Source organism: Salvia splendens, chromosome 4 (assembly GCF_004379255.2).
Source record: "Salvia splendens isolate huo1 chromosome 4, SspV2, whole genome shotgun sequence".
Taxonomy (NCBI): domain Eukaryota; kingdom Viridiplantae; phylum Streptophyta; class Magnoliopsida; order Lamiales; family Lamiaceae; genus Salvia; species Salvia splendens.
This window is the reverse complement of record NC_056035.1, coordinates 32,432,128-32,504,216: the sequence shown is the minus strand read 5'-3', so window position 1 is coordinate 32,504,216 and position 72,089 is coordinate 32,432,128. Positions and strand designations below refer to the sequence as shown.

At 36.8% G+C, this 72,089-nt stretch overlaps 5 protein-coding genes and 1 pseudogene across 8 annotated transcripts; 4 read left to right on the top strand and 2 right to left on the bottom strand.

Moving 5' to 3' along the window:
- Positions 1 to 1,170: 1,170 nt before the first annotated feature.
- Positions 1,171 to 2,127, top strand: LOC121800983. Its single transcript, XM_042200465.1, has 3 exons — positions 1,171 to 1,275; positions 1,361 to 1,625; positions 1,694 to 2,127. The coding sequence occupies exons 1-3, from the start codon at positions 1,171 to 1,173 to the stop codon at positions 2,125 to 2,127; spliced, it is 804 nt and encodes a 267-aa protein (XP_042056399.1).
- A 941-nt stretch (positions 2,128 to 3,068) lies between these two features.
- On the bottom strand, positions 3,069 to 5,752 carry LOC121800982. Its single transcript, XM_042200464.1, has 6 exons — positions 5,699 to 5,752; positions 5,212 to 5,285; positions 4,903 to 5,036; positions 3,947 to 4,071; positions 3,614 to 3,839; positions 3,069 to 3,520 (listed from the first exon to the last, which is right to left on the bottom strand). Exons 1-6 carry the CDS (start codon positions 5,750 to 5,752, stop codon positions 3,069 to 3,071), a joined length of 1,065 nt encoding a protein of 354 aa, XP_042056398.1.
- Positions 5,753 to 9,010: 3,258 nt separating this feature from the next.
- LOC121799144 (protein GAST1-like) lies at positions 9,011 to 9,961 on the top strand. The gene is made up of 4 exons (XM_042198486.1): positions 9,011 to 9,239; positions 9,342 to 9,398; positions 9,514 to 9,547; positions 9,675 to 9,961. The coding sequence occupies exons 1-4, from the start codon at positions 9,165 to 9,167 to the stop codon at positions 9,854 to 9,856; spliced, it is 348 nt and encodes a 115-aa protein (XP_042054420.1). The 5' UTR covers positions 9,011 to 9,164; the 3' UTR covers positions 9,857 to 9,961.
- A 27,982-nt stretch (positions 9,962 to 37,943) lies between these two features.
- Positions 37,944 to 40,792, top strand: LOC121799492 (probable U3 small nucleolar RNA-associated protein 11). 3 transcript variants are annotated; one of them, XM_042198882.1, is made up of 10 exons: positions 37,944 to 38,175; positions 38,563 to 38,681; positions 38,788 to 38,877; positions 38,966 to 39,056; positions 39,135 to 39,226; positions 39,305 to 39,398; positions 39,478 to 39,557; positions 40,084 to 40,167; positions 40,317 to 40,416; positions 40,490 to 40,792. In XM_042198882.1, the coding sequence occupies exons 3-10, from the start codon at positions 38,822 to 38,824 to the stop codon at positions 40,580 to 40,582; spliced, it is 690 nt and encodes a 229-aa protein (XP_042054816.1). In that variant the 5' UTR covers positions 37,944 to 38,175; positions 38,563 to 38,681; positions 38,788 to 38,821; the 3' UTR covers positions 40,583 to 40,792. The 3 variants fall into 3 exon arrangements, with proteins under 3 accessions (XP_042054816.1, XP_042054817.1, XP_042054815.1); XM_042198883.1 differs by having other exon boundaries at positions 38,563 to 38,686; XM_042198881.1 differs by lacking the exon at positions 38,563 to 38,681 and having other exon boundaries at positions 37,945 to 38,175.
- LOC121799491 lies at positions 40,580 to 42,496 on the bottom strand (annotated as a pseudogene).
- A 17,481-nt stretch (positions 42,497 to 59,977) lies between these two features.
- Positions 59,978 to 62,478, top strand: LOC121799490 (regulatory protein NPR5-like). Of its 2 annotated transcripts, XM_042198879.1 has the most exons (3): positions 59,978 to 60,653; positions 61,176 to 62,122; positions 62,294 to 62,478. In XM_042198879.1, the coding sequence occupies exons 1-2, from the start codon at positions 60,198 to 60,200 to the stop codon at positions 62,094 to 62,096; spliced, it is 1,377 nt and encodes a 458-aa protein (XP_042054813.1). In that variant the 5' UTR covers positions 59,978 to 60,197; the 3' UTR covers positions 62,097 to 62,122; positions 62,294 to 62,478. The 2 variants fall into 2 exon arrangements, with proteins under 2 accessions (XP_042054813.1, XP_042054812.1); XM_042198878.1 differs by having other exon boundaries at positions 61,176 to 62,478.
- Positions 62,479 to 72,089: the final 9,611 nt, after the last annotated feature.

Sequence of the window (72,089 nt, the reverse complement as noted above, 5' to 3'; positions counted from 1 at the left end):
TGCATGTTATCACAAAAGTTAAAGTTTATGGGATGAAAGTATCATGTTAGAGCAATTACCACAACAGAACCGGTGGCCAACCTTAAGCATGTTATCCCATGAGTCTTGGGGTGCTACGACCGCTTTCATTTGGGGGTTCCAGTACGCACCTCGGAGACGGAGGACTGCTTTGAATGTGTAGTACCGCTTCCGCAACATGTCTATCCGATCCTTAAGCTCAAACTCGGAGAACACAACACTTACTTTGTTCTTGATCCAATCCGACGCCGTAAGCAGGAACCAGACAGGGTATACGGTAGTGGACACACCACGTTCTTCTTTCAGCATGATGAGGCAATCCACCAACGCATCGTCGCACGCCGGAGACCATTTCCCCTTATAGAAGAACTCCGCTTGTTGAGGTATAACCATAGTTGCTTACGATGTGTATGTGGCTCAGCAATGAGATATGTTTATAAGTAGGAGTGGATTGATTGAATTTGATTGACACTTATCTACCACTTCTATAAATGCAACCCATCACATAAAATGCCTCTGATCTCTCGAGCCACACAAAGCGGGACGAAAATTACCAATATACAATGCATATGTGGTTGGTAGGCTCAAATCAGATATCTAATTTTGGGCTGGTGCATATGAATTTAGGAGAGCAATTTATGGAACATTACTTTCCACAATAACGTATCTGTACTCACCAATTTAAATGGTACGTGCACATTCTCAACTGTTCTTATCGGTAGGCCGACATAATACGTCGGTTCTACTTTCAATGAATACCAATGCGAGCTTACCTCTTCCAAAAATATTCTTAAACCAAGAATCAATCTGCAATAATTTGATTAACATACTTAGCAATATTATATACGCATATGGCTTGAATATGCAAACAATACACCATTTATTTAATACTCCCCATTCTACGTAATAGTTGCATAAAATATTATATACGCAGTAGTTGCATACACCATTGAACATTGTCACCTGAAATGGTGTTATTTAATGCAAATGAATAGCACAATTCTTCGGTTATAGTGCTCAACCATATTCAGAAACCATAAATTTTCACAACCTACCATCCACCCACTCTTTATTGCATTTTGTTTTCTTCCCCATTTGAACAAACACACTCAACACCCTAGCAACTTCAATGGAAAAATCGCAACAGCTCAAATGGCAGCTGCAGGGGCTTCGATGAACCCGAACTTCATCCCGGAATACCAACACCTCCCCGCGTTTATGAAAGTGTTCCACCGGGTGCGATGCAAGGATGACATGGTAAGTTGCTTTCTAATATATTTTTTTAAGCACATGTTGATGCAAATCGAAATTGGCTAATTCAACGTAATTATCTTAAACGCAGAGACTTCCCGACGAGTTCGTCGGGAATCACGGTCATGAACTACCGTTCGACTGCAGGCTCGTTTGGCCGAATGGAGTACGACATATGGTACGAATTCTAAAGCTTGAGCACGGATGGTTCTTCTCGACTGGATGGAGAGAGTTTGTTCGTGCTACCGGTGTCGAACATGGCGATCATCTTACCTTCACGTTGGTGGATGTGGGAATGTTCAACGTGAAGCGGTTTAACAGAGAGACACATTTCCCCCCACCGGGGGACGTCGACGGTAAGCCTACCTGAAATCAGCTCGTTTCAACATTCAGGACTACTACACATATCATTTTTGTTTTGTAGTTGTAGTAGACGACGATATGGAAGGTAGCTACACCCTGGCAATCGATACGTCCGACGATTACGTGCCATCCGATAACGAATCTGAAACAACGATGGATGAGGAATACGTGGATGATAGTGGGGCACTCAACATCGACGGCTTGCCAACATTCGTGCTTACGCTCACCCCGGCTAACATCCATCGCACCCTCGAGTTTCCATATGGCTTTTGGCAACGCCATATTCCAATGGGCGCAATACAAGCGGGAGTGTATCTTGTGACTGAAAGGGGAACGTGGATTTGCACACTGAAACACAACTTGAGGAGCATAAGGATTCGGCGTGGGTGGAATCGATTTAAGCATGACAACAACCTGACTGAAGGTGTGCGCTGTCATTTCACACTTGTTGATGCGTTTGCTGTCCACTTTCAAGTGCGGTTTGACAGGGCTTAAACAACTCGGAAGTACTTAAGTTAGCTATATGCAGTAGTAGTAATACTCTTTATCTTTTGTAACTTAATAGGAAGCAAACTGTGTTGTATAAGCACAACTGATCATGGCAAATTTTCATCTATCACTATGTATTATGCTTGATCAATAGCATTAATGTCTCCTATTACAGTAGTTTCTTAGTTATGTGACTTCTCAATTGCATCCACGGCTATGTTACAAGTCATGGGACAGCATCAACAACATACTATAGTAACAAAAACATATACATTTGTCATTTAATAACATCAAAATCATACTGCTTCCAAGTCAGACAAAAGCTTCAATATCATAACAGCCCGTACTATATAATGCGGTCAACATTTCTTATGCTAGACAGCCTTCCCAATAAAAAACCCAACCATTACCAACAACAATCCGGTGCACAGAATCAGGACATTGCTCTTCCACTCCAACATGCGAAGGGTGTTGTAGTAAGGAGCACCTATAACGGAGGGGGACGTTGCGGCGGATATATTGTCTGTTCCACGTACATAGCGGGTGCGTTTACCTAATTCAGCCTGGGTATTGCAGATCCGAGAAGTATTTTCACCCCACACATCGTCGTACCACTGGAAGGACCCAGCATGCTTCCCTTCGACTGGACACTTTAGGTAATAGCGACCTGCATTTGTGGCTGATAGCCCGGCGCGCTTAAGTGTCATGTACCCACCTCCGCACACGCATTCTGGAGTTTCTTCTTTACGCATAGCGCTGAAATCAAAACAAAAGAAAACATATATCCACTTTATCAATACCGATTACTGAAGCATGCATATTAGACAAACCAATATATCATCATAACAATAGCAAATTTAGACTCAATCTGATTACAACAAGTCCAACATAAAACAAGCCAAGTTTAACTGAATTCCAACACAGTTCCTTCCATCAACATGGATAATTCATCTGTTATTCCACATATTGACAGCTAGGCTATCTCTGAAATGCGTCCAATCGGAGGACGGCTCAACACAGTCAACATAATCCCCACTAACGCCGTCGTCCTCGGCGTTCTCTACATTCATATTCGTGTCTAGCTCAAGTTCCACCGGATCAACTTCCATTTCGCGGCGAATAAAATTATGGAGTAGAAAGCACGCCATGATTAGACGGATTTGCGTTCTTATAGGGTAATATGAAGCGCTCCTTAGAATACCCCACCGCATTTTCAAAACTCCAAAAGCGCGTTCAATCACATTTCTCGCTTTGGTATGCCGCATATTGAATAATTCCTTCGGGTTTTGGGGAGCTTCTGTGCCGGGACCAAACTTCTTGAGATGATAGCGTACTGCCTTGAAGGGTGTTAGGAACCCATTACAATTTGCATAAGCATTATCACACAGGTAATAGCAACCTGAGAGCACATAAGGTGGAACGCGATGTTATTCCACATATGTGAAGATCAATTACATAATATATAACAAACATGGTGTAACGAATAAGCAACCTTGTGGTACTTTTAGACCATCAGCATGTGAAACTGCATCCTTGAGGACGCGGGAGTCTCCTGCCGACCCTTCCCAGCCAGGGAGTAGATACACAAACTGCATTTGACGATCACACACACCGAGAACATTAGTTGATATCTGCCCTTTCCTCGATCTATACCGTGGTTTGTCATCGGTCGGCACTAATACACTAATATGGGTGCCGTCCAGCGCGCCGAGACAACCCTTGAGAACAACAAAGCATAGGTTACAATAACATAGGATAAAAGTTTAAAACATATGTCGACAGCTGAAAGCATACAAAAACGCTTATGGGCTGTGATTAATATTACCTTAAACCACATCCAACGATGGTCGATGCAATCATCCGGAACGGGTGAAGGCTTCGTAAGGAGAACATTATGAAGACTAAGTACAGCAGCAAGAACCTTATTTACATAATACGATACAGTCCCACCTGAACGCCAAAAAGTAGTCCCAACAACTCGATTCTTCTGATGGTGTGCCAATACAGATACAAAAATGGCCACTTGCTCTTCAACACCAAGGCATTTACCAACTGTCAACCCCCCCTCTCAGAAAGCAACCGACACAACCTACCAAACGTGTTACGGTCCATACGCAAATTGGAAACACACGCAGCACTTGTGACGTCCAATAACCGGTCTAAGTATTTCAACTACGCCGGTATCTTATTGAGCACGCTGTGTCGCCGCGCGTGCTCAACAATCTGACGCCTCTCACGTCGACAGCGGGCACGGATGTAGCGACGTAACAATATTGTGGTTTCTTCACGATAAATGAGCATAATGTCCTCGATCAACAAACATAAATGCGCTGATTTGGTGGCATAAAGACTCATTTGACAAATCCGAATTTTTGCCTTAACTAAATAACAACACACGAGCAAATAGTCGGCTAATCAACACAGATACAAATTTTATTGACACGCAAAATAACATAAGCGGCGCACGTTTATGTTATTTGACATTTACCAAATGAAATTTGAGAACTAAACAAGCTGGGCGACGGTATTAGCCCAAACGACATCAGCAAGCCAACCAATATCGGCATTTCACAGTTAAAATTGCGCTATATCTACCACAACAAATTTATATGTTGATTAACTGCCTCTTACCTGGGGTTACGGGTGACAAGATGAGGAGCACGATGACGAACTCTAGCCTTCACTTTCTTAAGCTTTCCTGATGCTTCACCATGCGCCCAGAAATAAACCAATGTCCGATCAGAATTGGGGGAATAGATAGGAAAACCAAGCTGGGAATACCTGGGGTTCTTGGGGAATTGTCGGAGCTGGAAAAATTCACCACGCTAACAAGAGCACCGACGATTACTGCGACAGAAACGTGGTGTGAAGAGCTAGGGTTGCTGCGGAAGAAATTGGGGGGGGAGGGGTAGACGCTAGATGATTATTTCAAACATTTCAGGGGCATATTAGTCTATTTACACTCATAACCTGGTCCGAAAATCGAGTCCGGAAATGAATTAGCATCTCCTTCATATGAATTCATTTCAGAAAATAACAGCCTGGAACAGTGCCGGCCCGTTAAATAGCACCGGGCCTTAGCACCTTTACCCAAGCATCTTGAACACACCACAACTCCATGATTTAGGCCTATATATGGGCATTCCAGGGTGCTTGAACAGGCCCTAAAAGTAACCAAAATCGTAAAGAGAAAGCAACCCACAAAGTGAAACCGGCGGAGGACGAAACTATTACATAAATTCGTGCGATCAAATCAAAGACATAGTACACACTCCCACCATCTACTTTTACAATCACTCCCCCGCATTGGATGGCAGACGCAGAAATAAATAACGATAAGGGTTGTGATTTCTAAATTTTATTTTAAAGTATATTTTTAGATGTTTTAGATTAGTTATAAGGGCTTTTACATAATAATTTGCCTTAAATTTGAATAAATTTTAAAAATTTATAAAAGAAAAATAGTTAAAATATAATTTTAGTAAGGGCTTTAGCCCCACCCTAGTTATACATAGATCCGCCCCTTTGGAGTCCACAGATGCCGTTTCCGTACTGAAAAGCCCTATCTCTTTTCTACCCGCTGGTCGGAGGCAAGGGTGGAGCTCCACTGCAACGGCGCCGGCATCCCCATCTTCGAGGCCGACACCAACTCAAGCCGTCCAGCCCCTAATCCCCTCCTTCGACTACACCTACACCACCCCACTCCATCACACCCACGCACTTCCGCTGCGGCGGCTTGGGCATCGGCATCTCTGGACAATAAGGGCCGGCCCAAGGTGGATTCGTACGACTATGGGAATCCGAATCTGGTGATTATAGTTGGGCCGGGTTGCCTCTCTACGGGGCGGATTTCGGGTGGGGTCCATGTAGGACCTGGGCCCAAGGGATTTGATAGAAAATCCTATATTGTTTTGTAGGTTTGTTAGCCCATAAAAACACTTTGTTCAACCCCATTATATTGTATTCGGTGGACCTGATATTGAAATGACTTTATTTAATCATTGTCGCCATTAAACATTAAATTAAAAATAAATTAATATTTTTTAAATAATACTATATATACATATTAATTTCTTGATTGTAATGCAATAATGTAAATAATTTATTTTTATATAATACTACAAAGATTTAAATAATTTATTTTGAGATAATATACAAAGATTTAATAATACTATAAATATTTTTGTTATTAAAAAATCACAACAGAAGTACATAAACAATAAAAATCACAAGTTTAGTGCTCTAACTCACTCCTCAAATCAAGTTTAATGTACAAATACACCCTTCAAGGGCTGAATGGTAGAATAGTAAAAATCAGTATTGAATTTAGGATTTATGGAACTTTTTTACTGAAAATGTGATTTTGTAAACATAGAGTACTAAAAAGATGCAAACCTCATTTTCTGGATACTAGTTTTAACTCATGAATTAAAAAGATTAGAAATTGGAACTAAAGTTATATGCATTATGGAGATTCTAGGTAAATGACGACGGGCGTTAATTGGGAGTATCGGAGTAGGAAACGGGGCAGGGGTATGGACGCTGTGGGGTCGGAGGCAGAGGTTGATGGAGGGTATTTTACGGTGGGTCGGCCGACCCCACCTACTTTCCACTATGGCTTTCAAAATATACCGAAATATTGAAATATCTCACTTACCGTACCGAAAAATACCGAATTTTTGGTATGCCGCACTTTTCGGTACGGTATGATACCTTACCGACAGATTTAGGTACGACAAATGTATGAATTTTGTATATACCGCGGTATACCGCAATTACGGTATATACCGCAAAATTAATGGTATATACCATAATTTTGCGGTATATACTGTTAATAATTATATATATTTAACATATTTATTATTTATAATATTTTATATTTTCAAATGTTATTTTCAATATTTTATATTTTTATATATCAAATAGGTATGATTTGCAGTATACCGCAGCACGGTACGGTATACCGAAATGTCGGTACGGTAACGGTTTTCATATTTTCATATACCGAATTTTCAGTATACCGAAATGCGGTATACTGAAAAAATCGGCACGGTACGGTATCGTGTTTTCTCATACCGTACTTTTCGGTACGGTATGCGGTATGCCCATTTCGGTGCTGTATACCGTACCGATCCAATTTCGGTATACTGAAAAAATCGGCACGGTACGGTATCGTGTTTTCTCATACCGTACTTTTCAGTACGGTATGCGGTATGCCCATTTTGGTTGGCAGGAAAGTAAAGTTGACAAGGAAAATGATTCCTGGGAAAATGAATCTCGGGAATATGATTCCTAATAACTTTACTTTCCCGTGTTTGGAAAATATCAAGATTTTAAAGTTAATATTTGATTTAAACACTAAACTAAAAATATACTTATCATTTTTATTTATAAAAAATAATAATACATATTATTTAATAAATTATTAATTACAAATGATAATAATTATAATATTATATTTATTATTATGATGGATAGTTTAAATATGGATTATACATCATAATATATAATAATAATATAATAAATAAGATTATTATTATTATATTTACTAAAGTTTTAATTGAATAAATTTTTTAATTTAAAATTTTACTACAATTTTATTGTTAATTACTAATTTATAAAGTAATAATTATTATATAATTATAATTATTTTTAATTATTTAATAAATTATTATTATTATGATAATAAAAATTAAATATAAATATTAATAATATAGTTATAATTATGATAATTTGAATTATAGTTATTTATTATCCTGAAATTAGGCATGGTTTATACTTTTAAATTATTTTTAAAACATTGTAATAATAATAATAATAATAATAATAATAATAAAACTATACTATATTGCATTAAATATGTAAGAATCCTAAAACTGGGAACAAGAATACCTAAGAAAAGTTAGGATTCAGAATCCTGGAAAGTTGTACTAACTTTCCTTGTTTCAGGATTTTGATTACTTCCTCAGTTTAATTAAAAACCGAAACAAACACAGGAATTTAAAATTTAAGGAATCAAAATACTTTCCCAGACAGAATCCTGGCAACCAAACATGGCCTTAATTTATTCTCCCATCACCTAATTCACTAGATATTTATTCTATAGCTCTCATGTTAAACAAAAACGACTATAATGGAAAAAAGTGAAAACTTACTAACTTTCTTAAAACGCTACAGATGAGAAAAATCAATTAATCAATTAATTATTCAGATTGTATCAGCGTCTCTGCCATGAGAAAATAAACAGGTCACGAGACAATTATCGGAACTCACAGAACCTCAGCCATGCAAATTGGACTTCAAAATTTTTATCCAAACCGTGTCCGCTAAAAAGAGAAGGAACCCAATTATATATCATAAAATCACCAAAATTTTTTTTAAAAATATACTTACTAATAATACTGATTATACTCCCATGCTTCAACCATATAACTATGTCGTTTCAACTAAAATGGAGATACATCGTATTATTTTGTACCAAAAAATATGTGTACAATAATTGATAGACAATTTATCGAAAGTAAAATGGAGTCCACACATGGGTTCACGAGAATTGCAAAAGTACATGGGACTTCAAATCGATAAACACTTTCTCATCATAATGAAATAAAGACAAAGACAATTGAAATATATGGATACAAACGGATGTTATTCTTAGCATTTGGAACACTTTTTTGTGGTAGAGTCTGTTTTTCACTTTTTTTCTGGATAATAGACATCATAAAGCGAGTATTGATGGTAAAAAAAAAACATGTGAATTCCCATGTTCTGCTATCGCTTTCGTTAAGGGCTAATCACATGCATATATGACAACATTTATTTTTGGAATTTATGGATCCAAAGATACTCCCATTTACTATCATAATTTGTCATTGAAAATTAAATCTAATTCCTTTCACGGTAGCTATCCTCATAGCACAAACATCCTACATAGATTGATTATTAGAAAAAATAAATAAAAAATCGGATTAATGTGTTTTGAGTTGATGGAGAGTTATAAATAGGTCCTCAGCCACATTCCTCTCCTCATCATCTATGCGACAATGTATCAAAGTACTATGCACGGTCGAATCCTTTCTTTCTTGCTGCTGATTCTTCTTGCTGCAGTCGAAATCCACGTAAGCAACGACGATTCTCACTTCAACCACGAACGCTATCTTAATAGGCTCGTTAATTTATACTAGTCGTATTTGTTTTTACACTAAAGCTCATTTCTACAGGCAACCGTTGTTTTGTCCCCGGCTCCTCAGCCTCAACCACCCAATTCTTTTTCCATGGTAATAGTAATATGAAACTTTTGCAATTAAATTGGATATTGTGTTGATTTTTTTTTAGTACAGGAACACAATTAAAAACTATAGTAGTAGTTAAATTTTGATTTTCTGTGATCAGTATGGAGCAACTCCTGGCAGCCTCCATCCTCAAGGTACATTAGTATGTAATTTATTTAATAACCATTTTTCACTCCCATGCAATTATGTTGTATACATAGTTAGTTAGGGGAATAATTTGAATTGAAGTAAATAAATGATGATTGATGGAGTAAATTGCAGAATGTGCGGGGCGATGCAAGACGAGATGCTCGAAAACAGCGTTCAAGAAGCCGTGTATGTTTTTCTGTGAAAAATGTTGTGCAACATGCCTGTGTGTGCCTCCGGGGACTTATGGAAACAAGCAGTTGTGCCATTGTTACAATAACTGGAAGACTAAGAGAGGAGGACCCAAATGCCCTTGATTACTTAATAATGAATTATCTGTCTTTAGATGTTTGTAAACTGCTTTGTTTACTCTAAACACTACTTTATCCATAATCCATTTAAGATGTCTTATTTTGACTAAATTGATTTGCATTTGTGATTTTCTTCGTGTTATTTATGTCTTGTGCATCAAATAGATCATATTCATATCCCAAGTTGATCGTATAAGAAATAACCATATGCAAATAGGTTGTTTTGTGCTTTAAGAGATTCAGAATAAAATCATATATATGGATTCAGACCACTTCAATTTGGCGTATCCAATATTAAGTGATGGCAATTTGGGAGATCTTATGGATATGGCTATAACCATTATTGCTTCTCTACATTGCTTGTGGCAAAATTATGTGATTCTAAGTAAAATTTAGCTTTTCTAGTCTTTCGAAAGCACAAGAGAACTTGAGTTTAAGATTGTGCTAAATTTCAATTTTAATTAGCTTTCTTCTGATCATTGAGTACCCCATTGTAATCCTTAGGTGCACAAAATGCATACAATATGCCGTGCACAAACTATTGAAAGTACTCCTAAAGTGCATTTGATAGTCTAATGTAGTATTTGATATCTTGGTTAAATTTTCTGTACGGCCCGTTTAATGGACAAGGGCCCATTGAATTAAGGCTGAAAAATGGTGTTATATTATCATGGAAAATTGAGTCATAATAATATGTGTAACACTATATCAATCTTAAATTATGTGGAATTTACTAATATAGCCTGCTTTGGAAATATAGAAAAAGACAGATGATAGTTTTGGAATTTCTTACTATAGTGTAGCTTTATATAGCAAACCAAGCATGTGATATTGTCTATAGATAACATTACAATCAATTCAAACAAAACATATAGAGATGGAAAATCAATAAAAGCATTTCTACAAAATAATTATGTTCTTATCTAAATGAAAGATAAACTTCAATTCAAACACCCAATATTTGCCACAAAAATATTCCATAATAAAGTAGAAATTTTAACATATGCTTCAATGAATTACATAAACACTATCAATAATATGCTTGAAACAAGACTTAAGGGCTTGAAAATTGAAGTATATTAATTCTTCTTGATATGATTGATTGATTCTGCACAGTTCCTTTTTTTCGTAATTGCTACTACATGATTGATAACGCTATATTGCTAGACTTTTCATATGATAGATTCTTTCTACAATTGCTCTTGGTGATGCCAACACCAAGAAATGCCTACAACTATTAAGAATTTCTTCCTTTTATCCCCAACACTAAGAGCATCCGCAGCGGCGGACGTCCGCCATTAGGCGAGCGACCGGCGGACGCGGACGTCGCTTGCGGACACCGGAGTTCCGTGGATTTCCAACGACATCCGTCGTGACGTCCCCCATTGCGGGTTCCCAGAGGACATCCCGATTTTTAATTTTTTTTATAAAAAAAACTCTATATATACGGCTCGTTGAACTTCATTTCATTCGCACCACTTGTTTTAACAAGTTTCTCTCTTTCTCTACGTTTCTTTTAGTATATCCAAAATGGCTAATGGTAGCGGTAGTGGTGCGGGTGCTGATGACGTACGCCGGCGAATTAAAGAAGAGTTGTGGGCCGTTACGTCCAGGGAGATAAATCGCTTGATACAAGCGGCCTTGCAGCAGTAGTCGAAGGTACCTCGACCCATCCATCGTCGAGCTATAGTATCCCGGGACCACATCGCTGCACACCGTCGGTTGTATGAGGACTACTTCGCTCCAGAGCCGCGGTTTGGGGAGAACATGTTCTGGCGACGTTTTACGATGCATCGTCCGCTATTTCTACGTATCGTGGGCGCTTTAGAGGGTCGATATTCATATTTCAGGATGAGGGAGGATGCGGTTGGTAAACCCGGCCATACGCCCATACAGAAGTGTACTGCCGCAATCAGGCAGCTGGCATACGGAGGTGCGGCCGACATGTTCGATGAGTACCTCCACATCGGCGAGACCACTGCCCGCGAATGTCTGTAGTATTTTTGTGAGGGCGTTAGGGAGATATTCGGGGATAGGTATCTTCGGAAGCCTACCCCCGAAGATTGTCAGGCTCTGATGGATATGCACGGGAGTCAGCACGGGTTTCCGAGAATATTGGGCAGCATAGATTGTATGCATTGGGAGTGGAAGAACTGCTCCGTCGCCTGGAAAGGGGTGTACACTACCGTTTTCAAGGGCAAGAATCCCACGATGATCCTTGAAGCGGTAGCTGACTACCGACTGTGGATTTGACATGCGTATTTTGGAGTAGCAGGGTCGAACAACGACATCAACGTCTCCAATCGTCGCCTCTTTTTAACGAGCAGTGCATGGCCGTTGGTCTGGCCGTCAGTTTCGTCGCCAACAACAACCAGCACAATATGAACTATTATTTGGTGGATGGGATATACCCTATGTGGCCCGTCTTTGTGATGACGATCAGATGCGCAACAGACGAAAAGAAGATCTATTTTGCGGGTCGCCAGGAGGCAACGCGCAAGAATGTGGAGCGGGCATTTGGTGTGCTCCTGGCTCGATGGGCGGCAGTGAAGGGTTTGTCACGGCTGTGGTATATTGACAGCATCGCTGATATCATGTAGGCATGTATTATCATGCACAACATGATTGTCGAAGATGAAAGTCCAGCACTGACTGATTGGGCCAATGATGATGTTGATGCTGCCGGTCCAAGCCACGGCGTGGCCACCGCCAATGTACGTATGGGGATACCCCATGAACAGGCCGATCGAGTCCGTGCATTTGCCGACATGCGCCAACGACAAGCCCATATTCGACTCCATAAAGATATAATTGAAGAGCTATGGACGCGGAGGGGTCGTCGTTGATATTTACAATGTAATTTGTTGAGTATTTTTTTTTGTTGAAATGTACTTTTTTTATTTTTTTTATTTAATAAAATTATCATTGCATTTTCTATGTATTCGTGTCGAAATTTTAATTTCCTAAATTGTTTAATTCCGTAAATTGTTTTAATTTGGTGAATTTGTGAATTATTATTATTGTGGATGTCCGTCGGAATGTCCTTGGGATGTCTGTCATTGTGCAGTGGGAAGTCCTTATGACGTGGCATGAGGTGTTTTTGGAAAGTCCGTCAGAATGTCCGTCGGGACATCCGTCCCATCGTGAATGCTCTAAATTTTGGGTCCACATTGGCTAACCGGCACTTATAACAGAGAGAATCTAAATATATAAAAATTGGCTACGTCTCATTGTTTTATTTCAGATACATTGATTTAGAATTGATATTATTGGAAAGGATGACAAAACTGTCAAAACACCATTCATTGTTATTATTAAAGTTATTAGTCAAACTTGGAAGACAGCATGGTAAGAGTGTCCACTATAATGAGGACGCGGCGGACGCCGCGTTTGGGGCGAAAGCAGGGCGGCTTATAGTGGGAAGGGTGTCCGCCCCGGGGGCGGACGCGGCGAAGGGGGAGGAAGGCGGCGGACGCTCGATAGCCGGGTCCAGGGCGAGGACGCGGCGGGGGGCTATAGCCGCGCCTATAGGCGCGGCGCCTATAGTGGGGGAGGGAGGCCGCGGCGGTTTCTGCTGCCAAGGAGATTGCAACCGAATGGAGAGAGAAGTGAGAATTGGCGACGAAAACACACTGTAGCACTGTAGTGTATGGGAGATTTAATTCTTTGAATAATAATCAAAAAAAAGGAAAAGGAAAAAGACATGAATTTGTTATAGTCGGCTTCCAATTATTCATATAGTTGGCTTCTTCTAATTATGTATAGCTCGATAAATTTGTACATAAATACTTGAAACATTATAAAATTAAAGTTGATTATAAAATTTGGGGGCTATTGGATGTGTCCACTATAATGCCGGACACAAAATTTTGGGGCTATGGACAAAAAATTGAGGCTATGAATAAAAAACTGGGGCTATGGACAAAAAACTGGGGCGGGGCTATTGGGCGTGGACACTCTAATAATTTACAATGGAAAAACATGATCTCAAACTTCACTCATGGCGGTCGTGAATAACGCTGTATATAAACCACAAAAACAGTCAACGACGCCACAAAAATGGACCCAAATAGGAAATACAAAAATGATGTGTGACCCAAGTAAGCTTTATTTAATTCATGGATGACTTTAGAATTATAGCTACGCCTCATTAATTTAATTAATGAATGAATAAATAAACTGCGGATTTGACCATCCAACCCGAAATATTTTTTGTTGGAACTCGTAATTTTTAAAATAGTACTAATTTGTTAAAAATGTACGTGGAGCAGAAAATAAATTTTTAGTTACAAATTAGTACATTTAATTGTTAAAAACATTTAAATACCACGTATTATGGAGTACAGTTCAAATAGGTGTATTTAAGTTTCATTAGACCATCTACAATGCCGCCCAGCCGACCGCCCAGTCGACCGCCGGCGCTGGGCGACTGCGGGCGAATGGAGAGAGAAACCGCGCAGCGCTGGGCGGTCCGCTCGGCGCTATTGCAGCGCCCGGATCGTCCAGCACACCGCCTAGCGCGAAACTTAATTTTTTTTTTTCCGAAACACTATATATACGCGCTTTGCTCATCATTTTCATTCGCACCACTTGTTTTAACGAGTACTCTCTATCTTAATTTCTGTACAAGATCAACAAGGGAAATGGATCTTAACAACGAGCCTAGTTCCGGGAGTAGCGGGTCACAAACTCCGTCGATCCCCGTGGGAAGTGGATGGGGTCAGATGCCCGGGTACTACAACATGTACCCGTGGCAACAGATGTTTTCCTGGATGCCAACGGGGGGGAGTCCGCCGGGGGGGTTTCGGCGATACCGGGGTGGGCACCAACGGGATGGGCACCCGGGATGCAGATGATGCCCGGGGGGGTACCGCCGACACAGGGGACTCCGGGGGTCGTACCGGCTACACAGTGGACTTCTGGGGGGTCCCCGGCGACGGCGGGGGATGTCTATCGCCCCAGTTTAGATTTTTCGACTGGTTCATCGCACACATCGACCCAAACGCCCTTGGGGTTTGATAGTTTCTCCTTAGATGACTTGGTGTTTGATACTCCCGGAGCTCCGGAAACTCTCGTTGAAGGGGGGTAGAGCGGGGGCGTGGCGCCCCCGCGAAGAAGGGCAAGAAGAAGGTCGGCGAGTCGCCGCAGCCGGGTGAGGAAGAGGTACGGAGGAGGTGGACGGACGAGGAGAACGTCGCGCTCTGCAAGGCGTGGGTGAGTGTTTGCGACGATCCTCTCGTTTCGAACGAGCAGAGGATCGTCAACATGTGGGGCAAGATAGCAGCAGCCTACCAGAGATTTTGCCCGGAGGGGAGGCCACGCAACGGGGAGGATTGCCGGAAGGCCTGGAACCAAATCAGGGGTGCGGTCTCCCGATTTTCGGGTTTGTACACCAACGCACTCCGCATGATGAGCAGTGGCCAAACGGAGGAGGACTGCAGGAGAATAGCTGAGAAAGCCTTCCCACTGAAGGGGGTATACAAGGACTTCACCTACTGGAACTGCTATCATGTGCTGAACGAGTCCGAGAAGTTCCGAGTAGGTGTCGACTCTGGCTGGCCGAAGAAGCAACGACTGAACTACACCGGCGATTTCAGCGGCAGCAGCGGTGGTTCCCACGACCTCCCCGAGACGACGCAGGAGTTCCCCACGCCGCGTTCGGTCGGTGGCCGACCTCGCCCGATGGGGCGCAAGCGCGCTCAGCGGGAGGCGAGGGGGAACGCCGGGGCTTCCCAGGAGGTCCAGTCGGCATCCCCCCTTGGCCAATCCACCGAGGATCTCAAATTCTTCGCTCGCGACCAAACGCGCGCTCAGTTGATCAAGACGATGGGCGAATGACGGGTGGCGACGGATCCCGTGGAGAAGAGCGTGCTTCAAACCTTGCTCATGAGCCTACAGGACGAGTTGGAGGCGGTACAGAGGGAGACCGGCGGCGGCGGCGGCGGCGGTGGTGGCGGCGGCGATGGTGGCGACAGCGACGGAGGCGGCGACGACGGAGACGAGGAGTGAATTTGCACTCGTTTTTATTATTGTATTTTTAAAAAAAATTAATGTATTTTTTTTAAATTATTGTACTTTTTTAAATTTTAATATTATTATTAAACTTTTCCCGTATATGTCTCGTAAATTAAATTTCGTATATTGTGTGATTGTTAATTATTTCATTTTGTATATATTTGTTAATAGTGATGTGGATATTATGTGGCTAGGCTATTGCTGAGCTATTTGCTTGTTTTGATGATGTGGCAGGAGGATTTTTAGTGCTGATGATGTGGCAGTGGCTAGGCTATGGCTGGGCTATTGCTTTGCTATTCCTATTGTGGATGGTCTTAATGACTAGAAATGTGGTTGTTTCAGAAATTATGTAGTGGTTTAATGTAAATCCGGCGTGCAATGTTTTTTCTATGTGACCAATTAATTGCATTAACAGAAGAAACTAATTAAGCTACCTAACCCTAAAGTTTAGATATAGATGCATATTCCCACGTTTTGCACACGAAAATTCATCGAATCCGTGTCGATTTTGGGCTGTTACGCACTTCAGAGCATAATACTCGTGTTAATTATACATTAGATTAATTATTTTTTGTAAGTGTTGATAATTATATTCCAATTCCCCCAACTTACATAATATATTATATAATAGGAGTAGAACCTATAACAAGCTCCGAACAGAGGTTCGTTGAAATAAATATCATTTCTATCTTTTTAGGTAGAAGTTTAATCTCTTAAATTCATTATATGTTGAACTTGGTTGTTAGTTTTTCATCAATTCCAAATAAGTTTTGTTAATGTGTAAAATCATCAATTTGGTGATTATTGGATTAATTCAGTTTGCACGCTAACAGTAGAAAACAGAATCCGAATTTTTTGGATCAATTTGGTGATTATTGGATTAATTCAATTTGCAGGTTAACAATAGAAAATGGTATCCGAATTTATTTGATCCAATAATCAACAATTCGGATCAATAAATGATCCAATAGTACTAGTAATCATTTAACTTTTTGAGAAGCCTGTACAAATTTGTAGGCCTCTCTAAAGTTACAAAGTAAGTCTGGGGAATTGACAAATTAAGTCTAACACCCAACAATCTATTTAAACATATAGCATTATTATATATAGATTATAAACAAAATAGTGGCAAAAAATCACTTTTGCTTATGAATGATGGGAGAAAAGGCTAGCAAAGAAGATGAAACTGCTTTCACAATCTTGCCTTTACTATTGACTGAATTAGTATTCTTCAAATCCTCCGATTTGTCGGAATTCCAATTGTTCACCATAGAAACCTGCCTTACCGGGCCATCGTTGGCCGTGGCGCCGGCTGCCGGTGGCTGCAGAGGGTACAGTAGATCAGTTGGGAAGAAGTTATATTGTAGACCAGCCATCAGATTTTTGGAGAGTATTATTGAGGAATTTGTTGGGTGGTGAATAAGTGCTGAAACTTTTGTTGTATTTATAGAGCCAGATATATGCTAATGGTGTGGAATCTTTGAATAACAAACTCGAAACTCTATAATATAATCTCTCTCTCTCTCATTTTATTTTAATATTAGTATATGCTTGGAATATTATGGTCTATATAGTGAACCGAGACTGCCGTGTTAAATTTGACTTTTCTTAGTATATTAATAATTGATTGATTACTAATGATTAACATGCTAAATACACCTGTCACATAATTTGGTGCAATTTTCATGTGCTTAATTTTTCATATTATATTTTTAAAAAATCATATTATATTGATCGGTGCCTCACTTGAAATGTGTTTTTTGTTGTTTTGCTCTGACATATGAATTCCTGTTAATTGCAGATTTAATTAGAAAGGAGATAATTGATAAATCTTGGGATATGTCCTTTAAGTTTATTTGAACTTTTTTAAAGGGAAATAAAATAGTCATAATTCAAGAACAATCATCAGATTCTTAATCCACATAGGATAATTATTGGTCCAACAGAGAAAATTATATAATAGACGATTAGACGCTAATGAAGACATTTTCACAATCTAAATACACAATTTCCCCTTCTAAGATTATCTGACTACAAAACAATATTATCAAATATTTATGTCATTAATATTTTCTCACCAATTACGCTACATTTAAGAGTTTATTGCTGAAAACGATGTCAGTTGTTTTCAATCTATAAAATGGATTGTATACGCACGAAAAATCGACCATGTACAAGTATATTTGATTAATTAAAATAAAAGATTTAATATATTTTCAACCATGAGAATCATGCTGCTTTTAGTTCATAAAACTTTTTATTAAAAATATAAAATAATAAGAAAACGTTTTCGATTAAATAGCTTCTACTAGTAATTGAGTTGACTGTAATTTTGTAAATATTTGTTCGCGCATGAACCATCACATCATGATGATACAATCCACACGGTTGTTTGCAGTATTAGGCCATTATGAATTCTACTTATCTATTATTATCTCTAGTTTATCTCTTAATTGCACTATTCATGATTCCATACCATTTTTACTTCATTTCTTATTCAAAAAACAACCATTCCAATCCTTCATCTCTTACTTATTTTTATCTTAATTATTTATAGATTCCACAATTTAATTTCTTACATTAAAAATTGCAGCTAAAAAACTCTATTTCATTAAAAATACTTAACAAAAATCCACAAATTATAAATTAAAATCTTAAAATTAAAAAATTACACATTTAATTTAGAAATAAAAAGATGCATATTTTAAGTCCACCTCATTTGCTTACTTCCTCAACTCGACTTTCCATTCCGACTTAAATAGCATGCTAAATTAGACTTTAATAAAAACATTGAATTTAAAAGAATGCATGCACCCTACGTGATATACATTTCTTTCCTTCGTCCTTTCTTAGTAAAATTTCTCAAGTTCCCGTGTATTAATTACATGGATACTGGTCTCTAAAACCATGAACTTTGCCTAAAATTTGGTATTTCCCATGAACTTTGAAATTGATCTATAATATCACAAACTTTGCATTTTGTTTGGTATTTCTCAAACTCACTAAAATAAGATATTTTTATCAAAATCTTATTTTACGTGGGCAACTGTAATACATTTTATGATATTTTAAACCACTTTTTAAGTTCATAACACGTAGGATAAAAGGTCACGTTGATTTAATTGTGTCAAGTATGATAAAAAAAAGCCTCATAAGTTAGTCAAATATAGTAATAGACATGCCGTGGGAAATACCACACAAAGTGCAAAGTTTGTGATATTATATATCAATTTTAAAGTTTGTGGGAAATATCAAATATTAGGCAAAGTTCATGATTTTAAGCACCAATTTTCCTTAATTAAATTAAGGAATTTAATCAATTTTGCGCTCAATGACTGGGAATTAAATTAAATTACTAAATTGATTCCAGCCCATCATATGAAAATCTAGTCCGCCAATCTACATAATTATCGGTCCAACAAAAAATTAATAATAGCCCAAGACTACCTTTTCCGAATTTTAATCTTCTCCATTTTATTCTATCAATCTATCGGCCCAATAGAATTCCTAGTCCTAAAACTAAAGAAAAAATTGAAGTGGCCCAGCCCAAACATCTCTCTTCCAAAACGCATTACAGCCTGTCTCTTTCTTCTATCTTCCAATCGGATCTCTCTCATTCGCCGGCGAAACTTAGCCACCGCCGCCGCCAGTTCTCCCTCTGGCCGACATTTTTCGTTATCTGACCGACATAATGAACGATTATTTTAGTCTTGTTCAAACTCTTAAATCTTGTCCCACATTGACTTGGTGGTGATCCTAGCTCATCTATATAAATATGCATAACTCTCCCTCTTTTAAGGAGTGAGTGACACATATATCTCCCTCTTTTAAGGAGTGAGTGACACATATAGTATCAGAGCAGACTCAAGTTGATAATTGATTTTATCTATGTATCACTTCTATTGCCTACCACGTGATGGAAGTCCGATGTGTCATTCTGGTCCACTTGTGAGGGGCGTGTTATCCTAGCTCGTCTATATAAGTATGGATAATCCCCTCTCCCTACTTTTAAGGGGTGTGTAGCCCACTCTCCTTACTTTTAAGGGGTATGTAGCTCATTTCTAATAAGTCTTACTTGATATATACTCTCGGTTTTGCAATTTCATTTTGAGTACTCACGTTTTGGACATATATCTTCTTAGATTTTACTAACAATACTTAAACGGTACAAGTTCAGAAAAAAAAAAGTAGAGTTAACAATATAACATTAATAAGTCGAAAAAAGATACAATTATGAGAAGTTAATTAATAGATTTCAAAGATTACACTAAATTTAATCTCTAATCGATAGAGATTAGAGCACCCACAACCGTGCTCTTGCCAACGAGCACGGTTGTGGGCCCGACGCCACTATTTCTGTCTGCTCTTAGGCAAGAGCACAACACCCACAGCTGTGCTCTTCCGCAAGGACGAGCACAAGGGTCCCACCATTCTATTATTCAATTTAAATAAAAACATTTCCATAATATTAAAATTCATTAAAAAAATCGAAATAATATTACAAATTACAAATAAAATAAAAAAGACATAATTTAAATCCTAAAAAATAAAAATTACATAATTAAAATCCTAAAAATTAAAAATTATATAATTAAAATACTAAAAACTAAAAATTACATAATTAAAGCTAAAAATATCTCCTTGGAAAGACTATTCATCCGGCGGCACAATCTCCAATTGTTTTTGGAGGCCCAATATCATGGCCTCATGGGATAGAAGTTGCGAGGGGGTCATAGTTAACCTATAGGCCATATTGAGTTGGGCCAAAATCGCTCACAGCGAGTTGGTGGGGGGCGGAGGTGGCGCATAGGGCACGGGAACGGGAACGGGAGTGGGTTCGGGAGCATCGCCGGATGGAGTCGTGGCGCGACGGCGGTTGGCCGCTGCCTTCTTCCTTCCTTGCGGTTGGCGTTGGGAACCGATCAGGCCGGCGTCGGGGGCTACCCAAGTTAGCTCCGGCGAGTTGGCTAACCACGTCTTCGGAGCCGGCGTCAGGTAGGGATACTAACCTTGACCGTTTGGAGGAGCCGCTAGAGGAGGATGTTACGCCTCCCCTATACTTCGGATGCGACCGCGTCTCCTGCCAAATGTTGAGGTACTTGAACGCCTTGTAGTTCATGGATTGGTAGATCGACATGGCGGAACTGATGATGTCGACCTCGCTCCGGCCGCTCCCCGCCGACCGCTCTTCCTAGAGGTAATACCCCTGGAACTTTTGGATTTCTTCGTTGGCTCTGTAGATGGCGTTGCGCACCATACTCTCGTTGCGCTCGATTGTTCCCTCCGGTCGGTTTTCATTGTACCGGCGACAAATGCGCTACCAAAAGTGATCGTCGGATTGGTTCGTGCCAACCTCCGGATCTTCGAAGATTGACAAGAACGCCTTGAACAATTGCTCCATCTCCCCCGGAGTGTACGATGTGCGGACACCGCGAGTAGGAGGAGTTGGAGTTTGGGAGGGGGCGGTCGAACTCGCTCTAGGTTCGGGTGTCCATCCGTATAGCCCTTCGGGGGCATCTTGGTCGTTGATCGGGTAAGGCCGGTAGCCACCTGGAACGGCCGAACTTTGGATTTGAGGAGGGGCCGAATATTCCGTTTCCGGACTAGGAAACGGTTATGAACCGAACCAGTCGGGGTTCCAACCATGGGAGCCCGGAGGGTGATCGCCTTGGCCGGACATTGTTATGTTGTATGAGTGGAACAAAGATTGAGAATGAAGATGAGAGAATGTAGATGAGAATGGAGATGAGAATGGAGATGAGAGAATGTAGATGAGAATTGTGTAGTGTGGCGTGAATTTTTTGGTGTGAAAGTGAGAGTATTTATAGATGAAAATGTGTATTTTTGGGGGAAAAATTTTAAAAAAAATTAAAGTGGGTAGAAAACGGATATATTTTTTTTGGGAAGTGGAAAAATATTTTTTTTATTTCTAATCAGTTTTTTTAATTAAAAACTGATTTTTTAAAAAAATAATTCAAATGCAACGTCGTGCTTGATGCATCGACCTGCTCGCTGGCACAGACGTGCTTGATGCATCGAGCAGCGTCGTGCCAGCGGCGGACGACGTCTTCCGTGCCGCCGTTCGTCCGTCCACCGTTGCAGATGCTCTTAATATGCAATAAAATAAAAAAAATGAAGAATAAAAACACTGTCACGCCCGCATTTTCTAAGGGTAGAAAACACGGTTGATCGCGACTAGGGGAGGGTTAAAGAAGCGGGGAAGAAAGGGGAAATCAACACAACTCAACCATAGCCCGAAACAAATGGGAATAGCTCGAATAAAATCAGAGTATCTCAACAATCAACAACTCAAAAGAAACAATATTTAGCGATACAAGAACTCAAAAGAAAGACAACTACTTAGCGGAAGCATTTCGAGAGAAGGAATATGCCACGTGTGAAGACATGACACATTCTACACACTTAACTTTCTTCAACGGTCTTGCTCAACACCCACCGCACCCGTCACGCTCAACCTGCAATTTTTTAAAAGAAAAGCAGGGCTGAGTACTTGATGCACTCAGTGGACTCATGCCGAAAACATTTTATAAAAAGTATTTATCATGCCACCATTGAGTGACCTTGGGGTTTTAACTTTAGAAATCGCCCAAGACACTAAAATCATTTCCATTGTAAAATTCGGTTGATCAACCATTTTTCCATAGCTATCTACCATATCTGATCCATTGATGACAAGGAATGTGGCCACATCCCAAGTCACTAGACCGGCCGACCCAAAAGACGGCTCACGATCTCCATAGGTGTACACTAGCCTGAATAGGGACTCACTCCCTAGACAGACCCGAATTCGATTATCCATTGATGGCAAAAGCCACATCAGATAGGTTCCATAGAATAAAACAAAACACAGCATGACAAATATTCATATCATTTTCACATAAAAAGTATACTTAGGGCATTGCCCTTATTTAAAAAGAAAGTCTACCTCGTTCTCTTACAATTCTTAACTTGAAAAGTCTCTCACTTCACCTTAACTCGCTTGCGAAAGAAAATCATTTTGAAATAAAATAATAAACTCATCAAACTCAAGAAAACATCTAATTAGAATGCATGCATGCTACGTGTGTGCTCGTTTAAATCCCTAACTCATTCTAAAGGAAATTTCTAAATCCTCTTATACAAAAACTCGGATCAGCATCAGCGTGGGAAAATATTCAATTAACTGACCTAAATTAATTAACTCTATAAACAAGGATCTCCAACCCATCATCACGTAACTATCTTCTTCTTCTCTCTCTGCCTCAACTTTCAAAACTCTCATTCTCTCTAAACCTTACTCCACACTACTTTATTTTTAACAATTATTTATATACTCCCTATCCATCACAGAATGGATAAAGTCAAAAACTAAAAAGAATTCAACGTAACACATGTATATACTCCACTATACTACTACTATCTCTCCCCTCGTTCTCCCTCTATCTCTCACTCTTCCGTCTCAAATTCTCACGCCCTCCATCTGCTCAAATCAAAATGACAGCAAAACACCCAGCAACAAACTCTCTTTCTCTCCCGGCGGTAAGTCCTCCCCCTTCATTCTAATTCTAATTCTAATTCTAATTATGGTCTTATTTGATTTTCGTAAAGAGTAATTGAAACAACATTTGGGTTCAAGAGGCTAAAGATTGAAGCTTGTGTGAACTACTTAATGAATGATATGTCATAGAACTCAAAGCGTGGAGATTTCAGATTGGAGAGGAAAAATACCTTGCAATTGCAGGATAGAATTGGGTGGAAGAAATCGTAGTCTCTCTCTACTCCCTCTCGATTTCCTCTATCAAAATTTGGATGTGTAACGTGAAATATGTGGAGTGGTTTGGGTATATATATAAGCAAAACTAATAGATATTGATGGATTTGTTGGTTGGAGAGATCTTAGGGAGTGGAGATATGGGAGAAACCGTATCATATTTTGATAATTTGGATTTGTTTGATATTTATTTGCAGATCACGGAGGAGGAAAATCTTATCACGGAGAGGGAAAATCTTTGTAGAATCTTTAATTAAATTTGAATTATGGGATAATTGGTGACCAAGTCGACTAGGAAAAGATTTAATTTGATTAATTTGATTTTTTTTCCTCTCCCTCTTCTTTTTACGGGGTGTTACAAACACGAAGGAAAAGTACATGTCAAAAAGAAGTTATTAAAAAAATTCTACAACAATAATAAATAGAGTAGCTTAATTAGTGGTAGAAGAGAGAATCCTATTAGTTGGTAAATTTCGAGCGGGAACGTAGTGGATGGTGAGAGGTCGGACTTTGACAGCCTCGTGACTTGGGTAGTGTTTGTCGGCGTCGCCGGAATCCAACGATGCTTCAACGACCAGTGGTGCAAGTACAAGTTGTTGATGCGAGCGATGGGGAGTGGTGTTGATGGAACCTCCTGATGCTGATGCTGCTGCTGCTTTAGGGTAATAGAAATCAGTTAGAAAGAAATTACTATATTGCATGCCTGCCATATCTCTTTTTCTCTATTTTTAATGTGCCTGCGACTGATTATTATTCATGTGTATATTTATTTATATACAGAGACAGCAAATCGTTGATCTAAGTTTGAATGCTTTGATTTAACTTGGAGTCTACGAAAAGTTATTGCACATCCATACACTATATAATTGGAAAGGAAACTTCCTTATTCTTCTAGACTGAAGTCGAACCTTCGAATCTCGTGTACATATCATTTGCAAAGTTCCCACTTTCCTTATTCTATTTACTTTTGGTTATTTGTTTGTTTATTGACTTCACAAATACTACAGTCCAAGATATATATACCATCTATGTGCTATATTATCGTAAAGAGCATTCACTATGTAATTCATATCACGTAATTTACATATGGTGCTCGCTGCTACGCTCTTGACGACGCACGGATGTGCTCTTGACGAAGAGCACCGTCCTTGCCGACAATGGTGGATCCAGGATATAAAACTCCTGGGGTCGGACAGAGTGCAAAGTATGGTATTATACATAGTATATATTTTACTCTCTCCGTCCCATGTTACTCGCACTTTTCATTTTAGACCGTAAATTTGGGATTGATCTTTTAGGGTAATTAAATTAGAATTTTAAGTGTAATGAGACATCACTTGATAAATGAGCTCTTAACTTAATCTAACATATTAATTACATACATTAATTCTAGCTTAAACTATAAATAGTATAAGTAGTTTATGACGAGGCGAAAAGTAATAGTGCAAGTGACATGGGACGGAGGGAGTATTTTTAAAATAATTATTATTTTTAAATAATATTTAAATGGAGTATTTTTTTTAAAAGGAATACCTTATAATTTAAGTAATACCATTATCTTTTATTATATACAATAGTTGATTCTCACAATTTTATTGTTTGTATTTTCAAGTATTTTAATTTTAAATATATATTTCATGTAATTTACAAACACTATCGTGTTGGTTAGTTTTTTTTCAAATTATATAGTAATAAGCAAATATAGAAGACCAATCCTAATAAAACAGGGGAGGGATGACTTACATTTTAATAAATTACTAATATGTATAAAATTGGTATTCAATATATTGTATTTTTTGATGACTTAATATGTGATGGGAAATAGACTGAATTTCCGCGACACCAAATTTGAAAATTGATAATATTAAAGTACTATGAACATAAATAATAATTAATATATTATACAGATTTGATGATTTTCAAATAAAAAACTGAGAAGTAGCATTAACTAAAAAAACTTTTTTATGGAAGCCCAGATCCCTACTATCTCAATTTTTAAGCCCAGATTGACTAAATCGGATCTCAAAACACGATGCATCTTCTTCCCCAAATTTTTATCTTCTGGAAAATTCTCAGCTCTCCTCTTTCTCTGTTCCAAATTTCTTATCGGAATCTTATATCTCTTTCCAAATTTTTCATACAGATCTACTTGAACGATTATGAGATCAATTGCACACAAGAATGCACATTAATTCATGCTTAAGGAAATTTAAACCTTAATTCATGAATCCTACTGTTAGAATCACCGATTTGATTCTCCAAAGAATTATTGATTGTTTGCGCCTTCTCCACGTGCTGTCTTTTGTACTCAACCATGAACCTTTTAATCTGTATCCCTAACTCAGATAATGACATTTGGATGTGCAAGCTTGTCAGAATCGAAAAGGACTTGATTAGAATGAAGACAAAACTTCAGATCTGTGAAAAACTTAAATTTTCGTCCACCGGTGAAAGTGGGTTGTTCGTCCTCTCTAATCACTTTTCATATTGAGTTATAATGTCAAATTAGGGATCCACGAAGGTTGGAATTGGGTAACCTATTGAGATCTATGGAGGTTGTTGAAATTGGGTTAAACCTTAATTTAATACAACTCTAACAGAATATTATTATCAGCCACTACAGTAAAATAATACTGAATGTCCATCAAATTCCAAATTATGAGTAATCCGAGCTTTACCTTTTTAATTTATTATTACCCATGTTTAAGATTTAAATATCCATTAATTAATTTATATCTGCTACTTGACTTTAATTAATTAATATATTTTTTCAAGAGTTGTCTAGTTCAAAATCTTTATTTATTATGCTGGAATAAATTCCAATCGGTCTGGTTTTAGAATAATAAAATATTTTTCAAACACCTCTTGAAGATATTATCAAACTGGATTCATCTAGTACACAATTCATTGCAATAACAATACTAGTACCTCTGGACATTGATCACGACTACCCAAGATATCAGGATTCTTGGATCGCGAATAATCTGCACCTTGTGATAAATCAAAGTAGTGCTTAATCAAATATCGTAGGCTCAATGTTATGCCAACAATGACTAAGAAATAACAATCATTGAAACCTTATCTTTTAGTAAATAGCAAGAAAGACTTATCCCAACTATTAGATTCTTTAGTGCTATATCACACTAGAGTTATGTATTTCCTCGCAACTCTCAAATTAGTGTGCAAAATTATATGATTAGCAAAGAAAATAGGAGCGAGATTCATTGATAATTATATGTAGATCCCTGCAGTTGAATGCCTGATCCTATTTCAGATTAATTGTATGTTTATATCGAAAAAACTCATGTGACATTGCGACAGCAGCATACTAGTAGCTATTTAGGTTACTGTGTACTGTAATTTAAGATTCGTGATTTCAGATTTAAAACTTATGTGAATATTGTTGTTGTGGATTGAATAGTATTTGCTTTTGTTAGTTGATATATCATTGATTATAATCATGTTATCAACTGTCCTCTTTCTTTGTTCCATATTTCTTATCGGAATCTTATATCTCTTTTCTTCTTTGTTTCTCTAATTTTTAGTTTCATTGTCTTATCTCCTTCGGTTCTGTGGAGAAGGCTGCCGTGGGGTCGGAGGCAGGGTTTTTGAGGGTCGGCGGGCCGAGTAGTGGTATTTAACGGTGGCATTCATGGACCAACGGTGGGGTCGGCCGACCCCACCCGGATCCGCCGCTGCTTGCTGACAAGCAGGAGACGTGGCATTTTCTAGTTGGTCAACAACGCCTTTGCATTTTCTTTTTTTTTAAAAAAATCAAAAAACCTGAAAATTCAAATTTAAATAAAAAAATATTTTTTCACTTCCCAATAAAATATATCCATTATTCCTACTTTTAATTTATTTTTCATTATTTTTATCCTAAAATTCACATTTTCATCTATAAATAACTCTCATTTCAACCCAAAAAATTACACTACACAAACAATTCTCTCAATCTCATTTTCTCTCAATTCTCGCTCTTTTTCTCTTGCAAACATGTCAGGAGAATACCCCTCCTGCTCCGACGGATGGAACCACATTGGTTCAGCGGTTAGTAATCCGCCACGTCGAACATGGCAACCGACCTTATCCGGTGGACATGCAAGATGCCCCCAATGGGCAATACGGGTAGACACCCGAACACGGCTCGAAACAACCGTTGTCCCAACTTTCCAAAGGCAATTCCGGCAGTCGTGGTGTCCGTAACCGTGGTGGTGGAAATGACCCCAACGTCCGCACTCCGTACACTCCGCTCGAGATGGAGAAAATATTCGATGCATATGTCGTGATCTCTGAAGATCCGAAGGTAGGCAAGAACCAAACTGAGAATAGGTTTGGCCACATTGCTCGCATGTACAATGCCAACCGACTGGAGGGAATGGAGGTGCGACTGAGATTATGTAGCGCAATGCCGTCGGAAGAGCCAACGAAGAAATCTAGAAGTTCCAAGGGTATTACCTCGAGGAACAACGGTCGTGATACGACCTCGCATGGAAGGCCCATGACGAGGTTCATGGAGATGCGGCTCCGAGAGGAACTCTCTACTTTTATTCAAAACGTCATTTGGGAGGAGTCTACGAGGACCGGGGAGTCTGCGATGAGGAGCGTGCTGAAAAATGAAGGTCGGATGCTTTCACTCGGCCGGGTGAGTCTTGCTGCACCCTGTCATCCGGTCGGGTGTTATTTGCTGGAAATGTCACAACCAAACTACTGTGAATCTTAAGAATTCAAGACACATATGTTTGCCCTGAACTTGCTCTTATAAATATTTCAATAACCCAATAAACACAACAAGAAATGGAATAATAAAAATGTTGGAAAAGGAAGAAGATGGAGGTTTTATGATTTAGATAGATATTTGGTACTTATGGAGCTTTCTACAAAACAATGAGACAACTCAAGGCAACTTTCACCAAAACAAAAATCTAATGGCTCCACAAAACTAGCAACACAAGAACTAGAATTGCATACCTTAACATTTAATCTAAGACAGACAATAGATTGAAATGCAACCACAAGGGATTTCATATAAACCTTCAAATATGAAGGGGGTGCTCAAATTTGAGACTTTGTTCTACATATCATTCAGCTGCCATGGAAAAATCCTAACATGTCTATTTACACTAGGAGTAAAAAATAGCAAAATAAAACAATTCTAGGTCAAAAAGTCACATTCCAGATAAAACGCCCGACTGGGCGTTTCCCACAACTAATTTTGCCCGTCCGCGCGAAGTTTATGGAAAAAAACTGATGTTCAGACAAAAACACCCGACCGGGCATTTTCTGGTTGGCAAAACGCCCGCCCACACGTTTCTTTCTGCATTGCGCGACTTTATCAAAATGGCTACAACTTCTTCTCCTAGACTCCGATTGGGTCGTGCAAGGTACTCACGCGAAGCCTTTCAAAAACAAAGACAATTGTGGGTGTAGAGTCGAATTTGGATGTCATCTTAATAGGCAAATTACTATTTGAAACAGGCTCTAGCTCCATTTGGTTTCTTGTCATGTGTTTTCCTCTTTTTGTACCTCAATCGACCTATGGCCCTTGATATGGTTGTATTCTATGATAGTAATTCCCCGGATTCACATCATCCTCTCATTCTTTTGTGAAAGGATTTGTCCTCAAATCCGATTCTTCGATTCTTCTTCAGGACACCCGGATTCACATCATCCCCTCCTTCTTTTGAAGGATTTATCCTCAAATCCCTATCCAGTACACCTACAAAATCGAGCGAGTCCAAATAAAAAATGTTCAGGACCGATTTTATCTTGATTATGAATATCATGGACTACTTTGACATTTATTAAGTTGTATGCTTTCTGATTCAGATTCACAATCAGAAATCCATCCAGATTAGCTAATCGAAATTCAAAAATCCATCTCATAATGGTATGTAGCAGATTAAAAATCCATCCTTCCATCCATATTCACAATCAATTTCACATTCAAAATTCATCAAAAATCCAAAATTCATCATTCAAAATAAGGATTTTGCATTCAAATCAAACAAATTACTTGAATACACAAACAATTGTTACAACAACAACAAACCATAGACAATACGACACAACATTCACCAATTTCTCAATTTTATCCTTTATTTCGGATAAATTCAGTGCTAAACCCTTAAAATCAGAATCATCTACTGAGGTTGACGAAGAACAGGCTTCGACTTCATGAATCAGCTCGCACCTCTTGAAGAAACAACATTCCTTGCTCTCATATACAAAGTAAAGCACGGTTTTGCTTAGTTGGTGACTATACGAAGCGACACCACCTTCTTGCATTTGCAGAAAACGTAGCTAAATTGAAGGTCTCGTGCGCCGCCGCTATCGCCAGAACCCCTATTGCACTTCGACTCGGTCGTATCTGATGGGTCGGATGGTGTATGGTGGTGTTGCAGAGAAAGATAAAATTAGGGTTCATTAGGTAGAAATGAAAAATGCAAAGCGAATCGCGAAACTTGTTTTAATTTTGTATTTTTAATTTTACATTTTCAAATTATTCAAAAAAAATATCTAAATCTACATATATAGGGGTATGTTACAGTAATCAAAATTTCCTAATCGGGTCAAAATTTTGCTAATCGACGGTTGACCGTAAAAAATCAACGGATCCGTAAAAAATGGATTCAATCGACACGAATTTCATTTGTTATGGACCCGTTTTTTCAAAAAGTGAATATTTTAGACCAAGTCCTTATTTCAGCCATATTTCAAAATTGACCTTTACTCTAATCTAAATCATCCAATGGATGGGAAAGCAACCAAGGAGAAGAAACGTGCAAAACATCCTGCAAAAGAAAATTGTAGATGTGCCAACAATTGACGAGTTTGAAGAAGATGTTAACATCTCACCCCCAAAATAGACTTTGACAAAATTTCTAATTCAATAAGAATTTTATCTGATTGAGACATAGTAATAGATATTATGAGAAAAAAAATAGAAATACAATAAATATTAATGATAACTGATTTGAAATAAGTATAATATGTGCAATTATGATATAATGACATTTATTCTTAGAAATATTAACAATTCCCTGATATTTAGAAGTGTCTAAGAAATGTGGATGGTCCAATAGAGATATTTTTATCTTATGTACTTATGATGTGTAAAATAATCTAGAGATAAGTTTCACATGTAGTATATTTGAGAGGATGCCATTTGTCACAATTTTTAGCCATACTCTAAATATTAAATTAGGGAAATAAAAACATATATATAGAGGTTACCACTTTATTTTGGAGTGAAGGTTTTGGAAGGTGAAAAGGAATAACATCAATATTTTGTTTCTTCACATAATTTCTCAAAGTAATTGGTCATTTCTCAGTGCAAATTCTCCAAATTTGTTCTTCAATATGTAGCCATGTTTTAGGTGACTTGAGCGGTCAATATATTGTATTCTCTGTTATATAAACTTAGGAGTGCTAGAGAAGGAACTTTATATCAAAACAAACAAAAGAATTTATGTTGTGATATTAAAAGCGGTGAAACTTAAAAGTTAGAATCATAGTTTGGGGGTTTTTATTTTGCTTCCGTCCAGGTTGGGATTACGTAGCTTTTAGTAAATATGATATGAGCATTAGTGATTTAGTTGACTTTTAAAATGGTGTTATTTTAGTGATGATTAGAGTTGAGATATTATTTTGGTAAAAAGACCAAGATTAAGAGAAAACTAAGTTAATTAGATTATCTAGTTTAATTAGCAGTTTTGATCATGAGAGTATTACAGATGAGATGAAAGAGGCATATGACTTGATAGTACAAGAGGTCTAATATATCCGTGATGCTTTGGGCCTTTGTAAAGAATATTTTGATGACTATGTGGAAGCGCATATATGCTTAAATTATATGATATACTGTCACTACATGGGGCTTTGATCTGGCAAGTGATGCCACCAATGAAAAGAAACATGTAAAGAAGATGGACGGAGTTTCTAAAAAAGCACAACACATTGAAAAGAAGATTAAAGTTTTAACTATGGGTTACGAGGGGAGGTCTGATAAACTTTGTCACAAGTGGTGGTAACCTTCAAGCAGATGTACAATGCGAGAATCAAGCTAGAATCCCGCCAAACTTTGTTTGAGCAGGAAAAGATATCGACAACATATATGATCAACAACTCCTTGGATGAGGTTCATAAGCTTAAGGATCTTCAGCTTACTTTACAGAAGTGGCATGTTGATCTAATGACTGAACTAGAAAGGGTTCAACATCAACCACCGATAACATAAATAAACTGAAGGGCGAGTGTTGGTGAAGCATAAAATTTCTTCACATACTCTCTGCTACTTTCAAATTTTTGCTACTTTCATGTCACCATCAGTTTAATTGGAGTGTTATTGTGGATTTTGCTACTTTTATGTTACCAACAGTTTAATTGGATTTATATGAAAGTGATATGTTGGATTTTGTTGTACTTAAAAAAAACTAGGATTGACACTTCATGTTGTGACGATCACCAATACTTCTGCTGGGGTTTGGTGCACCTTGCACATCGGAAGTCATGCATTCATAAATAAATCAGACATATAAATCTATTTGACTGAATATGGGATCAACTGCACACAAGAGCGCACATTAATTCATGCTTAAGGAAATTTAAACCCTAATTCATGAATTCGTATGGTTATAATTACCGATTTGATTCTCTAAAGAATCGTCGATTGATTGCGCCTTCTCCACGTGAAGTTCTTCGTACTCAACTACGAACCTTCAAATTAGGGTTCCACGAAGGTTGGAATTGAGTCAAACCTGTTGGGATCCATGGAGGTTGGAATTGGATCAAACCTTAATTTAATACAAGTCCAACATAATATTATTATCAGCCATTACAGTAAAATAATATTGAATGTCCATCAAATCCCAAATTACGAGTAATCCAGGTTTTACCTCTTTAATTTATTATTACCCATGTTTAAGATATAAATATCCATTAACAAAAGGTTTAAACCGTGATCAAATGCATAAATTGCTAAAAGGAATGGGACTGAAAAACCACATCTTAAAAGACGATTATAGTGGTAACCCAACCATACGATTGTGTTCGGACTACCGCAACGGAAGACACGGAAAACAAACAGGTCCTTACGGATCTATTTAGGTGATTATGTATTCGATTCCAATTTTATGCAATTATTCTAGATCTATAGATGAACACATCAAATAAACACGTTGACATGCAATTTGATGTAGATTCGATTGTTACCTCTTGATCCATCATAGGATTGACGTTGCTAGCTGCACCACCCGAAGATCCTTGATTTATCGACCACAAATCTTCCACTCTATTCTCATGTCCTTGATTATTCATCCGTGTGGGCAGATCTCGAAGAATCAATAATAGTTTGATGAGATCTAGGAAGAACACTACACAAAACAATCTACCTCAATTCAATTCTATGGATTAGAATGAACAAGATAAGACAAGAATCAAAACCCTAGCTCTCCCTTTGGTGAGGCTCGAAAATCGAGGTGAGGGAAAGAGAGAAGCCACGTGAATGGCAGCTAGGGTTTAGAGTAGGAGAATTGTGTTATATCTTGTGTGCTAGGGTTTCCACTTCTCATCACTATTTATAAGCTTGGACTAGGTTTGGGCTAGAGTGGGGATCCATGGAGCAATTTAAATGTTAGGCTCACTCATTAGATAAATATCTATTTAAATCAATTGACCCATGATTTAATATATTATCAATGGAATATTATTTTGTTCCACTAAAGAATAATATTGCACTCCTGTCTAAATCACCAAATTACAAATAACTTGGGTCTATTTTATTTTATAATATTTCCCGCGTTCAAAATTATCTTAATCCATCAATTTAATTCTTTTGTCTGCTACGTGACTTGAATTAAATTATTTCTCCAAAGAGTTTTCTAGTTTGAAACTGTATATATTATTCGTGGAATAAAATTTCAACTGCGCAGATTTATGAATAATAAATTCCTTTTTCAAACACCTCTTGGGGATTTAATCATACCACACTGGGCACGCGAATTCTATGAAATAATATTCCAATACCTTCATATTATTCAATTACTACCACCCAAGATATCATGATTGAGTTACGTACAAACTCTCACATATTGATAAGTCAAAGTGGCGTCTGATTAAATAAACAATATTTATATTAATTTCATAGACTAGAAAATACTAAAATTTCTGAAATATATTCTTTCAGTAGATAGCAATAAAGAATACATTTCGTATTAGATCATTTCATTGTTTTATCACACCGGTGTAACTAATCTCTTCTTAGGTAAGAGAGAATTATCACAAACACCGCAACCATACCAATAGGTAACCAAAGCCTATCTAGGTTGTGAATACGTTTTTCTTCTTACTAGATCTGGCCAAGTCTCCTACTGGAAAACTCATGAGGAATCAACGAATTTCCCTACTTTGACCTTCTTAGTAAGAAGCCTTAGACTTGTTTATTATATTTCAATAAATAAACCATTATATTATACTCCCTCCGTCCCGGACTACTTGCACTTATTTCCTTTCTGGGCGTCCCAAGTTATTTGTACTCTTTCCATTTTTAGTAAAAATTATCACCTACAGCCGTAATATTTGACTTTGTCTATCACTCATTTCTTAATCTCCGTGCCGAAAAGGAAACGTTCGAGTAGTCCGGGACGGAGGGAGTATTATTTATTCTCATAATTAGGTAAACAAGTGGACGTGACGTTTCTCGTATACATGCACAAGCTGACTGTACAAAGGCATGTAAGCTCGAAGCATCTTTTAGTATACAAAACCCCAACAGATTGGAGATCCCATGGTCTTGGTTCAATGGTAATACGAAGCTATATGAATCTACTTGTAACACTCAGAAGATTTTAATCTTCGCTCATTCTTTAGAAAGCATTGAGTGTTGTAACCTGCACGTGGTAAGAGGTTAAGTCTTTTGACTTTTAATGATTCTTGAAGTATCAAGGAGATGCAGTATCACAGGATACTCTTGAAAGAATCACCTATGTAAGTGCGAAGTGGGGTCGCTTCGTGTGTGTGAGTCACTTATGAATTCTAAATAGTTGTTCCACGGCCGAAACGGACACAAACGTGAGAACTAGTAGAGTTGAGACAATATTGTATTGATGCTATTGACCTTCTCATTTGATACATCATACATCATACAAGAGCATTCTCATTTGATACATCATACATCATACATGTATCATATCTTTTATTATATTTTCATTTACTTTTACAAATTTAAATTATTTTAATAATATTGTTTTGTAATTAGTGTAGGAAAAAACGTGGGATATTAGAAAAGGTTAGGCCATTGGCCTTTCATCTTGTTTGTAACCTCCAAATGTATTATGATGTGCCTTAATGCCGAGACTCTTCATGTAGGCTCTTCTATCCTATAAATAGTTGAAGTTTTGGGAGATGAGAACACACCAACAAATCATTCTCTCTTATCTCTAGCTCTCAAGCATTCTAGTTCGCATTTAGGAGTATTCCATTGCTCGGTTCTCGCCTCCAATTCAGGTTCGCCGGTGCCTACGAGTTTGAGGTGCTTCAACTCGGTAGAAGGAAAGTCGTTTCATCTTTGGGGACGTTACGTCAATCCGTGAGCACTAGCCTAGCGTATCTCATCTTGCGGAGAGAGGGATACCTCGACTCGACTTGAAGAAGACAATAGTTTGCATTCTTGTTTCTTATTTGTATTTACTTTACTATACTTACCTTCTAGTTTTTGGTTCTTTTGTAATAGCAAGAGTTTGCCATGTAAATGCTACATTATTTCCAATAATTAGTTACCAACATTTCATTTACATGTATTTTAATTTTTAGTACGATGAATGATCATTTCATATACTTGTATTTTGATTTTTAGAACAATCAATGTCATTTCTCTTGTTCATCAACATGACAAATTATAGGCTGCATACTTATTTTATGATACATACTCCCTCCATCCACGAAAAATAGGACACATTATGAATGACACGGGTTTTAATGTGGAATTAGTAAAGTAAGAGAGAAGGAAAAAATAAGAGAGTAGTATTAGTAGAATGTGAGTCCATATTATTAGTAAGAGAGAAGTAGTGGTCCATATTATTAGTATGAGAGAAGTAGTGTTAGTCGAATATGAGGTCCATATTATTAGTAAGAGAGAAGAGAAAAAAGTAAAAGAGAAGTTGTTGAAAACTTTCATTTTTTAAATGTGCTCTACTTTTCGTGGACAACTAAAAATGACAAATGTGCTCTATTTTTCATGGACAACCAAAAATGGCAAATGTACTCTATTTTTAGTGGACGGATGGAGTATTACATTAACAGTTGTGGTGATTTTGAGGTCACGAGTATAAATCCCACCACTTTCTGGGAGACTTCAGCTTTAATCTACAAACCTGATCGAGTAATCCAAGCCTCCTAGCTCAACTGGTTGAGAAGGGAGGCAAGGATACCGCGTCATCCTAGAGGTCGCGTGTTCGATCTCTGGGAGGCGCATCTTGGGGATTAATTTCCCTGGGGCCTAGTGGATTGACTGGCCTGACTCCAGAGCTTCGGGAGGTGATTAAGCCTGTACCCGTGCCTGGACCCAGGAGCTGGGGGAGGTGAAAAATCCTGGACCCGTTCCTGCGGGGCTGGTGGACCCATTGGGTCCCACCTTGACAACGAAGCGCAGCTTGGTAAGACGCTTCACCTCCGACCGTTAGGCCGGGGGTCCGAGTCACTTCGGGGGGTAGGTAGGGAACCACCGTCGATCCTCCTTTAAAAAAAAAACTGATCGAGTAGGACTAGTCGGATTCTGCTAAAGGTGAATTCGGTACACTTATAGTCAAACCGAAAAAAATGAAAAATAAAATTACACAGTAACAATTTATATATAAAGAAATCATATAGCCTTAAATTAGTTACAATTTATATATAAAGAAATCATATAGTCTTAAAGGGGAGTGATCAATTGCTAACTCATCATTTAATTGCTAACTACAATTTGTCATGTGTAATTTCGTTTTTTATATTTTAATATTAAAAAGATGATAGCAACTATCAAATTTAAGGTTTAGAAACACAATGTCAATACAGTGTATGAAATACATCAACACAAAGGCATGACAATGTCAATACAATTTCATATTGACATTGTACAAGCATAGTATTGACATATTATGGGTTGTGTATTGATATAAAGCTGTTAACAAAATTTATGAATATTTACGAAAATTTTATCAAATTTTGACATCGAAACATATGCATGTTAGATCTCGTTAGAATCCTTATAAAATTATCTTTAATTTGATATATGTTATGCGGAAAAATAATTTAAATCGAGATAGTTATATGCATTTAAAATTTTGAGATATCTTTCAAAAGTTAGTTATAACTAATTTGTTGTTAATTGACATTAATACCCGAATTGATATTTTTTGTGCATAATATTGATACTCAATGGCTGAATGATCTTGGCCTTTAATTTAAAATTTTAATAGTTATCATTTAGTTGTAGTTAGGGGTGGCACGGTACGGTATACCGCACTCAAAATGTCATACCGCATACCGTACCGCAAATTGCGGTATGAGAAAATATCATATCTATACCTTACCGAATTTTTCGGTATACCTCATTGCGGTATACCGCAAAATCCGGTATGATTATTTTTGATACCGTTACCATACCGTCTATGCGGTATACCATACCATATTGCGGTATACCGTACTTTTACATTATACTGAAATAAGGTATGGCATATCGAGTACGATATACCAAAATAAGGTATGACATACCGTAATACTTGTGTTTCATACCAAAAAATTTCTCATATAGCCAAATATTTAAAATAAAATTTTACTTATTTAAATAATTTCCAAAAGATTAAAACGACACCATAATCAAATCTATACAGTGGACTTGAATTGCATCTTTGCATATGTATGTTTGGGGTTGGGAGCGGTTGAACTAAAATATGAAAGTATGGTTAGAGATTTTAACATATTAACTATTTTTTATATAAATTTTAAATAAACATATATATCAAATTTTTGGTAAATATCGTAAATGCGGTATATTGCGGTATACCGCGGTATAGGAAAATCTATACCTTTACCGTACCGATATACCGCAACTTGCGGTATACCGCAAATTCGGTATTTCAGTATTTTTTCGGTATGATAAGTGCGGTATTTTGATATTACGATATATTTTGCCAGCCCTAGTTGTAGTTAACCATTTAAAGGTGAGTTAACAATATAACACACCATAGTTTTAAATTAGTTATATATACTTAAAAATAAAAGGTTATATTAGCAATTCGATCTCAGCTCTCTATTGCTCCTATATTATTTTAATACTCCATTACTTAAAATTAAAACCCTAAAATAACTATTAAAGGAGAGACTTCCGCTTCCATTCTATCCGCCGTCGCCTCCGCTCTCCAGCCATCCTCGCCGGCGCCTCCAGAAGACCAGAAGTCGCATCTATCCCTAAATCTCTCCAGCTCCCGCCGTCGCCTCCACCCGCCCGTCCTCCCAACTACCCATCGTCTCCAGCCAACCACGCCGGCGCCTCCACAAGGTAAAAAAATCAGACTTCAAGTTATGTATTTCTTCACAGCTCTCGAATTAGTGTGCAAAATTATATGATTAGCAAATAAAATAGGAGTGAGATTCAGTGATAATTATATGTGGATCTCTGCAGTTGAATGCCTGAACCTATTTCAGGTTAATTGTATATTTATATTGAGAAAAGTCATGTGACTCATTTTGATTAGATTAGTTAATAATGTAATTTAAGATTCATGATCTCAGATTTAAAACTTGTGAGATTATTGTTATTGTGGAATGAATATTTGTTTGTTGGTCCATGTATCATGGATTATAATCATGTTATGGTTTTTTATTTTTTTTTTGGTTTTTTTAATTTTAGGTTTTATTGAAATCTCATAATACATTTACAATTTAGGTTTTTATGGATTTCCGTTTCGGTTTGGTTTTTTTGACCAAACTGAAAACCAAATGCTCATCCCTAGATGACGGTTCTGAGCTCTAGTTCTTAACCCTATATCAAGTGCTTTGCTATTTGTACGGTATTTCATGTTTCTATTGAGTTATCCTACCTAATACAGTAGTTTATTAGATTTTTGCTATTTGAGAGTCTTTTTTAACTTTAACTTTTGTTTATGTGCAGTGTTTTGTCTAAATACTTAGGTTTTGTTGGGAAAATGTCGTCTTTGAGGAATGCTCTCCCGCGAAAAGCTCACAAGGAGCGATCACAGCCGTACGTGCTTTTCTTCCTTTTCTTTTTTTTTTCAATTTTTTTTATTTGTCATCTTTTCTAAAATATTTTAGTGGTATGCCAATGCCAGACAGTCGAGGAAGAAATTTGGGCTGCTCGAGAAGCATAAGGATTATGTCGAGCGTGCACGCGCCTTCCACAGAAAAGAGGAGACATTGCAAGTAAGTTTTCCCTCGAGAATGAATTTGGTCATATTTCGAACAATTTATGTTGACATTGTCTGTATATGCACATGATAGAAACTTAAAGAAAAGGCGGCATTTAGGAATCCCGATGAGTTCTACTTCAAGATGATTAACTCCAAAACTGTTCATGGAGTCCACAGACAGGAGTATGTTTACAATGTTTATAAATTAAAGGTTGTTTGTGGTGATCGTGCATAATTGAGTATGACTTATTGAATGTGAAGGGGTGAAGCGAACAAGTACTCTAAGGAAGAGCTCATGTTGATGAAGACGCAAGATATTGGATATATTTTGCAGAAACTTCAGGCTGAGAAAAAGGTTCTCATCTTAATTGAGGTCTACCTTGATAGAGCTGTTATATTGGTTTAATCTCTGAACATTGTTTGTTCTGATACAGAAAATCGAAAAGCTAAATGCTGTGCTGCACTCTGTTGATAACCAGTCATCAACCCAACATGTATACTTTGCTGAAGATAGGTGACTATTTGTTACCCTTGCTGATTCTGTTATATTTTTTACAGTGAATCTGTTGTGTAACTGTAAGTAACTCCAAACTGAATCGGTAGGTTGAAGTCCGGAGATTTATCTGCCTTTTGGGTGATTATTGTTTCTTAAGAGCTTTAGAGTTACAAAGATTTTTTCTTGATATATTGTTGTAGGAAAACATATGATTGCAAAAGCAAAAGATTGTGTTAGCTGTTTTTTTCTGTTTTTGGAGATAAAAGCTAGCATCTTCCCTTCTTCCTCACTTGTGATGCTACTTCGTTTGATTGCTTTAAATATGAAGCTGTTTGTCTCTATTCCTCAAGTTTTACTAACTCGTGACGTGCATCTTTTGGCATATGATGATCTTGGTCGTAAATTTTATTTTCTAATCTGGCATATGATATAATCTGTGTAGTTTTTTGGGAAGTAAGCATTTAGTATGTATAGAGCCACCAACATTACTCTTAGTGCTTCCATTTCTTAAATCATTCCCTGTTTTTTATTTGCTAATATTTAGGACTGAAGCGAGAGAAATTCGAGCTCAGAAGCCTGAACACAGAGAAAACCCCACTTTTGAAGACTTGCCAAAGGATATTAAGAGGTAATGAAATGATTTATAGGTTGCTCCTCCTGTAAGATCATAATCGTGCGAAACACATCACAGTTATGTTATGCATATATTTTAAAAGAATTAATTTCTTCAGATCAAAGTTATATAGTAAGGATTGCTAAAGATTAACTTGTATGCAGGAGGACAATTGGTTCGTACCGTGAGCTAGAGGCTAGAAGAAACCGAGTTAAAGAGCTAGAGAAGATATACACGGATATGGCAATGCAGAAAGAATTACAGGTATCAACAATGCTCTCTAATTTACTTGGTGCTCTTTGATTGTCTAGTGTTCACATATTTACTCTTAACACAGAAAAAGGGCCGGAAACGGAAACTTCGTGAGGATGAAATCGTTGGCCCAACATCAGGACCTGTATTCAAATGGAGGCAGGAAAGAAAACGCTGAGAGAGAGAGAGAGGGGTGAAGCTCATATTAATGTGCTCTTATAAAAGTCTGAGATCAAGAAGATAGTTTTACTGATGCAGTATCTATAGCAGTAAAAAATATGTGCTAATTCAGAAACAACATCAACTCATCAAATTTTTGCTGTAGTAAATTTCAGAAACTGAATATTGTGATTGTGAAACACAGTTTCACCACTTTTTGTGACTGTCATTCATTATCTCAGCAACATGTTCTGCAATGGCCAAGCTTGCAGTTAGGCCAGGTGATTCGATACCAAAGAGGTTTACCATGCCTTGTATGCCATGAATCTTCTCTCCCTGCATTTGGAATATCATTTATCGGATAAGAACATCAAACGAACCAATATGTCGACTGAAAAAATATAATCAGCATGCTGTGACTCGCCTGTACTATAAAATCACTAGGAATCTGCATTGGCCCGTTGAGCTTTGGCCGGATACCGGCATATCCTGGTTCCAATGACCCATCATTTAGATGTGGATAGTATTTTCTATCTCTGGGTAAAAGTGATTTGCACCATCTTCAGCCACAGAATAGTTGAACCTTAGAAGACGCAACGTGTAAATGAGTGATATGTAGAATTTTGTGCTTCCAAGATGCTAGAATGAAATCTTACAGGTTGAGGAAGTTTGAGATGTCGTCTGTGCCATCAATCCACTTGACATTAGGTCCGAACTTGACCTGGCCATTCAAATCCAAGGTGACATGAACTCCAACGCCACCATCTTCTGGTACGGGATAGATTAGATGCTGGAAGGGAGGTGATTTGACATTTGACAACATGAAGTAGCAGCCACGAGCAAAGTAGGAGGTGGGGACGATCCTATCATCTAGGCCGTGAATCCTCTTGGAAAGAGGCAGAGCACCCAGGCAAGCAGAGTTCACAACAATTCTGGGACTAAGAATGAGATCAGGCTTCAAAGCAGACATCCTGTCCCAGTTTCTAAGGGAGTTGCTGTCACAAACGTAGAGCTGTAGATGGCCTCCCTCATATCTACCAACAATTACAGTAGTGTTGTAAGAGAAGATCGCTCCGTTGCTCTCAGCTTCCCCCTAAAAGCTACACTCCCGTCAATGTGCATAGTAAACACAACTCTAGAAGCAGTAAACCTTATGCACATAAGTTATAGTTTTCGTGTCATTCGTGTTGACAAAATGAGACAGTGGAGTAGTACATACCAGTAGGGCGAGCATGAAAGAATGGCTATCAATGATCCCAGAAACGGGCGATAGCAAGGCGTTGGTGCAGTACAGCTCTGGCTCTAGACGCATAGCTTCGTGCCCGTCCATCATCCTCAACCCATTAGCTCACTCAACTTGGGAATTTCAGAAGGCCGAGTGGCCACAATCAGCTTGCCTATCTATCTGTTTATGAGGGATGCCATGGTGTCTACAATACTCATACAGCAAATGCCTTCCTCTCCGCACAAAAATTGGCCTGCTTTGCAAATTCACAACCATGATTTTACCCATTAATTACTCTCAATATTAATAGGAAATAATATCAGAATTGTAGCTAACATTGCAAATCACACAAAATGTAGAGTGAATCAGAAAATGAAATGACCTTGAGGGAATTGGGAGGTTAATAAATACCAGCATGGATAACTTCACTGTTGCGAGAACTGGAGCCACTTCCAAAAGTCGGCGCCGATTCCACCACTAAAACCTCTCTCCCGGCCAGCTCACGCGCCACCGCCAAGCCCACCACTCCGGCGCCTATCACTACAGCTTCTGCCGTTTCCTTGGCTACCGATTCCAAACTACTGCAAATCCTGCCATCTTTCCCGACCGCTGACATTAGGCGACTGTAAATCTTGATTGAGCTGTTCAATCTCATCTGTTTTTGCAAAGTATTAAAAAATATCAAATTAAAATAAAATGAAAATTAAAGTGTTCACAAGGCTAGCGAGAATTTTAATGTGTGGGCTCACATTATCGTTTTGTCTTATGAAATGACGGTGACATAAGCGGTACGGATTAACAAAATTAAAGACGGATCAATATAAATTAGAAATATAATATATTCATACCTTTAATCTTATATTGTAAAGATCACATTAGTAAATGATCATAATTAATTTTTTTACATGGATAAATTGAAAATGGACACAAAAACAACAAAATTACTACTATAATGTATTTATACATTTATTCTTGAACTGCAAAAAAATTATTTAATAGTCTTAAATTATTTTTTAACATAAGTTTGGGTGAAGTTATGGAAACTCTACAAAAGTAAACAATGGGAGAATACATATAGAAATAACAAATTATATGATATATTTTTTTAAGATTACATATATAATTATTTAATAATCTTAAATTATTTTTGTGCATAAGTTTATGGTAAAGTTACAACAAATAATAAAGTAAGTAAATGGATAAATAGGAAATAATAAAATTAAATAAATGAAGAATCAGAAATAAATGGAAAAATTCTATGCTTGGGTGCGTAAGTTTATGGTAAAGTTATTTTCTTTTTAATAAAAAATAAAACATCTAATTATGCTTATTTAATTATTTTATTTTTTATTTATTTAACTCATTTGCATAATATTTGAATTTTCATGTCTAAAAAAAATACATCAACTTAATTGGGACAGAGGAGTACAAATTATAGAAATTGTTGGAGGGATCATCGCCCTCTAATCTAACCCTAACATGACTTTGCCACCGTCCCCATTAAACTAAAAATTTGTAATTACACATATCTATACAATTTAACTATACTCTATTTTTTATTTGTTTGTTTTAATTTATCTATCAAAATTGGTAAATTTATTCTTCACCTTTTCTCCTTTTTTTCTCTTAATTTTATCTACCTCTTATCTTACTTTTTATTACTTTATCATTAAATGGATATCACATTTCATGAAATATTCATTCCGCTGATATGCTATACGTTTAATTTGAATGATTTGGGCCTGAGATTATTCAACCAATCCCCTTTATTAATCAGGAGGTCTATTTAGCTTATGAAAAATGAATAATGGTATCATTAAGCACATTACCTGAAATGGATTCCTGAAAAATATTTTCAAATACCAAAAAGAAGCTCGATTTTGCCATTTTTAGACCCAATTGCGTGGATTACATTACATGTCCTAATATTTTCAGCTTCGCCCTGCCCATAATTTGACAGTTGTACATGTTCATAAAATTGTGCTAGTGTTGGTTACATCACCACATTTACACTAATTAATGTATTCTCATTATAATAAAGATTATAACATTGTACTATATGAGTTCCATCTTCAGATTTTATAATTTAATTTAATTGACTATTTCTTACCCAACCAATCAAGTTCTCAAGGGGCAGGAAAAACCTATACTATAACTATAAGCTATTATTTCGAGTTGATTTTATATATGGTGTTTGTTTTGTACTTTGTTTTTTAAATAATTTGTTTCAATTTGAATTTCGTGTGATCGGTAATATTTATCAGGAAAATCACATTTGCATAAAATTTCTCCAATAAATGAATTCATGATTCTGTCAACAAGAAATATACGTTAACTGCATTGCATTAGCATCTTCTTCAGATAGCAGCAAAGGATCTCATATGGAGAATATAAGTATTTTCTATATAGTTTAAATATTTTAAAATTTGAATGGAAGGGGGAAATTAGTACAGATGGACAATATTTCCGAAATAAATATCCATATTGCATCCCCTATAAAATCAACACCACATTTGTACCATATAAGTCTATTTTTCAAAATTTAAATGTAAGCTATAACAAAAAAAATCGAATAAAAACACTTTTTAATGCTATTAAAGATATTAATTTGTATGTCTAATTAAACTATCAACGCTTCATAAAGTGTTCTTATTGATAGTGTCCCAACTAAAAATTAGGAAGCACAAATAGAAAAGTCCTAAAAAACAAAAGATTAAAGTAATTTGCCCTCAACTTAGAGGCGCTTTCTTTTGGTCCTAAATTACGTTTATTTTTAAAAATTTCCAAACTCTATTAATATCGTCTCAATTTTTTTTCTATAAAACTAAAGTTTTTTTAGTGGTATTATTACACATTATATACCTGAAATCAAAGAAATCAAATGTTTTATATATATACAGTACTAATTGTTCGTTCCTATATTTTCTTAGTATACTATACTTAACAAAAGAATTACTACTACTTCATAATTAAATCGAAGGCGGATAAAGAACCATATATGCTTAATGACTTTTCTTTCCTTTTGAGCAAAACACACACATTTCTCGATTGACAAAATTTAAGGCAGCTGGTTAAAAAGACTAATAAGTGGAAAATGAAAATTTTTTAAGGTTAAAAATAAAAGAAAGCACCACATATTGAAGATGACAAGACTAGACATCCCCATGCTTGTCGGGGCGTTGGGCCCCCAACCCACCTGCTCCTCTTCCCAGTTGCAGGCACAAATATATACACATTTATTTACCAAAAACAACACCATATTCACATGTAATTGTATGATAGAAACTCAATGAATTAGAGTAGTTGATGAAGAACAATGGCTGGATGTACATATGTGGCTATTTATTTTCGATGAAAATATAGTCACCCTAATTATTTCTTAGACTGGTTGGAACTAAAATCCTTTGGTAATTAATTTAGATTAGTGAAAAATATTGATCCAAACAAATAATATATGTCACTGTTACTAGAATTTGCTGTGAATGTTAACCCACTATAGATATCCACAATGTGCAATGATGGGAATACTAGGCAAAGTAAAAGACTAATGCACATATAAAAGATTAGAAGAATCGTTAAAAGTGCTCTACATTGCAATATAGTACTTGGGTAATTACTCTATTACATCTAACGTTTTATATAGACTTCAATTCTAGATTAATAAGAAAAGTAAATAATCTATTTTTTACTCGATTATCGTTGATTGATCTAGACTTTTTTTTTCTTTCTTAAATTGGCTCTAATTGTAGTCTTGATTATTTCAACCACACATCTTCTCTTCTTTTCAACAATCCCCTTCAAATTGACTATCTATTTTATGATACTTAAATTGCAAGGATTTTAATGTTGATAAGTAGTTTATACTCAAATTGAGTATCTATTTTATGATACTTAACTTGCAAGGATTTTCAAATTGATAAGTAATTTATACTCATATTTATTATTAGTTCTTCAATTTTCATTGATAGTCTATGTTCGCCTCATAAAATATTTTTCATTCTTTATTAAAAGTTTAGGCTCATTTCGAGAAGCTTTTGCAAATTTATTTATAATTCAGGTTTATTTCAAGGAGCTCATCAGTGTTTGGTTGATATATTTGACTCATGCTCTGGAGCCACTTTAGTTTTCCTTTGGTAGTTTTTGTTCGTGTTTAGGAGCTCATCAAAACTGCTTTTGCTCATATTTAGGAGCCAATCATTGACAGTTTAAGCTCGTGTCTAGGAGCATTTCTTTTTTTCATCGGCAATTTTTGCTCTTTTCAACGAGCTTCCAGTTGTTTTTATAATCTACTCCCTCCGTCCCGGATAATTCGTCTCACTTTGACAGGGCACAAGTTTTAAGAAATGTAATGAAAAATGAGTTGAAAAAAGTTAGTGGAATGTGAGTCCTACTTTTATATATTAGTTTTATAATAAAATGTGAGTATGAATGAGTTAGTGGAATATGAAGTCCACTACAAAAAATGGTAAAAAGTTAAATGGGACAAATTATGTGGGACGGACCGAAATGAAAAAATGAAACAAATTATCCGGGACGGATGGAGTATTTTTTTTGGATGGTTAAACTCAATTAAGTGTGGGTATTATAACGCACGAACCAAAGATTAATTATAAATTATTAACTGTCCTAAGAGCATCCACAATAGCGGACTAGCCAGCACCCTAGCCACCAACTTGCGGCTAGGGAGCTCGGCTAGTCCGCTATAGCAGTAGGCTAGCCGAGAGGACGAAAAATCCGCCCTAGAGCTAGGGCATGGACGAGCACGACTAGCCGATCGCTAGACCACTATTTGCGCGGCGAGCGTCGGCTACTCGGATTTTTTTTAATATTTTCAATAAAATACCCTATTCCCATTTCATTTTTTTCTATGTATTTTTCTTCCAATTCATTTCGTTGTTGTTGTTTTTGATGTTTTTGTTTTCTCGGTAGGGCTAGGGCATTGGCTAGACTGTTAGAAGAGCATGATGATGTGGCAGGAGAAGTTATAGACTGAGCTATTGCTGGATTGTTGATAGGGTAAAACTATTGTGAATGCTCTAATTAATACCATAATAGAAAATAAAATGCGAAAATAAAATACTATACAAAAAAAACAACTAGAAAAATCATAAAAACTACATGGGGATGTTACCTTGTGTCGTTAAATTTATTACTACTACTGTACATCATGATTTATTGTGGATGCGTATAAAGTTAGCTAGTTCGAGGAAATTAACATGGAAATTTTTTACATATTTTAATAAGAATGCTAATGCTGAAAATGTGAAAGTATATTGAATGGAGGGTGTTTAAGCTCTCCCAGCTCCCCTTCTGTAAATAGTGCACAATATTAATGAATGCACCATAAATTCGAGTAACAGACATTGGAAATTCAAGAGAATTATGCAGACAATTTAATTTGTCGACTTCTTAAAAAGCCTGCAGTTGATGTTAGGTTAATTTAAGTCACTCGCAGCATTTGACAGTAACATAGTTTCGTGAAGAGTACATGCATGTTGTTGTCTGAACCTATAGTTTACTCACCAAATATTTAATAATTGGGCCACAAATATTTGTTGTGACTTCTATTTGACTGATTTAGAGGCTAGACAGATCATATTATTTCTGCAGATAAAGTGATAAATAATTAAAATAATAAATGATCCATCAGCAAATGTTTTCCGGGCACTGATTACTACAACTCGCTAATAACCTACCCACACACTCAACAAACACACTAATCTAAAACTCAGGTTGAAATTTTGTATTTATACATTATAAGTTAATAACGTCATATATAAATCCCAAATCACAATGGTATTATAGATTTCATAAAAACTAGTAACTTTATCAACTTTTCTATCAAACAAGAGCCTTCTCATCCATAAAAGGACAAACCCCAAGAGATAAAAAGCTGTAGGTATCTTCACAAGTAATCGAAAAACATTAAATCTATTGACTATTCGGTAGAGACAATGTTATAATTGAGTCATTCCACTCCTTATAATACCCTTTTATGGGCGGAGTTAATCCACTCATTTATAGAAGAGTCAAGATCATTATTTTATTACTTTGGGACAATAAAGGGTTTCGATCAGTATGCCCCTACGATGTGTGGGTCGGAATGATCATTGCACTTCCACACTTGCAACAAAGAAACTAATTACTGACTTGTGTATATTATGATATCATGTTAGCAAATGAGTCACTTACCCTCTTATAAGGCTTTTTAAGATAGTGAATGACTCATTTCTACTGATAGCATATATTAACAATATGGTAGGATTTGAAAAGAATTCTCTCTTTACTTACTTTTTAATTAAAAAAATGAACTGAATTATATATCATGCAATGAAAATCCCATGGACAACCCATATATTGTCCAATTTGGAGGAGCTTGAACCAATAAAAATACTACTACTATATATTTTAACTAGATATTGGATTCTTCTCCTCCCTAGAGATGTGTTGAAATTATATTTGTAAGGTACGTGTGTTGGATTGCTGTAGAGATGTAGATATGCATGTAAAAAAGTGCAAATGTAGGATAGTAAATGATAGCATTGACAAAAACATAGGAGTGGGAAAATTGATAGAGAGGAAGCTAATCTGTATAACTGTAGTTGAAGGAGCAGTAGTAAAGAAAGATGGGTGAATGCCAATTCAAAGGCAAAAAGAATGAAGAGCCACCAAACAACTGCTTCACTAAATGAATTCATCACATCACCATCATCTATTTATTAGTACTACTACTACTACTACTATCAAATTTCAGTTCAACGGACTAGTTTTAATAATTTATTATTGTTGTTAATTTTTGTTCAATTTGAAAATAAATAAATAAAAGTGGTGCAGTACGTGAAAATCAGTGCATGGTGATGGAAAAAACATTTAACAGCGAAAACTGCTACTTGAAAGGCAGTACAAATGTGGTGTGGGGAATAGAGGGATCCTGGATTCATACACGTGTCAGGCGATCTGAGGTGTAGGTGGTTCCTTTTTTTAGATAGAGTGAGTGAGTGATAAGGAGAGGTCACGGTCAATAGTCATTATCATATCCTTCACATGCATTTATGGAGTTGTCAAATCAAACGCGATAAAAATAAAATTTATAAAAAAAGAAGAAGAAAAAGAGTATACTCCTACTACACAACACAAGCAAGTTAGCCCGACTTCCGTTATTTGTCTGGCTACCCTAACCTAACCTAACCCCTAAACCGTGTGCAGCTGCTCCTTGACCGGTCACCAACCCTACTTTTTTGGATAAGACAACAACATCAACCTTTACAGTTTTAGGCCATCCACAACGCTGTTTTTATACCGTTCCTAAACCGTTCCTTAAACTACTATTTGCGGGCCCCACTGTACTTTTTAACTCCATTTCTTAACTAAGGAACGGAACCTGCAACCCTCCGTTCCTTATCCGTTCCTTAACCGTTCCTTAAATTACTATTCATTCAATTTCATTTTTTATTTTTATTTTCAACTCAATTCAATTAACACAAACACACTTCATTAAACATTACTAATTGGAATAACAAAATTATAAAGAAGAATAATAAAACATTAAACATTACTAATTGGAATAACACATTACTCAATTCAATTAACCCAAACACACTTCATTAATTAAACATTACTAATTGGAATTAGGGGTGGGTCGGTACGGTATACCGTACCGACCATGCCATACCGCATACCATACCGGAAATTACGGTATGACAAAATTTCATACCGATACCATACCGAATTTTCGGTATACCGGAATTCCGGTATACCGAAAATTCAGTATGATAATTTTTTATACCGTTACCATACCGTTATTGCGGTATACCGTAATAACGGTATGGTAACGGTAACGGTATACCGGAAATAATTACTAATATAATAAAATTAATTTTTAGATAATCTTATTATTATCATTATCATTATTATTATTATTATTAATTCTTTTTATAATTTAATAATGTATAACCTGGGTATAATATTCATAAAATTACTATGCAATGAAGAAATAAAACAAGAGCTACACTATATAATTATTAATATACTTAGTTTAATCTATACGTATATAATCTTTCATATTGTTATTTTAATTTATAGTTTCAACTAACAAAACTGAAGTTATTCTTACACTTTTATTTGTCTAGATTATTTTTGCATATATATTGTATATATTTGAGAAAACCAATAATTTGCGTGTGAGATGATCGAAAATAATTGCAAAATATGATTACAAATTAAAATATACAAGTATTAAATATTTTTATACTACTCCTATACATGGAATGTACATAAACTATTCATATAATTTAATTGTGTGTGGTTATATAGATTGTTCCAATAGTTTATTCATCCTTCAATTTAAGTAGTAGTATATAAAATACGATAACATACAATGAATTAAACACTAATTAAACGATTTGATTCATTTTCAGCTGCACATATTTTTAATTGAAATTTTATGAAATGGGACGAAGAATAAAACAATTTTTAATTACTTTGTATATTTGGAATATGACATTACACAAAGAATCATATACTAAATGGTGTGAGTTAATACAAATTCTTTCAAATGTGCTTTGTTGAAACATATTCTCGAATCCCGATATCGTATTTCCAATCTTCTTTCGGTGTTATGTGTTATTGTGTTTATTATATTTAATAGGATGAGTTGATAAAAAAATAATTGTGAATTTGTTTGAATAAATTATCATTTGAATGTTTAATTTATTGTATTAATCAATGTATTAATTTTTTAAATATAATATATATATATATATAAATGTAATATATATATATATATATTACAACATATTTAATATTAATATATATATATAATAATCTATCGGTATACCGGTATACCGCGGTATACCGAATATTCGGTATATACCGCAGATTCGGTATACCGCGGTATACCGGTATACCGAATATTCGGTATATACCGAAGATTCGGTATACCGCAGTATAGCGGTATACCGTGCCGAAACACTACGGTACGGTATCATACCGTACCGGAAACTGCGGTATACCGAAAAATCGGTATTTTCGGTATTTTCCGGTACGGTAAGTCCGGTATTTCGGTATTTCGGTATAATTTCCCACCCCTAATTGGAATAACAAAACATTATTAAAAACCAAACCCTTCTTCTTCTTCCTCAACCTCCTCCACCACTGCGCTGCCCACCCCGACGCCACCCCCCTCCTCACCTTCAAATCCACCGCCGACCCCTCCAACTCCCTCCTCCGCACGACGCAGTGGGCGTCACGCACACGCAGGGGCGAGCCACGTCGCGAAGCGCGTGGCGAACGACATGGGAACGACACGCCGACGGAACGCAGCGCCGCAACGACATGTGAGATTATTTTAGTTATATGGGGTTAGCTATGACTAATTATCTCATAATTATCCATTATGATTGAGTTGTGGGATTGAATCTCATGAACCAAACACACTATATATTTAATCTTGAGATACAATCTTACAAACCGAATACCTCTTAATAGTTTAGTGTTTATTTGGATTGTACGTTAGAGATAGAGTAGCAAGGAGTCCAAGTCCAACCCATTGTCGCATACTAGACCTAACGTTAGATTTTGGGACACTCTACTTTTGGGAGCTAGGGTTCGATGTAACACGCATTTTGGTGATATATATGGGATGAGGGCTAACCCCTCCATCGTGACAGTGTTTTGATTTTTTTTTAAAGAAAAGCAATAAGCTATATATCTAGAAGTATAAGAAAGATTTGTATTAACAAAGACTGAAAACCCTCATAATTAATGTTTTATTGTCCAGCTAATTATTGATATTCAGAATCTACCTATTTTTCGTGGGTGTCTTTTTCATTTGTGTGTGTGTAATTAATTACATAACAAAGTAAAGGTAAAGCAAAAGACTGAAGACACGAAATTGTTATTTTTTCCATAGCCAAAGTCTATTTGCTATATTTATCTCTCTCTCTCTCCACCCAAGTTATAATAATCTTTTGTTTAAAGCCACAAACCCAAAAGTATGTAAAATGACGTCCACATCGAAAAGATGAAGAAAATAACAATGTGTGATTTTGTGCATAAATTAATCTACTACCAGATTCGTAATACATTTCCACCCAGTATAAAATTTCAACTTTCCTTTTCCCAATTAGGAAACTATAGGCGACCAAGTTAATTAAATATCAATACATTTAATTAAACTATGCATCACAGAAATGATTGCAGACCCTACATATATATGACAACTTGAGGTTCACAACTTAACTTTAATTTATATTATTCCTATCTACAAATGCAAATATCACAATACGACTTGCCTCTTAGTAATACTAGATAGGATATTAATGAGAAATCAATGACAAATTGTGCTACTGTAATTTGTTTCATTATATTTTTTATAATTTTTTATTAATGTAGACCCTTATACTAATTTATTTATAATTTTTTATTAAATGTAGAACCTTATAATAATTTATTTTGTTTTATTAGATCATTTTTTAAATTTTTTGTTTCATTAACTTCTTATCTTCATGCATTTTTATTTATGAGATATATAATCTAAATAATCTTTTTATATTAATTAAATTTATTTATTTTTCTTTTTTTATTATTTTGAAAGTAATCCAATTACAGTATTGATTCAATAATTATTTAAAAAATGATAAATATATAAGTTGATAACAAGAATATCTATAAAATTTTACTAATATTTTCAGTGATTTTTGAGTTGATACTGCAATCAAATTAGTTTAAAAATAAATATGAGAAAAAAGAATAAATAAGTAACACAAGAAAAATTAATGAAACTATGAAATTCGTTAAATACATATCCAACCAATGAAAACTTCTTAAATCAAAATACATTAGTATAATAATCTAATGAAACAAGAGAATGTAAAAGAATTTAATGAAACAACATGCTAACTCATCAATGTTAACTTAATGAAACATAATGTTAACTTTTCTTAAATTGCTAGCTCAACTAACGCAGTGTATTAAAATGTCAATACGATCACGTTAACATATCAACACAAATTTGTGTTGACATTTTAAATACCAACGTCAACATAGTGCATTAAAATACCAACAAGTTTATGCTGACATCTCAATGTCATCATGTTGACATTTTTAATACATTGCATTGATAAGTTAGCATAGTTAACAACTTAAGAAAGTTAGCAACGGATATAATGGAGCATAAAGAATACTCCCTCCGTCAGCGAATAGGAGTCCCGTTTTTCCATTTTTGTCCGTCCGCCAATAGGAGTGTCGGGTCATTTTTTACCATAAATGGTAATAGGGTCCCACCTGCCACTAACTCATTTCACTCACATTTTTTTTTAAAATTAATATATACTAGTGGGAAACATATTCCACTAACCTTTTTCCACTCACTTTTATTAATATTTCTTAAAACCCGTGCCGCGAAGAAATGGAACTCTTAATAGCGGATGGAGGGAGTACAAGCTAATTTTATATTCGAGTAGACGACATGCTCAACAGATTTTTATGTTTGAATAGAAGACACCCAATTATTATTTTACTTTAATACTGTAGCCTAAAGATGTAATCTGGCCATTATTCTTTTGCGTTTGAGAATTAATGGATAACAACGTTGGATATGTTTTCTTGTTTTGTTATTGTAGTTTATATTTGAGTTAATTTTCACACTCATACCATCTATAAATTAGATATTTTTGTGGGGAGTATATTAACAAGCCCAATACTCACTCTAATTCTATGAGTAATTAATTGCAATTGATTGTCACCTCACCTCAATCGACTTATATGCGTGTAGAAATATTAAAAAATGTCACCTCACCATATTTGACTTATTTGTGCAGCAATATTAATGTCATGCAATCCTGGGCCAATAGATTTGGTGATCCAATTAGTCTCATATCAAATAATTATCACCATGACCATCTACAATGAAATTGTCAAACCCCATTGTGACAGTGTATGGGGACATCATTTCATCAAGTCAAACCTGGTCGACCTTCTATTTAAATGTGCTGCATATAGACATAAGGGCACTGCCGCCGGCGTTCCGCGTGCCGTTCCGCCGGAACGGTTTCGCCGCGGAACGCGTTGCGGCGCACCATTCCGCTCCCATTCCGTTCCCATTCCGTTCCGCGTGCCGACGGCACGGAACGCGGCACGGCTTCTGGGGCGACGTGGCGCTCCCCGCTTCGTGCGTGCTTCCCACTCGCCGGTCCGCGAGTGGGACACGTCAGCGATGACGCAATAATTAAATTTTTTTTTAAAAAATATATTTTAAAAAAAAAAAATTTAAACGGTCATATTACCGTTTTTTTAACTTTTTTTTAATTTTTTTTATTTTTATTTTTATTTTCTTATTCTATAAATACACCTAATTTATTACATTTCACACACAACTACACATCTACTCTTCCTAAACCAACATCAATTCCTCTCCAATTTTCTATTTCAATCTTCTTCACAAAATGTCCGGCGACGGGAATTACGACGGTGGCGGCTCCGGTGGGTGGGATCTCAACGCGTTCGGCGATTGGGAGACCATGTACAACACACTTGGTGGTTCCGGGTCGTCGACGCCGGGCACCCAGGGGTCGGCGACGCCGGGTGGGTACCAACCACCCACTTTCGATGTGGATGCCTACGCTCGACCACCCGGCTCGTGGCTTTCTCAGGGTTTGTCCCAGATTCGGGAGGATATCCCCGTTGAACCCACCCAGGGAGGAAGCCGAGGCGGTGGAAGCTCTAGGGCTGCGTCTGAGGCACTAGAGGAGGAGGAGGAGGAGGAACTGGAGGATCTGGTCCGGCATTCGTACAACAACGAAGAAACTAAGGCGGTGTACACCGCCTGGCTCACCGTCTCGTACGATCCCATCGTCGGGAACCAACAAGCCGCCAAGTGCTTCTGGGAAAAGGTCCGTGATGTCTACCTCCAGACTAAGCCGAAAGGGGCCCGGAAGCGCAAATATACAATGCTCCGTGCTCACTCTGGCCGAGTAGACGCACAGGTCAAAAAATTTTGCGGCATCTACTCGGCCGAAGCGGCGAACTACCAAAGCAGAGCTTCGGGCGCCGACATTCTGAGGGCGGCTTTGCGCGTCTTCTACCAGGACACCGGTCTACAGTTCAAATATGTTGATATTTGGCAGCTCGTCAAGGACGAGGAAAGGTGGGCCGGCGGTGTCCGCTAGAAAGTGTATACTTTTATTGGACGCACTAAAAATGAAAGAGTGAATACTCATGTGAGATGGAGATAGTATAATATTATAAAATTATTTGAAGATTAATTTTGCTAGTATATAATATTTTTCCACTTTCTTTCGATACAAAACATTTTTGTTTGTAAAACAATTCTTATTAACTTCTTTTTTCATGAATTTATTTGAAGTATCCTTTCATTTCAAAAAATAATTTGTATGTTTTTTTAAATTTTTATCTTGTATATACATTGTATTTTATTTCATTTTCTTCAACTATTTTAATATTTGTGACTTGGATATAATTTGAAGCTTGTGATTTCAAATATTTTCTGTATAGTATATAACACATAGAGAAATATACAAAGAAATGTCAATAATCAATATATGATCATTTAGTACAACTATCAAAATTACATGAATGAACATTTAATTATCCAATATAGTATATATTTTGAATACATAATTAATAATACACTTGAAGAATGTATCACGAGTGCGACAACCTTCTATAATCGAATTACCTCTATTATGTTATCATTTGATGCACTGTAGAATATTACGACAAAATATTAATCCTAAAATAATTATATGAGTTTAAAAGTATAGGGGTTTATTATATAATACACTATACCGATTTATCTGGTAGTCATACAGTTAAAGCATATGTCGTATATTGGTTGTTATGAGTTGCTATCATCGGACCATCCCTATTATGATACTCCATCCATTCTGTGGTAGTAGAGATGTATAATGTATTAAATAAATAGATAATAAAGTAGGAGAAAAGGAAAAGTAGAGAGAATAAAGTGAGAGTGAGAATAAAGAGTTAGAAAATGTATAATTTTTTGTTTAAAGGGGAGTATTATTTAACGCACTACAAAAATAATTATGAAATTAATATGAGAAATTCAATGAAGTAATGAAATTATAGTGATTTATCATATAATTTCAACTTTTCATGATCTTATCAATTTGTGCAGCACAAGCTATACATTAGAAATTTTAGAATATTATTACAAAATAATATATTGAAGAAGTTTAAATGAAATATTTTTTTTGCAAATGAACATTTTTTCTCTTTAGAAATGTCCCAATATGCACTATAATATTTGCGATATTAAAGTTAGGAATTAAAAATAAAATATCAGTAATTTTGTAAATATATATGGCATAATACGAGAGAAATTTCAATTAAAATATTATTTTTACCAATTTATACTTTGTAAAAAAAGTTAATTTATTTATCTTCATATCATTGTAATAGTTTGAATATAATGAACAAAAAAAACTTATTCCATTATAATACTGTGAACGATTATTTCATCTAAAATTCTATTGTGAATCTTTTAATAACAGTGAATATTTTAAAGAATAAAATCAATTATATATTTTTTAAATAATATAAATTATTAAAAAATTGTAATACTCCCTTTGTTTTTTCATAGTTGAGTCGTTTTAATGATGCTAGAATTATAAATAGGGTCAAATGAATCATAGGAGTATAATTTTTGTTAATTTATTTTTATTTTAAAATCATAGCTCTGTCATTAGTGATATTGTACTATTGTTCTTTAATAATTAATTATCATGCTTCAAACTCTTTGTTAAGCATCATTTACGACCTTTATAGGCGTCAGCATCATTGAAGACTTAATATTATCTCAATGATAGATCGACTATCATCGGAGGAGGAACGAAACCATTATTAATATTTATTTTAAAATAATAAGACCGTTACTGAAAATATGCCTAAACTAAATACCTTATATATTTCTATCCTAAAATAATACATATTCGCTTCTTAGAGTTGACTAGCCGACGATTCTATTCTGTTGACAAAAGTTACAATATAATAATAGGACTCCATTCGTTCCGTAATAGGAGTCTTATTTTGTTATGACACGGATTTTAAGAAATATAAAGAGAAGTGAGTTGAATAAATTAGTAGAATATGTGTTCACTGTATATATTATTTTTATAATAAAATGTGAGTGAAATAAGTTGGTGAAATATGTGGACAACTTATCATTTATAGTAAAGTAAAATATGACTCTTATTGTGGGACGAACTGAAATGACAAAACAATACTCTTATCATAGGACGGAGGCAGTAATAAAATACAGATACTTCTTTTATGCAAGAATTTTTTTATTACCATAGTATTAAGTTAAATCAAATAATTGGATGTCCGAATAATCTTGGAATATGACATGAGCTAATTAAATACCTCATTTTTTTAGGGTAAATTAAAAGAAATACATAATTTCTCTAACATCAATAGGGAGAATTCTCATATCATGTCATTAGCAAATTAAGTAGCTAAAAGTAATTTCAATTTCCTTGCAGTTTCATTTTGTTGCTTTTAATACTGACATGTTCTAAAATTAGTTCCGACTCAAATTTCATACACGAATTAACATGTACAAATTGCCGATACATATATAATGAATGAAAGCAAAAATTTATAATTGATTGACCTCCATAATGAATGAATTAATGCACAAAACCATCGGTTCGAATTTCAATAAACGAGAAAGTTTTTATATATTCTTAATAAAACTAAATTAATGACAAATTTCATAAAAGGAAGGCTATCGACGGAGTATTTAAGAAATATAAAAGGAAAGCCAGTGATAAACTCCAAGAAACTAACTTAAAACATGCTTAGACCTAATTAATACTTCTTGTTCAATAAGAGTTATGTTTTGTCATTTCAGCCTGTCATACAACAAGAGTCATATTTCACTTTTACCATAAATGGTAAGTATGCTACACATTCTACCAACTTATTTCACTCTATTTTATTATAAAATCAATATATATAAATGTGACTCATATTCCACTAACTTATTAACTCTCTTTTCTTTACATTTCTTAACACACATGTCATAATTAAATAGGACTCCTATTACGGGAAGGTGGGAGTATACTTGTGTCTTATGTTTCCATATATTAAAAAAACAAATAGTAGTATGAGTATATTTTAATGTGTAATTAGGCCCGAAATGAAGGGCCAAGCATATAATTGTTAGAGCATCCGCAGCGGTGCTCGCTGGGACAGACGGCGTCCGTGCCGCTGAGCAGGCTACGTGGCGTGTTTCTATTGGCGAACGGATTATAGGTTGGAAATTCATTTTTTTAAAATTGAAAATAATATCAAAAATTAAAAAAAATATTTTCAGATTCCCAAAAATATGGCCGTTTTATTACCGTTTTCTGAAATTTTTTTGATTTTTTTATAATTTTTTGATTCCCAAAATCATCTATAAATACACACATTCATCATCCATTTTTCACATCAAATCATCTCCTATTCATCTCTCATTCATATTTTTTCATGCCACTCATCTACATCTTCCTCTCTCACTCAAACCCTCTCAAATGGATTTCACTGATATCATGGCGGAAGCGGAGCGTGAAGAACAAGAATACTATGAACAATATCGTGCCGCCTATGAAGCCTATGTCGCCGCGACTACCCCCGCCCCTCCTCCTCGACCAACTAGATCAATTCGCCGCTACATCCCTTGTGACCGGGAGGGAGCCAACGAAAGGCTCGTTGCGACTATTTTTCCGACCAGTCGCGGTTTCCGGAAGATTACTTTCGGCCCCGTTTTCGCATGCCAAAACGGTTGTTTATGCGTATTGTCAACACATTGTCCGCCCGTCTTGAATACTTTCAATCAAGTAGAGACGCAACCGATCGGCAAAGTCTCTCGGCGTTGTAGAAGTGTACTTGTGCCATCCGACAACTTGCTACTGGGAAAACAGCTGACCTCTTCGATGAGTATTTGTATGTTGGTGAGTCAACTAGAATCCTATGCCTTAAAAATTTTTGCGACGGCGTTCGTTCTGCTTTCGGTGAGGAATTCCTTCGGGCACCCACCACCGATGATTGTCAACGGTTGCTTCGTCTTCACGAAACAGTCCACGGTTTTTCCGGTATGCTTGGCAGCATTGACTGCATGCATTGGAAGTGGAAGAATTGTCCGACTGCTTGGAGGGGGCAACACTTAAGCGGCCACAAAGGCGGTGGCCCAACACTTATCCTTGAAGCGGTCGCCGACTACCGCCTATGGATTTGGCATGCATATTTCGGTATTGCCGGATCCAACAACGACTTGAACATGCTCTATTCTTCACCACTCTTCAATGATATTTTGAATGGTGTAGCACCGGCCATCGATTTCACCGTCAACGGAAATACATACCACATGGGTCACTATCTCGCCGATGGTATCTACCCAAGGTGGTCGACTTTCGTGAAGACGTTCAGCAATCCGCAAGACCCGAGACGGGTTCTTTTTGCGCAGCGTCAAGAGTCTGCTCGGAAAGAAGTCGAAATAGCTTTTGGGGTCCTTCAAGGCCGATTCAACATTGTGAAGGCCCCGTCTCGGCTGTAGTACGTTAAGAATATTGTCGACATCATGTGCACGTGTATTATCTTGCACAACATGGTTATAGCTGACGAAGGACCGAGGGTGGCTAACTTTTACGACGAGGATGAAGCCGGAAGCTCAACCGCGAGGTATCCCCCACGCCGAGGTGTGTATGCGACGGTGGGCGAGAGGATCGAAACAAGAAACACAATGCGCGATACCCGAACCCACACTGAGCTACAAGAAGACCTAATCAAACACATTTGAGCGAAATTTGGCCACGAGTAGTGGTTTTTTAAATTTTATAAATTTAATTATGCAATTTTTAAATTTTAGGATTTTAATTATGTAATTTTTAATTTTTTTTAATTTGTAATAGTATTCCGGGTATTTGTAATGCATTTTAATATTTTGAAAATGTTTTTATTTAAATTGAATAATAGAATGGTGGGACCTTTGAGCATGTCCTTGCAAAAAACCATGGATGTAGGTGTTGTGCTCTTGCATAAGAGTATGAAGTAAAAAATTAATAAAAGTGGATCCGGACCCACATCTGTGCTCTTCAGCAAGAGCACGGATTGGGATGCTTTTATAATCCAAAAAAAAGTGAAGAATATTAATCTGAGCCGCCCAAAGTAGCCATTTGTATTACTACTCACATCATAGTCTCTCTCTAGAAATATCTCACCACATAGGTAGAGTGTAATAGAGAAAGAAATAAGCACAGCACAGTAGATCATCAACAGAGTTGAATTGGAGAAGAGGAATCATTAACTAAAACAATCCCCCTCGATCCATCTCCCTCAGATACATACATATACACATCAATCTGCAGAGAAAATCGCAAAAAAAACAATGAGCCCAGAAGAGTCGTTAAGATCTCTCTCTCTAGACTACCTGAACCTCTTGATCAACGGCCAGGCCTTCAGCGACGTCACCTTCAGCGTCGAGGGGCGTATGGTCCACGCGCACCGTTGCATTCTGGCCGCCCGGAGCCTCTTCTTCCGCAAGTTCTTCTGCGGGCCCGATTCCCAGGACCCGCTCCGGATGGGCCCCGGCCCAGCCTCTCCGCGCGGCCCTGGGCCTGCTGTCATACCGGTGAACTCCGTCGGGTATGAGGTTTTCCTCCTCATGCTTCAGTTCTTGTACAGCGGCCAGGTCTCGATTGTACCTCAGAAACACGAGCCGCGCCCCAATTGCGGCGAGCGCGCCTGCTGGCACACGCATTGCACTTCCGCCGTCGATCTCGCTCTCGACACCCTCGCCGCCGCTAGATCTTTCGGCGTCGAGCAGCTCGCTTTGCTTACCCAGGTTTTCATTTTTCTTTTTTTTTTTCTTTTTAATAGAGAATATATTTATTGGTTGCACTGTTTATCAGCAGTGTTGAAATTTTTGAATGCGGTAGCTGGTAATTGTCGTGGGCGTTGGAAATTGGATCCTTGAAATAAAATTTAGTGATGGGAGAAGAATTTCTCTTATTTCTTGCTCAAATCATGATTGAATTAATTGCGATCCTCAAATCTACTGCTTTCGGAAGAATCAACGTTTAATGAATTCGTTCTTTTTTATCGTTCAAAATCCTTTTTTTTTCTTGATTTCATGTGCTATTGTTGAATGGATTTCGCCCAACTTTCTGATCCTGCGCTGCAAAGTTTCTACATTTGGCTCTCTCTATCTCTAGTCTTGTCTCTCCACAGTGATCACATTAATTATTCATTTCTCCCCACACAACCTAGCTTTTCCCCATTTGGTTTTATAATTAGAAAGCAAACCAAAACCTTTAATGCCAATATTGAAATCTAACTAGATAATTAAATTATTTTCTAAATTCAGAAACAATTGGCTAGCATGGTGGAGAAGGCCTCGATTGAGGATGTCATGAAGGTCCTAATCGCTTCTAGAAAGCAAGAAATGCACCAGCTATGGACCACCTGCTCCCACCTCGTCGGCAAATCCGGCCTCCCACCGGAGGTCCTGGCGAAGCACCTCCCCATCGACGTGGTAGCCAAGATCGAGGAGCTCCGGCCCAAATCCTCGCTGGCGCGGCGCTCCCTAATGCCGCACCAGCACCAGCACCACCAGCACGAGCTCGGGGAGCACCTCGACGACCAGAAGATCCGCCGCATGCGCCGCGCGCTCGACTCGTCCGACGTGGAGCTCGTGAAGCTGATGGTGATGGGAGAAGGCCTCAATCTGGACGAGGCATTGGCCTTGCACTACGCGGTCGAGAATTGCAGCCGCGAGGTCGTCAAGGCGTTACTGGAGCTCGGCGCTGCCGATGTCAATTACCCGGCGGGGCCCGCCGGGAAGACGCCGCTGCACGTGGCAGCCGACATGGTGTCGCCGGACATGGTGGCTGTGCTGCTGGACCATCACGCCGACCCCAATGTGAGGACAGTCGACGGGATCACTCCCCTCGACGTCCTCAGAACCCTAACATCGGATTTTCTCTTCAAGGGGGCCGTCCCGGGGCTCACGCACATCGAGCCGAACAAGCTCAGGCTGTGCCTGGAGCTTGTTCAGTCGGCCGCGATGGTCATGTCGCGGGAGGAGGGGAATGTGGAGGCCGGGACGGGGGCGTCGGCCTCCATATACCCTCCCATGAGTGGGCGTGATCAGAATCTTGATTCGAGAATGGTGTATTTGAAGATGAGTGAAGGGGAGGAGACAAGCAGCCATGGAAGCCAAAGGGAAGCAGCTATCAATAGACATGATGCTTCAATGTATCAGCATCAGCATCAGCATCAGTACTGAAAACAATCCTATTTCTCTCACTTGGGGTATGTATGCTCTTGTCTTTTGTTTCCAATATATGACTAATTAGTTGAATGAAATCAATTGCTTTCTCTTTCTCATTTCATGGGATGAGGTTTTAGTTGAGTAGAAATGTGGATTTTGTCTGCCGTGTCTGTCACTTCTGTTTTTTATTTTCTTTGATGAATTGGATTTAGGCATTAACATGATATACAATGATAAGAAGTTGAGAGATGGGGACAAGTTCAGTACCAGTATCCAAGTTCTTTGCTGTGATGGATGGAGGACACAGGTCAATCTTTTCAATCTGTCAATCCATTTTGTTTCATGGCTACATTTTCAATCAAATAAATTTAATTAAATAATATACACACATTATCTATACCAATATCATCTAAGTTATTCCCCAATCAATCATTGTTTAGAAACTGATACTATATTATTTAATTGTAGCTAACCTTACCCTCAATTAATTCTTGTTTATATACGAATTTATTCTTTTTTATTCCAATGCATATTATAATCATAATAAATTTTTTTGGTTTCTAGTAGTGATGGTGGGGTATTGGTCTTTTGGGACTTTGTTGGGGCATTAGACTTTGTTTAAAACAAATTAATAATTAGAAAGGAGAAAAACAAAAGAGCGGAATTTTTTATGAGGGAGGTGAGCTGTCTCTTCCTTTTCTCACTTCTTCTATGTATGATTTAATAATTATGCATATATATATATTACAATTTGTGTGAGTGTGTACACATATATTATAATGCATTTATATTGGGTGATGAGAGGTTTGATTGGATTTTTTGTGGATTTTAAGAGGGGGCATCATTTAGCTTTAGACAAATTGATTGGTTGTCTAGCATGAATGCAACATTGAGTGTGACATAACAAAGCAATTTATTTTAGTTGATAAATCGTGATTTTGGATTCCTTCCATATTTGATCCTCTTTTTGTCTCCACTTTGACTTGTTTGGGGCTCAGCCAAAAATTGGAAATTCTTTCATGAAACCCTAGATATATATTTCAAGATTTTTTGCCTTAGAATAATTGTTGATTTTAACTAATAAATCAGCACTAAGCTTATTACTAGAGACTTGTTTCACAAACAACTTATTGCATCGGTATAAATTGAAGTTTGGAATAAAAATACGAGGTAATATTGAATTATCATTGAATTTCGAATATCGTATTAATTCTTGTTACCCCTAAATGAATTTGCTCTTGATCTAGTTTGTTTATGTTTAGGATTGATGTTGACCAGGGCAAAATTATAGAGCTTTTTCATGCATTCTGGCATAATCTAGCATTTTTCTTTGATATAATCATATTCTACACGTTTGATTGTTTGAACGACCCCTAAATATTGTCTTTTGAATTAATTTAGTAAAGAGATTATAATGATGGGAGAAACAATTAAACATCCTCCGTTTCTCACTTATTCCATGATTAATTATTTTTCAAATACTGTTATTTAAGTTTCTTCACTTGACACTAGCTTCTTGAGTTCACAAACAGATATGTTGTTTTATAAGTAAATGATTCTGTTCGTGTTCCGTACGAAAAATAATTCTATTTTGCTTATGCTCCGTTTGGTATTATGGAATTAAGGATGTAAAATTGGAAACCTCAATTTCAAATTCCACATTTGGTACCATAAAATATTTGGATTTGGAATTGAATTACAGATTTAATTCATCTTAATTCTACATTCGAATTTCATATATAAAATAAATATTTGGAATTTCATATAACTATAAAATTAGACACATTCACACCATGCACATTGCACACACACATATATATAGTACACACATATGTGCACACACTCACACAACACAAACACAATGCAATTGTGCGTGCACAATGTGTGATCTATGTATTGTGTGTGTGTGGGTTCAGGGAGTGTGTCTAGAGTGTGTATTATGTGTGTAGTTGCATGGAGTGTGTGTATTGTATGTGTGGCTACATGTAGTGTGTGTGTATCAGTGAGTGTGTGTTTCTTTAATTTCATATCAATTATCTTCATTTTACCGAACAATTAATCTGAAATTGAAAATTCAGTTCCTTCATAATTCAATTCTAATTCCGTATATCAAACAAACCCCTAATTTAAGGATTTTTCTTCTTATTCATTTTTGTGTGTGCGTATGTGTTTAATACAGCTATAGGAAATTGTTGTTTTCTGGTAGTATATGATTATCTTATTATTGTAGGCTGAAATAATATTACCTTGTAAATGTGATACTTAGTCGGTTAGTCCTCTTGTGATATGTGATACTCCAATTTTTAGGAGATATTATACTATGTGTTTACAATTTGAAATTGACATCATTAGATGATGTATTTTTATTCGTAACTAACTGATTGACCCATCCATACATATGGGAGAAACCTCTGAGTTTAAGAAGAGGCATATGTAGGTTTTTTGTTTTCTTAGAAGAGAATAGGATATAGATTCTTAAAATGGAAACTTTTTGCTAGTAATTAGCAAAATTGGTAGAAATGAATAGCCAAAACTGGTTTTTAAAAACATGTAAGTGAAACTCATTTTTAAAAACGCATAACGCCTATGCATTTTTCAAAACAAATTTTGCTTACACGTTTTATACTAAAATTCGAGCAAAGTAAATACTAGTACTACATTATGACATAGTTGCTCAATTGGCTAAGGAAGGCGCTTGTTTTCTTAGGACATGGTTTAAAATCCCTCCTCCACAATTCCTAACCAAATTAATTGTGATGTTTATTTTGCTCGTATTTTAATTTATTTTAAAAAACGAGAAGGTGAAATGCAATAAAAATATATACAAAACAAGTTTTGTCTATGCGTTTTTACCAATTCTACAAATTGAAAAATTCGTCTTACTGGGGAAGTTTTGAAAAATTTGTAAAAAGTAAATAGTACTCCATCCATGTTCGAGGTAGTTCAGTCTTTTTTATTATGAAAAAAACTTCATTCTCTCTATACTCTAATTTTTAAATATCAGCATCTTAAATTTTGTGCTAAAAAATATGTCAACTAACATGGAACAAAGAGAATATATGTGAAGAAATTTGAGTAGGGAATTTGCCCCAAATAGTGATAAGGTTGATCCGCCACAATTCGAGATGGAATATCAAGTTTTTCTTTTTCTATAACTATATTTTTTGTGATAGTTCCACCAATGACGAATTGATTTCTTAATGTGAGCATGAAGATGCAAATATTGTCATTGAGTTTATAATTTTAAATTTAACTGAATATAAAATCATGCAAATGAAAATTTTAAGTAAACTTGTGGTAAATATTACTTAACGTAAAAGTAGTTAAGTATGTAACCAATTATCTACATATATTTACAATTTTTTCTATGTTTTTATCCTTTAAAAAGAGGTATTAAGTTCATGATCCAAGGTTATATATTGCTTTTCCTGAATAAAATAATGAGAGAGAGAGAGAGAGAGTTAGTTTTACAATATTTTGATCACTTCCACTTGATTTATTTGTTTAATGGAATATTTGGATGAAAAGCTTATAGACAGTCCCAGATTAGGCTAAATAAAAAAAAAAGACTAGACTTCGTTCTATCAATAATAATGCTGTTGTGATTTAAATAAATCGTGTAGGCCACACAGACACAATTTTGGTGGAATAATTGCAAGGAAAGGGGCCATCATAATTTAATTTTTTTGACAGGTTTTTCAATATTGGAGATTATGACCGAAACCAAAATAACCTATCTGGTGATTCGTTATATTTTGATGATTTCAACTCGTTTTAAGTTGAGATACTCTATAGCCTTAAGAAATACTATATCACTCTTAATTTATGTATAGAGGTAAATAAAATAATGTAGCTGTATCAGTTTGGACTGACTTATATTATATACTGTATATCAGAACGGCCGAAGCCCGATATTAATAGGCCAATGGCTCAAAATGGCCCAACTATAGCAGTCCCCACAAACAATTTAAAAATATTAGTACGTACTTGTAGAAAAAAAATAATGGGTCACGTAGTCATAATTTGCAAGAATAAAATTAGTTTGAAACAATAACTCATACACGGTTCCAATAATCAGCCGTCTGTTCGAAAACTAGTTCACTAAGATTAATCACATGTAATCAGTTCTTCTGTAATTTTCTAGTGTTACATTCAATTTGTAAGGCAAAATTGCTAAAAATATTATACGCCCTTCTCGTATCCCCATTAAATATCCACTCTTTTTTAGCACAAATTTAGAAATATAAAGGAAAATAAGTTTAAAAAGTTAGTGGAATATGAGTTTCATTTTTACGTAGTACTCTCTCCGTTTCACAACAAGTGTAATACTTTGTTTTTTCAGTCCGTCCCACAATCAGAGTCACATTTCACTTTTACCATAAATGGTAAATAGGTTTCACGTTCCACTGATTCACTTTATTTACATTCTATTATATCATTTTCTTAATTCTCGTGTCCAAAAGAAATCCATCACTTGTAAGACCATGTTTATCAGCAACCACTCAACTCAACCCAACGAACCACTTTTTCAATATTTAATTAATTTCTATTTCTTCCACATCATCAATATTCATTTAACCCCATTCATTTTTTTTCAAAGTTTATCAATGACCACTCAACCACATAGGGGTGGCAAATCGTGCGTGTCGGGTCGTTATCGTGTCGACACGATAACGACACGAACACGATAACAACAAACACGAACACGACCCGTTAAGAAAACCTCAAACATGAACACGAACACGACACGAAACCCTCAGACACGAACACGACACGAACACGACACGAACCCATTAACGACACGAACCAATTCGGGTCAACACGACACGATAACAACACGTACACGAGATCACACGATAACGACTCGATAACAACACGACCTGATAACAGTTAAACCTATTAAAAATGAAAATAATAAGAATTAATAATATTAAAATATTATTTGTTAACGGATAACACGAACACGACACGAACACGTATTGTTAACGGATAGCACGAACCCGACACGAACACGACACGAACACGACACGAAATTTTCGTGTCCTTAATGGGTCGACCCGATAAGGACACGAACCCAATAAGCTCTGACCCAAACCCATTATTTTCCTGCCGGTTCGTGTCGTGTTATCGTGTCGTGTCAAAAATTGCCAGCCCTACAACCACACTATTTTATATATATACATTATTTTTTATGATAATATTATTATTTGAAATATTTAATCTTGCAAAATTATTTAAAAAAAATTACAATAAATGATAAATTATAAATTATAAAAATAAACAAATAAAAAAGTAAAATTATTATATTGAAATATGCAATTGAAGATATGTAATTGGTTCTCAAAACATATGGTGGAAAATAAACTATACAAAAAAAATAAGAAATTATATGAAAGAAGAAGAATTATATATGGAGAAAAATGAAAAATTTTGGCATGTAAAAATATAGCAAATGTGGTCTCTATTTATAAAGGAGGAAAAATCATGAATTTTGATATAATTTTTATAATTTTTTAACTTTCAAATAAAATATTTATCGACCAATGACATTTTACCATTTGACACCATCTCATTGGTTGAAATAATAAATAAGTAAGGAGACCCCTGGTCTCATTTCACTAACCAGCCGACCGAGGTCCAAGTGAGAGATAGACCACCATTCTAATTTTTATTTATTTTTAAATGGAAAATGATGACATGACACCCAACCAGGTCATTGATAAACTTAGTTTAATGGGGATTGAGGGAGTATAAAAAAGTGGACCACACATATCCAATTTGTGCCTACACCAATATGATTCTTATTAGAGTGAACTACATAAAAAGTCTCTGACGTTTCCAAAAGTTTCGCTCTAAACCCCTAACAAAAAAAATATCCCCAGAAGTGCCTAACCTTCAACCTAATCACGAATGGGGTTTTTTCAGACGAAAATACCCTTCAGCCCTAAAAGGGCATTTCAGTCAAAGCGCAATTAATCTGCCGTGGCCGCTCTGCAATGATGTCTGCGACGACATGGCGTGATGTGACGGCGCACGTCAGCCGTCAGGGGCGTCAGCAGCTGTTCAGTGGACTACCCATACAATTGCAACACGTGTTGAAGACTTCCTACGTGATTTAACAAAACAAGTTTCAAAAATTGCATACAGTTTCCGACTCTAATCAGCATTATTTCCGGCTTATTTTCACTCCCGCCTAAAGTTATAACAAAAAGGGGAGTTTACCGCCTTAAAACTGCAAACCATTGTTTTCATTTCTTCATTCTCCCTGCTCTCCATTGCATGAATGGCTCCTAAGAGGAAGCGAGCTGGGTCCTCAGGTGCTTCCACATCACGAAACTCTCGCCGTAAAAGGGAACCAATACCCCCGCGATCGCCACCACACCGACCACCACCGAGACATCCACCTGTTGTCATTGATGTGGAAGAAGAAACCTGGGATATCCGAGATCCTGAGCTCGATTTTTTCGTCCCAGAGGATGAATATAGTAAGTTAACCTTTAATCCTCGGTTTGTGATTTAGGGTGTACGAAATTGATTTTTTGTGAATATATATTTGATCAGCCGGATATTGATTTTGTGATTGAGGCTCCATAAATTGATTTTGTTGTGAATTTTGGTTTACTGTTTGGTTTGAGTTTTAAATGTGCGTTTATTGTCTTCCTTCCTAGGGGATGCACCTGGAAAGTTTTCAGTTGCTTTCCATCATGGAGGTTCATTCTTATCTACGAATGATGCGAAAAAGTATGTTGGTGGGCATTTGACATACTTCGATTTCTGTAACATAGACAAATTCCAGCTTATAGACCTATCGAGCATGATATTAAGGTTGAAGTATGATAGGAAGATGATATGTGAGTTCTACTACTGTGATCCAAAGTACAGTCATGACTGCGCAGGGGTTTTAATCGGAGGCCCGTTGTTGCCCATTGTTGAGGATACACATCTGAAGGATTTTCTCAAAGTAGCGTCTACAACGACAAAGTTAGTTCACATCTACGTTGTGGAGATAACCCGGGCTCAAGCCATACTGAAAAAAATGAAGGAAGAAGCGCAAGAGCTTCTTAGTTTCAAGGCGTCTAAACCCCCAGGAGTCATTATTGAAGAGATTGAAGAAGCCACACCGAATGTGCCAAGGCAAAAGCCTAGACCGAAGAGGAAGCAACGGTCTCAGTTTGAAGGGCAACAGCATGAGCCTTTAATGATTGGCTGGTATGATAGGGATGTTGAGTTCGAGGAATATCTTACGAAAAGTTTAGAAGATGATCGTGCTCAGAGGAACAGGGCTGAGGAGGTAGCCAGGCAAAATTTGGCGAAAGCATTTGAAGCCGTGTCCCCTGAAGCTCCGGTCTCTGACTTTGGAGAAGTATCAATACATGACGTGGAATTTGTAGCAGAAAAAATATGTGTAGTTGACTATGTTGGAGAAGCAGAAGCTGGAGGTGGAGACTCCCATGCACACGTACAAGAGGTAACGACTTGTGTGATTTACATATTGATTTAGTACATTATTTGTGATTTAGTTCTTGTTTGTAATTTAGTCCTGCATTTGTGGTACTGCATTTTGTAGGATGTAGCTACAACTTCATCTGTTGACCGTTCCAATCCGATTGTCGATTCCCATGCACAAGTAGCAGAGGTAATGAATTGGTGTGATTTTCATATTGATTTAGTACCTAATTTGTGATTTAGTTCTTGTTTGTAATTTAGTCTTGCATTTGTGGTACTGCATTTTGCAGGATGTAGCTACAGCTTCATCTGTTGACCATTCCAATACGATTGTCGATGTCGCTGAACAGACGACTGAGTCTGAATCTGTAGTTCACCAACCATCTTCGGCCGGGCCAAGAGCATTTGTACAAGAAGATGTGTACCGACCGGTATTGGATGATGGTAGTCAGCCACAGCCGGACATACGGGTAGATAATGATTTCTTTCCGATCATTGAGGACATTACTCATGAATTGTTCATGCACGAAGCTCACACCCAAGTGCAAGAGCCAGCTCCAGCTGAAGCAGCGTGTGCAGAACCCGTACCGGTGGTAGGAGATGTACCCCAACAAGCTGATGAAAGTGTTTTTTGTCCGTCAGCCGATTATGTTCCCGACGGATGTCATCTTCATAACGAGGGCAGTAACGACGAAGATGATGATAATGATGTCGGCCACTTTATCTCGTTGGCCAACATGTGTCGTGATGAACAAATGTTTACCTCGTATTACGAGTCGTTACGTCGGGAACAACAGCCGGAGGAGGTGGCGGGACAAGACGGGATTGAGGAGCCATCAGGCGAAGCAGAAGGGTCTGGCCAAGGCAGCGGCGGGTCCAAGAAAAGGCGAAAGTACTCCCCTGTTGTTGAGAAAAGGAACTCGGCAGACTCAAACCCTCTGTTCGAGCAAGAGACGGTCGATGAGCTGCAAGATCTCGAGGACCTAGAGGATTTGGAAGGTTTAAGTAGAAAGGGTATCAAGTACACCCCATTCAAGCTGATAAATGATTTACCAAATTGGAAGCCTGGTGATTTTTTTAAGGATAGAGAATTTTTTTTCAAGGTTATTCGACAGTACGCAATAATGACGAGACGCCCGGTACATGTGAAGCAAAATGATGGCAAAAGACTTCGTGCTATTTGTAGAGGAAAGTCTTGTGAATGGTATGTATATGCAAGACGGGTCGAAGCCCACAACGATACCGATTTTGTTGTACTGAATATGCAGAGAGACCATGCACACACATGCTCTCAAGTGTTGGATCAGAGATGGCTGACGTCAAAATGGCTAGCTGAGCGATACATGGAGAAGATAAAAGCGAATCCCCATATCCCATTGGCAGCCATAATGCAGTGTGTGGATGAGGAGTTCGTACTCCGAGTTGGCAGGATGAAGGCGTACCGAGCAAGAGACAGTGCATTGGAAGGTATTTTTGGCAAGGCGGGACTCCAGTATCGAAGACTTTTCGATTACAAAGCTGAACTGGAACGGACACACGCTGACTCTAGTGTGCACATTCACTACGAGAACTTCAGGGATCCTGAAGTTGTGGGCCCACGATTCTTGAGGTTTTATACTTGTCTCGGGCCGTTGAAAAAGGGTTGGATGCGTTTTTGTCGTCCGATTATCTTCTTGGATTCATGTTTCTTGCGTGGTATGTACAGAGGCCAACTTATGAAGGCCATAGGAATTGATCCAAATAATGGTTGGTGGCCTATTGCATGGGCGGTGACTGAGGCCGAAAGCTACGAACAGTGGAAATGGTTTTTAGGCTATCTGGCAGAGGACCTCCTCATACATGAAAATGCCCCCAGATTTGTCTTCATGTCTGACCAGCAAAAGGTATGTATAATGTGATTTCATTAAAAGGTGTATACGTTGTTTGTGATTTCTTTTGACATACTTCAATTGTGATTTTTAAAATATTGTTGTATTCAGAGTGTGATTATAATATTGTTGTATTCTGTGTCAGTGGTTGTGTACATGTAACAATTTGTGGTGAATTTAATAGGGTCTTGCAAAGGTAATCCTTGAGGAGTTTCCACAGAGCGAGCATCGCTTCTGTGTGCAGCACATATACAACAACTTTAAGAAGCGTTTCATCGGAGAGAATTTTAAGGAGATTTTGTGGGAGCTGGCGGCGAGTACAACCCAGGAAGAATATGTTGAGCGGATGAATGCACTGCGGATTATATATCCACAAGCACATCAATACCTACTGGCGTAGCTCCCAAGCAAAAATGGGTGAAGGCTTATTTCTCTCCGCATGTTTGCTGTGATGTTATCCTCAATAATATATGCGAGACCTTTAATTCGAAGATAGCAATTGCTCGTGAGTTGGCCATTGTCACCATGTTGGAGGAGATCAGGACAAGTCAAATGGAGAGGATACAGATCAGGGGCCAGTGGATCAAGACGTATGATCATGCCCTGCCGCCTGTTATCAAAGAGATTGTTGATAAGTATTTGGCGAGGGCTTCTTCATGGAGACCCACATGGAACGGACAAGATTCTTACCAAG

What these genes read in the sequence shown, in the direction of transcription:
- LOC121800983 (XM_042200465.1), top strand. Translation starts at nt 1,171, where the DNA reads ATGGCAGCTGCAGGGGCTTCGATGAACCCGAACTTCATCCCGGAATAC. An exon ending in TGCGATGCAAGGATGACATG is followed by an intron (nt 1,276 to 1,360) that starts GTAAGTTGCTTT and finishes TCTTAAACGCAG; the next exon opens with AGACTTCCCGACGAGTTCGT. An exon ending in CCCACCGGGGGACGTCGACG is followed by an intron (nt 1,626 to 1,693) that starts GTAAGCCTACCT and finishes TTTGTTTTGTAG; the next exon opens with TTGTAGTAGACGACGATATG.
- LOC121800982 (XM_042200464.1), bottom strand. Translation starts at nt 5,752, where the DNA reads ATGGGGATGCCGGCGCCGTTGCAGTGGAGCTCCACCCTTGCCTCCGAC. An exon ending in CAATTCCCCAAGAACCCCAG is followed by an intron (nt 4,072 to 4,902) that starts GTATTCCCAGCT and finishes TTTGGCGTTCAG; the next exon opens with GTGGGACTGTATCGTATTAT. An exon ending in TGGTCTAAAAGTACCACAAG is followed by an intron (nt 3,521 to 3,613) that starts GTTGCTTATTCG and finishes ATGTGCTCTCAG; the next exon opens with GTTGCTATTACCTGTGTGAT.
- LOC121799144 (XM_042198486.1), top strand. Translation starts at nt 9,165, where the DNA reads ATGTATCAAAGTACTATGCACGGTCGAATCCTTTCTTTCTTGCTGCTG. An exon ending in TTGCTGCAGTCGAAATCCAC is followed by an intron (nt 9,240 to 9,341) that starts GTAAGCAACGAC and finishes TCATTTCTACAG; the next exon opens with GCAACCGTTGTTTTGTCCCC. An exon ending in CACCCAATTCTTTTTCCATG is followed by an intron (nt 9,399 to 9,513) that starts GTAATAGTAATA and finishes TTCTGTGATCAG; the next exon opens with TATGGAGCAACTCCTGGCAG.
- LOC121799492 (XM_042198882.1), top strand. Translation starts at nt 38,822, where the DNA reads ATGTCGTCTTTGAGGAATGCTCTCCCGCGAAAAGCTCACAAGGAGCGA. An exon ending in CACAAGGAGCGATCACAGCC is followed by an intron (nt 38,878 to 38,965) that starts GTACGTGCTTTT and finishes TGCCAATGCCAG; the next exon opens with ACAGTCGAGGAAGAAATTTG. An exon ending in AACTTCAGGCTGAGAAAAAG is followed by an intron (nt 39,399 to 39,477) that starts GTTCTCATCTTA and finishes GTTCTGATACAG; the next exon opens with AAAATCGAAAAGCTAAATGC.
- LOC121799490 (XM_042198879.1), top strand. Translation starts at nt 60,198, where the DNA reads ATGAGCCCAGAAGAGTCGTTAAGATCTCTCTCTCTAGACTACCTGAAC. An exon ending in AGCTCGCTTTGCTTACCCAG is followed by an intron (nt 60,654 to 61,175) that starts GTTTTCATTTTT and finishes TTCTAAATTCAG; the next exon opens with AAACAATTGGCTAGCATGGT.